This window comes from Nicotiana attenuata, chromosome 2 (genome assembly GCF_001879085.1).
Source record: "Nicotiana attenuata strain UT chromosome 2, NIATTr2, whole genome shotgun sequence".
In the NCBI taxonomy this organism is placed as follows: Eukaryota; Viridiplantae; Streptophyta; class Magnoliopsida; order Solanales; family Solanaceae; genus Nicotiana; species Nicotiana attenuata.
In genome coordinates, this window is record NC_031990.1 from 5,319,478 (window position 1) to 5,391,566 (window position 72,089).

Genomic DNA, 72,089 nt, shown 5'->3' on the forward strand with positions numbered 1-72,089 from the left:
CCTACGGGTTCATCTGAATTTGATTGCATCCGAAGTAGGCGTCGAGAAAAGTTAGGATCTCTTGGCCGGTCGTGGCATCGATCATACGATCGATGTTTGGCAAGGGGAAAGAATATTTTGGACATGCTTTGTTCAAGTCTTTATAATCTACGCACATTCTAAGTTTGTTTCCTTTTTTAGGAACTACAACTACGTTGGCGAACCACTCGGGGTACTTTACCTCCCGAATGGATCCGATTTTAAGAAGTTTGGTTACCTCGTCCTTTATGAAAGCATGCTTTACCTCGGATTGAGGCCTCCTTTTTTGCTTTACCGGCTTGAACCTGGGGCCGGTACATAGCCGATGCATGGTGATTTCTGGTGGAATCCCTGTCATATTTAAATGGGACCAAGCAAAACAATCCATATTATCAATAAGAAATTGAATGAGTTTTTTCCTGAGTTCGGGGGTCAATCCCGTTCCTAGGTATACCTTTCTCTCGGACATGTATTCAATCAAAATGACCTGCTCCAGCTCCTCGATAGTTGATTTGGTTGCATCCGATTCTTCGGGAACGATGAAGGTTCGAGGAGTAAGGAAATCTTCATCTTCATTTTTGATTACCCGTTGCTCCGACTCCATCGAGGATAGAGGCGGTGATTGCTATTTGGAAGCCTCTCACCCTGGTGCTCGATTTCTCCGAGGTCAAAGGCTCTGGTATAGGCACCACTTCCTCAATTGCAAATATCTCTTTTGCAGCATGTTGCTCTCCGTAGATCGTTTTTACTCCTTCCTCTGTTGGGAATTTTATCATCTGGTGAAGAGTTGAAGGCACTACCCTCATGTTGTGTATCCATGGTCTCCCGAGGAGTGCGTTATACCTCATGTCACCTTTGATGACATGGAATCTAGTGTCTTGTATGGTCCCGGCTACGTTCACTGGAAAGATAATCTCTACCTTTGTTGTTTCGCTTTCCATGTTGAAGTCATTTAGGACCCGGGACGCAGGTACAATCTGATCGTGTAGGCCAAGTTGTTCCACGACCCTCGATCTGATTATGTTCACTGAGCTGCCTAAATCCACTAAAACACTTTTAACTTGAATTTTATTTAAAAGGATAGAGATTACCAGGGCGTCGTTATAAGGCTGAGATATGCCTTTTGCTTCCTCATCATAGAATGATAAGACGTCATCGGGCACATAGCTCCAAGTCCGTTTTTCTCTGGTGATCGATACTTTGGTGCGTTTGAATACAGGTCGTTGAGGTACATCGACTCCGTCGATGATCATGTGGATTACATGTTGTGGTTCTTCTTGCTCATTTTCCTTGTATCTCTCTCCCTAAAGTGATTCTTAGCTCGATCACTTAGGAATTCTCGAAGGTGGCCCCCGTTGAACAAACGAGCCACTTCTTCCCTTAGCTGTCTGCAATCTTCTGTTCGATGACCAAGTGTGCCATGATACTTGCACATCAAGTTCGGGTTTCTTTGAGAAGGATCGGCCTGTATAGGTATGGGCCACTTGGTGTCTTTGATTCTCCCAATAGCTGAGACAATCCCCGATACATCTATGCTGAAGTTGTACTCTGATAATCGAGGACCCTCTGCGGGGTCTGTATTTTTATCGAACCCCCTCTTACTCATGAGTCCTCGAGAACCTTGACCTCGATCATTTCTCCGATCGCTCCGAGGAGTGTTACGGATTGGGCCGTTGTTTCTTCGATCAATATATGGCAGATACCATTCTTTGTTTAATCTCGATTCCCGATCCGTGTCCCTCGGGGGCTTGGATGCGAATATGTTAGGATGAACTGAACCCAAGGGGGCTCCCAACTGGTCGTCCTCGACCCTGATTTTTGACTGGTAACAATTGTGCACATCCGACCATGTCACAGCTGGATATTCGATCAAGTTCTGCTTTAATTATCGAGATACAATCGAGCTCCTTTCATTCAAACCGTGCATGAAATATTGCACTGCCCAGTCATCTGAGACCAGTGGTGACTCCATTCTCTCCATCTGGAACCTAGATACGAATTCCCTTAACATCTCGTCGTTCCTATGTTATATCTTGAAGACGTCCGATTTTCTGGCAGCCACCTTTATGGCCCCAGCATGTACTTTCACGAAGGCGTCTCCTATCAAAGGAAATGAATCAATAGAGTTAGGAGCTAAGTTGTGATACCAAATTATGGCTCCTTTTGATAAGAGTTTCCCAAACTTTTTCAACAACACTGACTCGATTTCATCGTCATTCAAGTCATTTCCTTTGATCCCACAAGTGTATGAAGTATTATGTTTTTTAGGGTCGATTGTCCCGTTATATTTGGGTATATCGGGCATGTGAAACTTCTTGGGAATGGGCATCGGAGACGCACTCGGGGGGAATGGTTTTTGTATGAACTTTTTGGCATCTAAACCTTTCAAGACCGGAGGTGCCCCTTGTATTTGATCAACACGGGATTTGTAAGTCTCCACCTTTTTGTCATTTTCTTCAATCTTCTTTTCTCCGGACTTGATCCTCTTGGCGAGCTCTTCGAGCATCCTCATAATGGTGGGGTCAGTCCCCGAGTTATTTTCGTTCGACCTCTCCGATTCTGGTTTAGCATGCCGAATATTTTCATGTTCAGCTACGCTCGAGTCTTATTCTTACTTTGAAGTTGAGCGATGGCGATTTGCTGAGCTTGCAGCATCTCGAATATCACTTAGAGGCTGATTCCCCCATCTCCCATTCCTCGTGTTCCTTGGCCACCAGATCGGGCTTCCCTGCGTTCATTCCCTATGGGTCTGTGCCTAAATCCGTGTTTAGAGCATTATGTGAACTGATATCAACCGGCTCCATATTTGGCACTTCCTCAGGGTTTATTGGTGGTACACCGACCCCTATACTGTTGTTTTCTCCAAGACCTTCGTTGTCATGAACAAGTGTGTTTTGTTGCTAGACATGTTTGCCTGAGAATAAAAAAATCTTGACAAAAATAAGTGTAAAAACATGTGTAATGAGAATTAGTAAAAAAATAATCACTATTATCATTAGCCCACGGTAGGCGCCAAACTATTTACCTCAAAAATACGAGTAACAATTAAATTTGATTTGTGGTTTTAAAGATATGTAATTTAGTTCAATACCAATTAATAATCAAGAAGTATGAAGTAGAAATGAAAGAGAGGAGTGAATCAAACTAATATAACTCAGCAGCAGTGACCTCGAGGCAGGCTTAGAACAATAAGAAAAATTAAGTAATAAAGTAAAGTAAGAACAGTAGATCTAAAGGACAATGCTGATGAACATTAGGCGAAAAAGGTAGAGAGTATATTCTTTTCTCAATGATAAGATAGTCCCTACAAATGATTGGGGTCCCCTTTATATAGTAGGGGAACCCTAAATAAGGTATATTTCTATTTACAGTAAGAAATATTCTTGGTACAGCTGTCTAACCACCTAGTACGGAATTGTATGATCCTATTCCAGGATTTGCGCCATGATTTTGGGGATATGGCAGGAATCTAGCTCATTCGGTTATAAATTCATAACGGTACTATTTCGGGATCGAGCATACTCAGCCCTGGCACTCCTCGTACTCCCATCTCTCGAGCATTGCACTCTGTCTTCGAGCTTGAATCTGGTTCACCGGGATCGAACTCGACCTTGCCAATATTCTCTGGTAAAAGAAATCTTTATTTATCAACAAGCTTCCCACATAAAAGATCATAGACATTGTTGGATTCAAAAATAACAAATCATGCGAAAGCTAATAAAACAAACCTTGAAGGCGATCAATCAGACGGCATAGAGAAGTATATTAAAAAAGACATAATACTTTAATATGATTTGGTCAATTGATCAACATATGAAAAATTAACATAAAGAAAAAAGACACCACTTGTTGAGTTTGAAAATAACAAGGCGTCACGTGAAAGTAAATAAAGCAAACCTTGAAGACAATAAACATGCAGCATATAGAAGTATATTAAAACAGACATAATACTTTAATATAATTTTGGTCAATTAACCAACATATAATAAAACTAATATTAAAGAAAAATGTCACGGAGAGAAAAATCTCTCTAGACAAATATATTATGGATGTTATTATGTTGTTGTGTGAAAAAGGATTCTCAATTTATAAAGGCCACAACATTTTCTTCCAAGAAAGGAATTTATTAAATATGAAAGAGATCTATATTTTTTTATACTCTTCCTTTAAGTAAAAGAATAAATCTAAATAAGTTAAGAAAATCAGAACAAATTTCTAACAGAACTATTAGCCATCAACCACGACTTATGAAATCAAATCACCACTGTCATGCACAAACTTCATGATTCCAGCACACCTTAATTTATCACTAACGTAGCTAAACACGCAATATTTTTTATAAAAGAATAAATCCTATTGACAAACAAATATTATTAACTGTATAGTCTTGTCTAATGGCAGATCGTGGTATTCCCCAGCTGCAATTTCACTTTTAGGAATGGCGGGCAGCACGGGGCGACTTCTGTTTTTACCCACCCAGCCCCGGCCCACATAGCATTTAAACCCGCACTCCACCCACCCCACACCACAGCTTTTTTTAAAAACAATTTGTCTTTTTTTTTTTTTGTTGCCAGTAGTTGCATAATATAAACATGCCACAAACATTTGCACGACATCTTAAATTTTCACTTAAATTCACATATAGAACCTTGAACCAGTAGGAGTTCTTCGTGACTCTTTTGCTTATTCGACATTGAATGACTACTACTAAGATCGCCATTTTTACTATTGAGCGAAGCCATGATTTTTCAAGAGCCTTTTGGCGAATGTCTTAAAAAGCAGCCCAAAATTGCCTTATGTTTGGTCTGCTCCTGGCCGACTGGTAGCAGCTCTGGAGCATGCGTCCCCTCCCCCCCCCCCAAGTTAAAATTTGAACTTTTTCTTTTCTTAATAAAAAAAACTAGTACCACCTCTTGTATACCTTTTTTTTTCTTTTTTATTTAATTATTTTCCCCGTCTCTCTCTGTCTTTTATTGAAATCCTAAATTTTTTCTGAACATTATAAAGAAAAATAAGACCAAACGAGATTTAATTGCTTTAACCTAGATCTGTAAATGAAATCAGATGAATCACTTCCTTTTCAGGATATTAGCTATGGACACCATCTCCATGATCATGACAGAATGACAAAAGAACAACACTTGTTGCCAACAACTCATCCCATATAAAACAGAGCCAACCTTGCATCCATTATTTTTGAGCAGAACAAGATGGAACCTAGTCTAGTGTTCTCAAACAACACGCAGGGGCGGATTGCAAAGGCTTCGGGAAGGACCTATTCAGCACAAAAGTTGGATTTTAGACTTTATGAAGTTAACAAATTCACCCATTCATGGGCATTTAAAAGAAATCTGCAGTTACCGGCGCTAAGCCACCCACAGTAAAATGTGGTTGCAATTTCCATAAAGAGATCAAGTTAAGAACATCTAGCCATGAAGAGTAAGATTGGAGCGATACAGGGGAGTTCAAAGAAAACCGGAAAAACCACACCAAACAAGTTAGGCAGATGGGAAGAAATTACCTAGCGTTTTTTGTCTTTGACGGGATTTAAACCCTGGTCTCGGAGGTTTTCACCCACCCACCTCATTGACTGCTAGGCTACTCTTGGGTGCAAAAATAAGTATGGTTGGCATGGATTAGACTTATTTGGCTTAAGCCTTCTAGGTATTTGCGATAGGAAGAGAAAACTCATTTACGGGTTACACTTATACTTGGAGAGAAATGAAGTGCACAAAGGAGCATACTCCATTTCTCAAGTCTCTTACTGTTACCTGAAGTTTGCTCTGTCCTAGAAAGTGGAGAATCAGTACACAAAAGTTTGTTGAGGACACTTTGACTAACATGATGGGAAAAGAATAGCCGTGTGAAAGAAATCATAACGTACGGAGGGAACATTGACTCATTAAATGAAAAATAAATAAAAAAGATCTATATACAACAATTGCCTCCAAAAGAAAAAACCATACTTCAACCTTTAGATCGATGAATTGTCAAAAAGGCAACAGGATACTGGCAAAGATTAAATACCTGCCAAACCCAGTGCTGGAGAATAATCGGCACCATTGTACTTGCCTTTCGCCAGGGCAAACAAACCTACCACAGAAATAAAATATAGTCAGCTGATAGTTTACAAAAAGGTAAAGGATGGTGGAGCAGATAAACCTAGAATCAGGACTCCCCATTAAACTGTTACAAAGTGTTAATAAGCAAATGATAGGCTTTTGTTCTACAATCATGAAACTACTATAAACAAAGCTTTTTCCGAAAAATAAACGAACATAACAGTACTAAAAGGAAGGATAAAAATAAGTTTAAATTGCATCTCAATTAGTGAGCATGAATTTGTGGATGGATTTTAAATGAATGAATTTCCAATACACAAGTTTAAACACTTCAAAAAATGTGCATCAAAGTGGCAGAGTATCGTGCACTGGATTGTTTAGAAGCAACTATAGCCAGCAATACTTCATAAGCAGTTGGGACTTGGGCATAGTATCCTTTTTTCTCTTTCAAATAAATAGGACTTGGGAATAGAGTATATATCTGAATCTACTCTGCACAGTATCAACTGCAGCGATGGTGATGTTTGTGCCGAATTCTTATACTTGAAATATGTTCACTGACCTGCTGCAGTTTGTGTTGGTTAATTGGGACAGTTCGCACCAATTAGAAAATAAGTAAAAATTCAACAAAGTTGTCTTTTTTTCTCTATCCACAATAATGAGAGTGTCGCTTTTGACATGAATGCAGCTTGGTTACTATTGAAAATTGAATTAACCAGGTAAAGAAACCAACAAAAAAAGTGGTAGGGGCTCAGTGGCAGCCCAACTATAAAAATCCATTTACCCCCGTCACCAAGTTGTCCTAATAGGAATTGGGTGGAGAGATTTTCGGTTAGAGGCATAATAAAAGGCCTTTAACTCAGGATAATTGCAATGCTACTCCATAGACCAAAGATTGATAGTTATACTTGGATAATAGATACCTCAAGCATGGATCTTGGACTTCTCAACTCGTGTTCGAGGAATTGCCAGGATTGCTATAAGTCCACCGGCAAATGCTGAAACTGCTGCCACAACCAAGGCTGGTGAGTTGCCTCCACCAAAGAGCTCATCCCATGGCCCGCTTCCAAGTGAAACCAACATCTATGAACAATAACAAAATGAATCTCATTTACTGGCTTAGACGTCTTCTGGAAAGTGACAAGATGCGTGCTAATTAAAGTGCAGAAAAATTTTCCTCCTGGAAACACTCCGATAATAACAATATTATTGCAAGTCTTTGCTAAGCCTAGTAAGTTTTTCACTGAAAAGAAGGGCAGGGGAAAACACAGCTAAATAGATCAAAATGGCGAGTTACATCGTGGAAATGCCTCCATATTATAAAAATATTTATTTGCCAGCGATTGACAGCACTAACTTGTCATCATAACTGATGCTTTTTCCCCCTCTCAATTGTAGCAGAGAACATACCAGGATTATATATAATGCAAAGAGCAAAATTTGAGTTAGTGGGATAAAAGAGGTGAAACATTAGAAGACTCATAATTTCATTTCCTCTGCCACCTTCTAACTTTTATAGTACAATAAACACATCCATGAAAAGCCTAAAGTACTTCATAATTTTCCAGACCTTACTATTTAACCCACAAAGTATATACACTAACCTCCTACTTTGGGAAACCTGCAAATCACTGCCCCCTTAGAATGAGGCGAACAGTGTTAGGTTCCATGTTTAAATGTCAAGAAAGGTTCATTTACCGGTGTAGCTTTATAACAGGGAAGTTTATAATGCTGCTGAACAAATATACACAAACTATGCATTTTGTTCATTTAAGAAATATAATGTTTTCCAATAACCAGGAAATTTCTTCCCCCCACTAGCTTGGGACGGAAGGATAGTTATTATTGTTGCAATAGTAACTGAGAAATCCCCTATGGGGTAGTGATATTAGGCTGTATAGACGATATTTACACCTTAATTATACTATACTTTATTGTTGTTTTATAGGCGAAATGATAACAAAATGCTCTAATTGGTGTTCTTTTGCTTCGTAGGGACTAATCCAAGTTAGGAAGAACTATGGAGTGTTTTGGAGTCAATAATGTGAAGAAAACGTCCAATCAAGAAGCACCCGAGCGTAAAGAAGCAAAAAGTGGACTGGGGTGGAATCCACCGCGACCACGGTGCACCGCGGTTGGACCGCGGCAGGAAACTAATGCGAGGCAGAATGTTTGGCCTTCACCGCGGTCGAGTCGCGGCCGCGGTGAACTGTGCAATTGCCCAGACTTTTGGGACCAAAGTGTAACTCGAAGAAAACTTGTTCCAAACCCTTATAAACTCAAGAAGCTCGCCGAAGAAAAGATTAAGCTTGTTCTTTTTTTACTACTTTGGAAGCAAGAACAAGTGTGAGAAAATCAACCAAACATTAGAGTTTTTCTATCTCCTTTTAATTCTTACAATTACACATTATGAACAACTTTGTAGTTTTATCTTGTTTTGTTATGAGTAGCTAAACAATTGATCTAGGGTTGATGGAACCAATTGTTGGTTGAAGTTTTGACTCAACTTGTTTTTTTTTTTTTTTTGATTTGCACCGGGTGTCTGATAATAGGTGAATTGAACTATGATTAAGCCCTAAAAGGACCACTTTCTTGTAGAGTTTTTATGGTAAAAGTGATAACAAAATGCTCTTAAAAGTGTTTTTCATGTTTTGCAGGTTACATACAATAAAAGAAGGCTATGGAGTACTTTTGGGATCAATTATGGAGGAAAAAGAGGCCAATCGCATAATAACAACCGAATGCACCATGTGAAATGCACAAACCAGAACTGGAGATGAACTGCCGCGGTCTCGGCGTAACCGCGGTCGGACCGCGGCGAGAAGCTATTGCAGATTCAGAGAGGTCATTTGGCCGCGATCCTAGTGTAACCGCGGTAGGACCGCGGCAGGAGGCGTAAAATTGAGGGACTGAAGTGCAAAACACGGAATTCTTAGCCCAAAAACCCTATTTAAACAATAGAACTCGCCCAAGGGAGGCATGTAATATTTTTAGAGAGTACTTTGGCAAGGAAAACAAGTGTGAGAGATCACCCAAAACATCATTACTCTTATTCTTCTTATTTTTCTTGCAATTTATGGTTATGAATCTTTTAGTAGTTTATTTCCCCATTGTCATGAGTAGCTAAAAACCTTAATCTAAGGTTTTGGTGGAACCCGTTGGGGATGACTTGGTTGTTTTATTAATATAATTGAATTTGGTTGTTAATCTCTAATTGTTCAATCTATGTTTTGATTGTGGATTAGTTGAAAGGGCCCTCAATTATCCGTTCCTAGTTATTATGTATCTACTTGAGAGAGAGTGCATATTTAGGTGATTGTATGAACAACATCACTCCCGGAGTATAGACAAGAGTCATAACCGAGGGTTTAGGGGTTGGATTAGACATAACGAAACCCCGGGTGCAATCTAAGTGAATTGTATTGTGAAATTAGCTAGCGTAGCTTGAGAGAGTGCGTCTAGTAGATTATCATAATTACTTGAGAAAGAATTATGATAGCTTGAGCGTTCATGATTGTTAGAGACAACTAAATCGTAGTTATAAGACATATACAACCAAGGAAATTACCAACGGGGGAAACCATTGCCTTAGACTTTATTCCTACTGTTTACACCTCAAGTTTAGTTAATTTTCAACTGTTAATTACTTTCAGTCTTTAGTTGTTAGAAAATAAACCATTGTGAATCAAAAAGTTTGGGAAAACAGATTGTGTGAATTTAGTAAATCTGACAGTAGTGATTGATAGGTTAGTTCCCTGTGGTTCGACTCTGGGCAATAATACTCAGATTATGTTTGCAACGCCCGCATAGTCTTTTGTGAGACTCAGTTGAGCGCGATCAGTGTCCGAGTCTCTAAGAGCCCCGACTAATCCCGGGGGTGCACAGGCCCTCGGCAAGGAGTTTCCCGCAAGTGCACCACGGTTAATTCAGGTTTTACCCAGTCCGATGGCCCTCAGAAATTGTTTGCACCAAGTGGGTTTCGAACTTGAGACCTTGAAAGGGAGCAAACTCCAAGACTCAAGTCAATTGCCACCAAGCCAACCCCTGAGGGTTTTGACTCAACTTGTTATAATCGAGTCGGATTTATTATATGATTGTTCAACTACGTTTTGTATGGTGATTAATTGAATGGTCCCTTGATTAATCGTGTCTAATTGCCTTATATTGCTTGAGAAAGAATATTAGGTTAGACTGCTGTTGAACAACACCACTTTTGGGTAATTGAAGAGATTCATTACTTGAACTGAAAAGTGGGGTTAGAGATAACGAAACTTTGGTGGGATAATTCAGAGCTGCACATATTGTCAGCTAGAGTAGTTCGAGAGAATGGTCTAGTAAATTATCGTAGTTGATCGAGAGATAATTACGATAACCCATAGCTCATAATCCTCATAGAGTATTATGGCGAGATTATAGCAAAAGAGTTAAGACCTAAAGTAGCAATTAGGGAAGTCAATGCCCTAGACCTTTTTACCATTGAATTATCTTTGACTTAGCATATTGTTATTTTTAATATCATTTGAAGTAGTTAAACAAAAACCAAAGATTTATTGATAAAAATTTTGCATCAGGAAATTGGTTGAGTTGATAATAGCATTGCCAAGAGTTGTAATAGATAGGTTAGTTCCCTGAGGATTCGACTCCGGACTTAAAACCGGATTATATTTGCAACAACCGCTTTGTCTTTTAGAAGGCATAGTTGGGCATGATCAAATTTTGACACCGTTGCCGAGAATTAACGGTGTTATTTATTACAACTTAGAAGTAGTGTTAAAATTATTAGTTTAGATCAATTTTCGAAGGTTGACAAGAGGGGTTGCTCTGATGGTAAGCAACCTCCACTTCCAACCAAGAGGTTGTGAGTTCGAGTCTCCCCAAGAGCAAGGTGGGAAGTTCTTGGAGGGAAGGATGCTGAGGGTCTATTTGGAAACAGCCTCTCTACCCCAGGGTAGGGGTAAGGTCTGCGTACACACTACCCTCCCCAGACCCCGCTAAGTGGGATTATACTAGGTTGTTGTTGTTGTTGTTGTTGTTGTATCAATTTTCGAAGGTGTTAAACAATTTTTGTTTTCATTGAAATTCTCACGTTTGAACTCTTATGGGATTCAGGTGTATGCCTAGAAATTCTTCGAGGACTGGAGAACTGCTTGAAGGACTCTCAGACCCCGAGAAAACATTCAGGGCATTGAACCGTGCTAACAAGAGGATCCAACAATCACAACAATCACACCAGCTTGAAATTCACATGGGTGACGTAGAGAACGTCAACAGAAAAATAAGGGATGAGCCAGCTGACCCAAACGTCAGAGTGATGGCACCTCATGTGCCAGAAGCTGCACTTTATGATTGGGCACAGCCGACAGCCGACAACCTGGCTACTGCCATAGCTGTGCCCCCAATTCAAGCGGAGACATTCCAGATCACCAACAACATGCTGCATCTTCTGCAGAATAAGGGATTGTTCTCCGGGTCACACATTGAAGACCCTCAGCAACACTTGAAAAATTTTCTGTCGATTTGTGTGACCCAAAGGCAGCCAAATGTGACCCCATCAGCTATCAAGCTGTTACTGTTCCCGTTTTCTGTGACTGGGGAAGCTCAGACTTGGTTGAATTCGCTCCCTATAAATTCCATGGTCACCTGGGAGGAATTAGTCAAGCAGTTCCTGAATAAGTTCTACCCGCCCAATAAGACTGCAAGGCAGATTGATGAAATATTGCAGTACAAGCAGCAGCCGACTGTGAGCTTGCAGGAAACTTGGGAAAGATTCAAAGGGATGCTAGTGAAGTGTCCTCACCATGGTATTCCAGACCAGATGCTCGGCCAGAGGTTCTACATGGGGTTAGCTGACAATCTAAAGGCGAATGTGGATGCTTCAGCTGGAGGTGCATTTTTTAGTAAGACATTCACCGAGTGCAAAGTCCTTCTTAACAAGATGTCCCAGAGTTCGGGGTGGATGACGAGAGGTACAACACTGGCACCCATAGTGCATTCAGTTCCTCTTGACCCAAATAATTCGCATGCAGAGAACATAGCCACACTGACTCAGATGAGTATATTGACAAAGAAGATTGATGAGATGGGTACAAAGCAAGTGCATACTGTTGACACAACAAATGGAGGACTGTGTACACCCTGCGTTAATCAGTCTTATGTGTGGTCATGGAGTAGAGAAGGTGACAACCAAGGGTTAAGAGAAGATATGAATTATGTCAACAACTTTGGGGGTCAGAGACAAGGAGGACAACAGTGGAGAACGGCACCAAATCAGCAATACAGACCAAACATGTCACAGCCTGGAGGTATGCAACCCCAAGGCCAAATGGTGCCATACAAGAGACAACAGGGCTATCAACAGCAGAACCAGCAACAATTGACATATCAGCCACCTCCTCAGCAACAAGATAACAACATGGTAGAGATCAGGGGTATGCTTCACCAACTCATTGGAACAAATAGTAAGATGCAGGAAAAGTTGGCAGTACATGATTCAGCAATAAAGAACATTGATACTCAGTTGGGGCAGTTGTCTATGGCTTTAAACAACCGCCCCCAGGGAACATTGCCAGCAGACACAAACATTAACCCCAAGGAGCAAAACCCGAATCAACTGATGGCAGTACGTCTCCGGAATGGGAGAGATTTAGACAAAGAGCAGGAAGTTGCACAAGCCAGCAAAGAGACTACGCCAGCCACTCCAGTTCCATTAGAGGTAGATGAACCAGCAGAACTTACTGAAGTGGTGGTTGAACAAGTTCAAGAGGATAAGGGTAAAGCTAAAGAGAGTGAACAACTTGCAGAACAGGTGGTACCTCTTGTGCGACAGAACCCCAACGGACAGAAGCCAGCAAACAGTGCTCAAAGGGTGATACCTGCACCATTCCCTCAGAGACTGGTAAAACAAAAGAAGGAAGATCAATACAGGAAATTCATGGAGATGCTGCGTCAAATTCAGTTGAATATTCCTCTGATGGATGCCTTAAGGGAGATGTCGGGCTATGCAAAGATGATGAAGGACCTAATGTCACGAAAGTTTGATTTTCAGGACCTATCCACAGTAACTCTGACTCAGACATGCAGTGCAGTGGTGACAAGACCCATGGCTCAAAAGATGTCTGACCGAGGTAGCTTTACTATTCCATGCACTATTGGGAGTTCTGCCTTTGCAAAGGCATTATGTGACTTAGGAGCCAGCATAAACTTGATGATGTTGGCCATATATACCAAACTGGGCATTGGCAGAGCTAGACCGACTTCGATGCTTTTGCAACTGGCCGACCGCACGGTAAAAAGGCCGACCAAAATTCTTGATGATGTGTTGGTACAAGTGGGGAAGTTTGTGTTCCCTGCAGACTATGTTATTCTGGATTGCCAGGTAGATGAGGAGATACCTATCATTTTAGGGAGGCCATTCTTAGCCATTGGGAGAGCACTGATCGATTGTGAAACTGGGAAATTAAAAATGAGATTGAACGATGAAGAAGTCATATTCAACGTTCAGCAATCCATGAGGAGACCCGGTGAATATGCTAATTGATCCCTAGTGGAGGCAGTGGATGTGATCCTGCACGAAGATGATGTGACCCTGACTGCTAAAGATCCATTGGAGGCTTGCCTTACAAATTTAGAGGAGTTGGATGGTGAAGGGTTGGCTGAGTGGGTCATGGCACTCGAAGGCCAAGGATTCTGAAAAAGGGAACCTCACTTCGAGTCCCTTGAGTTAGAAAAAAGGGCTACACCTCCGGCAAAACCATCAGTAGAGGAACCACCCAAACTGGAGCTGAAACCACTCCCAGCTCACGTCAGGTACGTTTTCTTAGGGCCTGATTCTACTTTGCCTATTATTATATTATCCGGTTTGCTAGATGTACAGGTAGAGCAGCTCCTACAGGTATTACAGGAATGTAAGACTGCCGTTGGTTGGACCATGGCAGACAGAAAGGGTATCAGCCCAGCCTTGTGTATGCACAAGATTCTCTTGGAAGAAGGGCACAAACCTTCCAGAGAACATCAACGAAGGTTGAACCCGAATATGAAAGAGGTGGTGAAGAAGGAAGTGATCAAATGGTTAGATGCGACTATCATCTTCCCCATCTCTGACAGCAATTGGGTCAGCCCTTTTCAATGTGCCGAAAAAGGGGGAATGACGATCATACAAATGAGAATAACGAGTTGATCTCGACTCGTACAGTCACAGGATGGCGGATTTGCATGGATTACCGGAAATTGAACACAGCCACCCGGAAGGACTACTTCCACTTGCTATTCATTGACCAAATGTTGGACAGGCTGGCCGGGCGATCTCACTTTTGTTTCTTGGATGGATATTCAGGGTACAATCAGATCTCAATCGCCCCCGAAGACAGAGAGAAAACATCATTCACTTGTTCGTATGGCATCTTTGCCTTTCGGAGAATGCCTTTTAGGCTTTGCAATGCACCGGCGACATTTCAACGGTGCATGTTAGCCATTTTCACAGGCATGGTGGAGGACATTATGGAGGTTTTTATGGATGATTTCTCCGTGGTGGGGGATTCATTCGAGGACTGTCTTCACAACTTAAGAGGAGTGCTCAGAAGATGTGTGGAGACAAATTTAGTGCTGAACTGAGAAAAGTGCCATTTTATGGTACAAGAAGGGATAGTCCTGGGGCATCGAGTGTCTAGTAAGGGAATCGGGGTTGACCATGCTAAGGTTGACGTGATTCAGAAGTTGCCACGCCTACTTCAGTCAAGGCGGTGAGAAGTTTCCTTGGGCACGCCGGGTTCTACAGGCGATTCATAAAAGATTTCTCTAAGATTGCTAACCCTTTATGCAAACTCCTTGAAAAGGATCAACCATTTGTGTTTTCTAATGATTGCAGTTTGGCATTTGAGGAGTTGAAGAAGAGATTGGTGACTGCACCCATCATTGTTGCACCCAACTGGGAGCAACTGTTTGAGCTCATGTGCGATGCAAATGATTATGCTATAGGAGCAGTCTTGGGGCAGCGAAAAGATAAACTGATGCACCCGATTTACTATGCAAGCAGAACGCTAAGCGGTGCACAACTCAATTACACCGTGACGGAAAAGGAGATGTTGGCTGTCGTTTTTGCATTTGACAAATTCGGGTCATACTTGGTTGGCTCAAAATTTATTGTTTACACTGACCATGCAGCAATTAGGTACCTAATAGAAAAAAAGGAGTCAAAGCCACGCTTGATTCGCTGGATTCTTCTGTTACAAGAATTCGATCTGGAGATACGTGACAGAAAAGGGACAGAGAACCAAGTAGCTGACCACCTCTCAAGGTTGGAAGGAGCTGAAAAGAAGGTAGAGGTTGAGAATATAGCAGAGACATTCCCGGATGAACAGCTATTTGCGATGACAATGGAGGAGGCACCGTGGTATGCTGATATTGCTAATTATTTAGCAAGTGGTATTGTACCTTATGAACTATCCTCAATTCAAAAGAAAAAGTTCTTTCGTGATTGTCGGTCTTATTATTGGGATGAACCTCTATTGTTTAAAATATGTGTAGATAACATGATCCGGCGGTGTATCCCCGAGAAAGATCAACATTCTGTTTTGCTGGCTTGCCATGCTTCACTATATGGTGGACACTTTGGAGGAATTCGGACAGCAGCTAAGGTGTTGGAGTCGGGCTTGTATTGGCCAACTCTGTTCAAGGATGCCCATGCTTGGGTGCCAAAGGACAGGCAACATATCTCGCAGACACGAGATGCCAATGACCACAATTCAAGAGGTGGAGGTTTTTGACATGTGGGGGATCGACTTCATGGGGCCATTTGTCAGCTCGTATGGTAACAAATACATAATGGTAGCAGTTGACTACGTCTCCAAGTGGGTCGAATTAGTGGCTCTCCGACCAATGATGCTAAAGTGGTAACAGGCTTTCTAAAGAAGAACATTTTCACACGTTTTGGCACCCCAAGAGCTATACTCAGTGATGGCGGAACCCATTTCTGCAATAGAGCGTTCGCACGGCTTTTGGAAAAGTATGGAGTTCGTCATAAAGTGACCACCCCGTACCACCCACAGTCGAGCGGGCAAGTTGAAGTGTCCAACAGGGAGATTAAAAGTGTCCTTACAAAAACAATGAATGCAACAAGGACTGATTGGGCAAAGAAGCTAGATGATGCATTGTGGGCGTACCGCACAACCTTCAAAACCCCAATTGGTATGTCACCGTACAAGTTGGTGTTTGAAAAGGCATGCCACCTTCCGGTTGAGCTCGAGCATAAAGCACTTTGGGCATTGCGGCAGTTGAACTTGGACATGGAGACAGCGGGCACTAACAGAGTCATCGAGTTACACGAGCTAGAGGAATTCAGGTTCCAGGCATTCGACAGTATTGTTACATGAGGTGCATATTGACCGGGCAGCTAAGGTGTTGGACTCGGGCTTGTATTGGCCAACTCTGTTCAAGGATGCCCATGCTTGGGTGCCAAAGGACAGGCAACATATCTCGCAGACACGAGATGCCAATGACCACAATTCAAGAGGTGGAGGTTTTTGACATGTGGGGGATCGACTTCCCGGTCAATATGCACCTCATGTAACAATTTCTTAGACGCCTTTGCATTGTACCTGTCCTCCGCCGATTTGGAGACAAACCTAGTGCTGTCAAACTGTGGCGCACTAGCTTGACCCCTAGCTCTCGAGGAACTCCCCAGTCCACTAGCGGAGGACCCTGTGTTGCGTCTCTTCCTAGATGGATGCATTTTACCTGTCAAACAGAGAAGCGCCTATCAGTGAGGGTGTGAGATGTGTGAACTATGGGTGGTTACTCAGACTTCACCACAACCATGGTCACATTAGCCCTTGTGAACTATGGGTGGTTACTCAGACTTCACCACAACCATGGTCACATTAGCCCTTATAACTCCATTGGGGCAATTCCCCGAACACCTTGTGAGCAAGACACTTCCTAAATCATATAGCCCATATGGATACATTAATGCTTCCCCCAAATCACAAGTTGTACTACACCATTACACCCCACAACAATTAGTTCAACACCCACATACATACACCTCTCCACCACATTATACACATAACCCCTTAACAAGCAACCACACAAACGAAATTCAAAAGAAAAAAAAAGAACAAAAATCTACTAAAAATACTACACTATTAAAAACATGAAACTAACATAAAAACTAAAATAAAAAGGTAGGGGGTAGTGACATACCTTGATGGAAGAGAGAGTGAGAGGAATGGAGATGGGGAAGTACGAGAAGTGAAGAAGAAGAAGAGATGAGGGAGATGAGATAATAGAGTTTTAGAGAGAGAGAGGAGATGGGGAAGTGAGAGGGGGCGAGTGTTTGAATGCAATTAAAAGGGGTTTTTTTTTGGAAAAGAAAATAAAAATTTAAATGAACTTACCTGGGCGACGGAAATTACCGAATCACCGCGGTGGAGCCACGGTGGGTTAAGAAAATCGAGGTAGAATACTTGGCTTCTACCGTGGTCGAGCCACGGTCCCACCGCGGTCGTGGTGGGTCTGACAATTGTGAGGCAGAATACTTGGCCTCTACCGTGGTCGAGTCGCGGTCGCGGTGCGATGCCCCTTTTTTTTTTATAGGAAGTTTTATAAGAAACAAAAACAACATTCGTGGGTTGCCTCCCACGCAGCGCCTGATTTAACGTCGCGGCACGACGCAAGCTCGGATCATAACTCCTCATTCGCGTACTGGGCACTTCCAACTTTATTATCTCTCTATCCCCTTTCTCATCTGCCATTCCAAGGTAATGTTTCAACCTTTGCCCATTCACTGTGAACTTATTCGTCCCATCTTCTGATTCAATCTCAACAGCTCCACTTGGGAACATTTGCACCACTCTGAAGGGTCCTGACCATCGGGACTTCAACTTACCCGGAAACAATCTCAATCTGGAGTTGTATAACACTAGCACTCCGGATTTGAAGTTTCGGTCCACGATGTGCTTGTCATGCATTAGTTTCATCCGTTCTTTGTATAATCTAGCACTGTCGAATGCCTGGAACCTGAATTCCTCTAGCTCGTGTAACTCGATGACTCTGTTAGTGCCCGCTGTCTCCATGTCCAAGTTCAACTGCCGCAATGCCCAAAGTGCTTTATGCTCGAGCTCAACCGGAAGGTGGCATGCCTTTTCAAAAAACACCAACTTGTACGGTGACATACCAATTGGGGTTTTGAAGGTTGTGCGGTACGCCCACAATGCATCATCTAGCTTCTTTGCCCAACAGTCCTTGTTGCATTCATTGTTTTTGTAAGGACACTTTTAATCTCCCTGTTGGACACTTCAACTTGCCCGCTCGACTGTGGGTGGTACGGGGTGGTCACTTTATGACGAACTCCATACTTTTCCAAAAGTCGTGCGAACGCTCTATTGCAGAAATGGGTTCCGCCATCACTGAGTATAGCTCTTGGGGTGCCAAAACGTGTGAAAATGTTCTTCTTTAGAAAGCCTGTTACCACTTTAGCATCATTGGTCAGGAGAGCCACTGCTTCGACCCACTTGGAGACGTAGTCAACTGCTACCAATATGTATTTGTTACCATACGAGCTGACAAATGGCCCCATGAAGTCGATCCCCCACATGTCAAAAACCTCCACCTCTTGAATTGTGGTCATTGGCATCTCGTGTCTGCGAGATATGTTGCCTGTCCTTTGGCACCCAAGCATGGGCATCCTTGAACAGAGTTGGGCAATACAAGCCCGAGTCCAACACCTTAGCTGCTGTCCGAATTCCTCCAAAGTGTCCATCATATGGTGAAGCATGGCAAGCCAGCAAAACAGAATGTTGATCTTTCTCGGGGATACACCGCCGGATCATGTTATCTACACATATTTTAAACAATAGAGGTTCATCCCAATAATAAGACCGACAATCACGAAAGAACTTTTTCTTTTGAATTGTGGAGAGTTCATAAGGTACAATACCACTTGCTAAATAATTAGCAATATCAGCATACCACGGTGCCTCCTCCATTGTCATCGCAAATAGCTGTTCATCCGGGAATGTCTCTGCTATATTCTCAACCTCTACCTTCTTTTCAGCTCCTTCCAACCTTGAGAGGTGGTCAGCTACTTGGTTCTCTGTCCCTTTTCTGTCACGTATCTCCAGATCGAATTCTTGTAACAGAAGAATCCAGCGAATCAAGCGTGGCTTTGACTCCTTTTTTTCTATTAGGTACCTAATTGCTGCATGGTCAGTGTAAACAATAAATTTTGAGCCAACCAAGTATGACCTGAATTTGTCAAATGCAAAAACGACAGCCAACATCTCCTTTTCCGTCACGGTGTAATTGAGTTGTGCACCGCTTAGCGTTCTGCTTGCATAGTAAATCGGGTGCATCAGTTTATCTTTTCGCTGCCCCAAGACTGCTCCTATAGCATAATCATTTGCATCGCACATGAGCTCAAACAGTTGCTCCCAGTTGGGTGCAACAATGATGGGTGCAGTCACCAATCTCTTCTTCAACTCCTCAAATGCCAAACTGCAATCATTAGAAAACACAAATGGTTGATCCTTTTCAAGGAGTTTGCATAAAGGGTTAGCAATCTTAGAGAAATCTTTTATGAATCGCCTGTAGAACCCGGCGTGCCCAAGGAAACTTCTCACCGCCTTGACTGAAGTAGGCGGTGGCAACTTCTGAATCACGTCAACCTTAGCATGGTCAACCTCGATTCCCTTACTGGACACTCGATGCCCCAGGACTATCCCTTCTTGTACCATAAAATGGCACTTTTCCCAGTTCAGCACTAAATTTGTCTCCACACATCTTCTGAGCACTCTTCTTAAGTTGTGAAGACAGTCCTCGAATGAATCCCCCACCACGGAGAAATCATCCATAAAAACCTCCATAATGTCCTCCACCATGTCTGTGAAAATGGCTAACATGCACCTTTGAAATGTCGTCGGTGCATTGCGAAGCCTAAAAGGCATTCTCCGGAAGGCAAAGATGCCATACGAACAAGTGAATGATGTTTTCTCTCTGTCTTCAGGGGCGATTGAGATCTGATTGTACCCCGAATATCCATCCAAGAAACAAAAGTGAGATTGCCCGGCCAGCCTGTCCAACATTTGGTCAATGAATCGCTGGGGGAAGTGGTCCGTCCGGGTGGCTGTGTTCAATTTCCGGTAATCTATGCAAATCCGCCATCCCGTGACTGTACGAGTTGAGATCAACTCGTTATTCTCATTTTGTACGATCGTCATTCCCCCTTTTTCGGCATATTGAAAAGGGCTGACCCAATTGCTGTCAGAGATGGGGAAGATGATAGTCGCATCTAACCATTTGATCACTTCCTTCTTCACCACCTCTTTCATATTCGGGTTCAACCTTCGTTGATGTTCTCTGGAAGGTTTGTGCCCTTCTTCCAAGAGAATCTTGTGCATACACAAGGCTGGGCTGATACCCTTTATGTCTGCCATGGTCCAACCAACGGCAGTCTTATATTCCTGTAGTACCTGTAGGAGCTGCTCTACCTGTACATCTAGCAAACCGGATAATATAATAATAGGCAAAGTAGAATCAGGCCCTAAGAACACGTACCTGAGGTGAGATGGGAGCGGTTTCAGCTCCAGTTTGGGTGGTTCCTCTACTGATGGTTTTGCCGGAGGTGTAGCCCTTTTTTCTAACTCAAGGGACTCGAAGTGAGGTTCCCTTTTTCAGAATCCTTGGCCTTCGAGTGCCATGACCCACTCAGCCAACCCTTCACCATCCATCTCCTCTAAATTTGTAAGGCAAGCCTCCAATGGATCTTTAGCAGTCAGGGTCACATCATCTTCGTGCAGGATCACATCCACTGCCTCCACTAGGGAGCAATTAGCATATTCACTGGGTCTCCTCATGGATTGCTGAACGTTGAATATGACTTCTTCATCGTTCAATCTCATTTTTAATTTCCCAGTTTCACAATCGATCAGTGCTCTCCCAGTGGCTAAGAATGGCCTCCCTAAAATGATAGGTATCTCCTCATCTACCTGGCAATCCAGAATAACATAGTCTGCAGGGAACACAAACTTCCCCACTTGTACCAACACATCATCAAGAATTTCGGTCGGCCTTTTTACCGTGCGGTCAGCCAGTTGCAAAAGCATCGAAGTCGGTCTAGCTCTGCCAATGCCCAGTTTGGTATATATGGCTAGCGGCATCAAGTTTATGCTGGCTCCTAAGTCACATAATGCCTTTGCAAAGGCATAACTCCCAATAGTGCATGGAATAGTAAAGCTACCTGGGTCAGACATCTTTTGAGCCATAGGTCTTGTCACTACTGCACTGCATGCCTGAGTCAGAGTTACTATGGATAGGTCCTGAAAATCAAACTTTCGTGACATTAGGTCCTTCATCATCTTTGCATAGCCCGGCATCTCCCTCAAGGCATCCATCAGAGGAATATTCAACTGAATTTGACGCAGCATCTCCATGAATTTCCTGTATTGATCTTCCTTCTTTTGTTTTACCAGTCTCTAAGGGAATGGTGCAGGTATCACCCTTTGAGCACTGTTTGCTGGCTTCTGTCCGTTGGGGTTCTGTCGCACAAGAGGTACCACCTGTTCTGCAGCTTGTTCACTCTCTTTAGCTTTACCCTTATCATCTTGAACCTGTTCAACCACCACTTCACTAAGTTCTGCTGGTTCATCTACCTCTAATGGAACTGGAGTGGCTGGCGTAGTCTCTTTGCGGGCTTGTGCAACTTCCTGCTCTTTGTCTAAATCCGGAGACTTACTGCCATCAGCTGATTCGGGTTTTGCTCCTTGGGGTTAATGTTTGTGTCTGCTGGCAATGTTCCCTGGGGGCGGTTGTTTAAAGCCATAGACAGATGCCCCAACTGAGTTTCAATGTTTTTTATTGCTGAATCATGCACTGCCAACTTTTCCTGCATCTTACCATTTGTTCCAATGAGTTGTTGAAGCATACCCCCGATCTCTACCATGTTGTTATCTTGTTGCTGAGGAGGTGGTTGATATGTCAATTGTTGTTGGTTCTGCTCTTGATAGCCCTGTTGTCTCTGGTACGGCACCATTTGGCCTTGGGGTTGCATACCTCCAGGCTGTGGCATGTTTGGTCTGTATTGCTGATTTGGTGCCGGTCTCCACTGCTGTCCTCCTTGTCTCTGACCCCCAAAGTTGTTGACATAATTCATATCTTCTCTTAACCCTTGGTTGTCACCTTCTCTACTCCATGAACACACATAAGACTGATTAACGCAGGGTGTACACGGTCCTTCATTTGTTGTGTCAACAATATGCACTTGCTTTGTACCTATCTCATCAATCTTCTTTGTCAATGTACTCATCTGAGTCATGAGTGTGGCTATGTTCTCTGCATGCGAATTATTTGGGTCAAGAGGAACTGAATGCACTATGGGTGCCAGTGTTGTACCTCTCGTCATCCACCCCGAATTCTGGGACATCTTGTTAAGAAGGACTTTGCACTCGGTGAATGTCTTACTCAAAAATGCACCTCCAGCTGAAGCATCCACATTCGCCTTTAGATTGTCAGCTAACCCCATGCAGAACCTCTGGCCGAGCATCTGGTCTGGAATACCATGGTGAGGACACTTCACTAGCATCCCTTTGAATCTTTCCCAAGTTTCCTGCAAGGTCTCAGTCGGCTGCTGCTTGTACTACAATATTTCATCAATCTGCCTTGCAGTCTTATTGGGCGGGTAGAACTTATTCAGGAACTGCTTGACTAATTCCTCCCAGATGACAATGGAATTTATAGGGAGCGAATTCAACCAAGTCTGAGCTTCCCCAGTCACAGAGAATGGGAACAATAACAGCTTGATAGCTTCTGGGGTCACATTTAGCTGCCTTTGGGTCACACAAATCGACAAAAAAATTTTCAAGTGTTGCTGAGGGTCTTCAATGTGTGACCCGGAGAACAATCCCTTATTCTGCAGAAGATGCAGCATGTTGTTGGTGATCTGGAATGTCTCCGCTTGAATTGGGGGCACAGCTATGGCAGTAGCCAGGTTGTCGGTTGTCGGTTGTGCCCAATCATAAAGTGTAGCTTCTGGCAGGTAGGCTGGCCAATCCCAAGTTGGAGCATAAAGTCGACACTCAAGGGAGTATGGACCCACCCCAAAACCCTCCTACCACTTAAATACCAAACTCGTGATGTGTGTCTACCACACAATCTTTAAACCAAAGTCCTAGGGCCATCTAACAAATTTAATCTTAAATTGCTAAATCAAAGAATCAAAAGCAAAAGAAAGAAATGCTGATTTTAGCAAAAAGCAAGACACTAAGAAGTTTGCTCTGTAGAAAAAATCCAGCTGATTTCTGTTGACTTTCAGCAGACCAAGTGACTTCTTTTGAATCTAAATAGAGACTCTCTTATTCTGACAAATCCCCTCAAACTCAAAGTGGGAAAACAAACCTGAGTTTGCTTATTTTGAAAACATAGAAAGTCAATGCTGAAACTTCGCTAGAATAGTACGCAATCACCAAAAAGAAAAACGGTGTTGGAATTCTTTGCTCCAGAAAGTTGTTGGTAACTGTACAGCGAAAAAAAAGTGCTACTTGCACTACTCATTGAGAGAGATCTGTTCTGACAGAACATAGCATAATTCGAACTGGCAAAATAGCAACAAGAAATTCAAGGTTTAGAGGAAGCCGATCGTCATGTAGAAAGTCGTAATGGCTATCTCGATAGAGATGAACAGTGCTTGAACGATCTTAGAGAGCAAAGCGGTGTCTGCACAATTGCCAGAGAGGAGCGGTGCATAAATGGTTGCCGGAGAGATGAGTAGTGGCACCCGTTGCTGGAGAGAGGAGAAGTGCCAGAAACCAAAAGGAAGAAATGAAAAGAAAAAAAAATTGGCTAGACGAGCAACACATATTGTACCCGCAGGTAGTGGAAGTTGTTTGAGTCTTTACCAAGAACAGTAGAAGCTGTGACACCATGTGATTTTAGAAGAAACTTTTCATTGACTTGATTAAGTAACAATGTCCAAGAGATGCTCTTACATAGGAGCATAAGCTATGAACAATATGGTAGGTATTCCTTTTCAATTTTGGTAAGGTTAAAGTAAATGTTCTATCGAGTACTAAATACAGAGTACTTTAAGGTGTCTTATAGAGTATTTCATAAGATATTTTTAATTCAAATATAAAGATTCTAGACACATGTTGGCCTGGTGGCAATTGACTTGAGTCTTGGGATATGCTCCCTTTCAAGGTCTTAAGTTCGAAACCCACTGGGTGCAAACAATTTCTGAGGGCCATCGGACTGGGTAAAACTTGAATTAACCGTGGTGCACTTGCGGAAAACTCCTTGCCGAGGGCCTGTGCACCCCTGGGATTAGTCGGGTCTCATAGAGACTCGGACACCCGGTGCAAATCAAAAAAAAAAAAAGATTCTAGACACATTTTCTCTATATTCTAACACTAAGTACATTACAAAAAAATTCACAAAAGAGATACCCCTTTCCACCATTTCCACCTACTTTTGGCTAGAAACATCATTAACTTTATTCCCCTCCCCTTCTCTCCTTCTCCTTTCTTTTCTTCCTCTAAGATACTTAAAAAAAAAAATCATTTCTCCTATGCCTCTGTTTCTCTCCAGTGCTTTCACTCAAAACATCTGGAAGGGCTGAAATTTTGTGACAAGCCCTTTTTGGATCCATAGAATTAGTGGCTTGGAAGCAACATGAAATAAAAAGAAACCAAAGAATAGATGAGCAAAACGATACCTGTGGAATCACAATTGCTAGATTCAGAACACCCATTGACAGTCCTGCAAGGTTGAAAGCAGTAATTGAACCATTACTTTCTATTTGATACATGGATAAGCTAAAGAGACATAATTCGACCTACCTTGTCCTAGCCCTAGAGCTTCAATCCTAGAGGATACCAACGCATATGGAACACTGTATGTTATCTGCAAAGAATTAGTTTGGAGAAAAAAACAATCAGAGCCTGAACGAAGTTCTCTCCAAGCCAACATAAATATAGTGCTTATGCTAAAGCCTTCTGTAATAGTTACCTCCCTCTAATACCCTTCCATATCATGTCACAGTTGATAGGCTTCAAGATTCAGTCAGTTACACAATAATATCATATCAGCTTATAGAAGTTTGAAAAGCAACAGATTTCAACTGTCATCAGCTTGCAGTATTGTCTACTCGAAAGAAAAGAAAGAGCGAAAGCGAGCAAGCTGTCAACTGACTGACAAAATCTGACGTTGTTTCAGAAGACAAAAGGGAAGAAGAGATAGTTTCCAAATTTTCAGAAGAAATAAAATATCTTCTCTTGAGCCCTAAGACAAGAGGGGTTGCTCTGATGGTAAGCAACCTCCACTTCCAACCAAGAGGTTGTGAGTTCGAGTCTCCCCAAGAGCAAGGTGGAAAGTTCTTGGAGGGGAAGGATGCCGAGGGTCTATTTGGAAACAACTTCTCTACCAGGGTAGGGGTAAGGTCGGCGTACACACTACCCTCCCCAGACCCCCCTAAGTGGAATTATACTGGGTTGTTGTTGTTGTTTGTTGTTGTTCTCTTGAGCCCATAAACTGCTTATTAAACGACCTACTTATTTCCCTGGCCCTTAACTCTTTATAATAAAACAATGTAAAAGTTCTAAATTTCCTTTCAGTTCTCCATCATTTTCCATCTTATTTTCTTTCTTCCCCTAGTTTCAAACAAAGGCATAGAGTAGAAAAGAAAAGACAGATAGCAATTGGTTGTCCATAAATAATCAGGAGAAAGGAGATAACTTGCAGTTTAGAGGTGTTTAATCTTTCCATTCTCCAACATATACATGTGTTAGTGCATAAGAATTTAAGGATACAACTTGAAGTAACTTACTGCCAGTGGGATCCCAAGAATAGCAAATACTACTAGTGCAGCGATAACAATGCCATCTGGGGGAAGATCCAGACCAATGTCCATGTTATTCCGAACAACACTAATTATAAGCATTGCTATAAAGCAGAGACACATGACTATGTTTGAAACTCCCCATGTGAAACCAGCCCCCCATTTCCGACAGAGCTTCTCCATGAAAACTGATGTTATTCCAAGGAGCACTGAGTTCAACATTAGACCCAATGCACCCATTCTAACTCCAGTACTATAGTTCTTTCCATCATTTGGCTCACCACCATAAATCTCTCTTCCAAACCAATCAGTATCGAACAACAAAAATGGAAACCATCCTATCCAAGTCAGAGCAGTGACAAGCAGGATCGCCCAAACTGAAACTGGGAAGAACTTGAAAGTTCCAAATAATTCCCAGAGAAAAGCTTCTTCTTGACTATGGCTTGATTCTCCAATCTCTTCGGTAGTATGAGGGGCAACCTGACTGGGACTTAGAGGCTGCTCATTGGCTGCAGATATGCTGATATATGTAGTGCTTGCAATAAAAATAATGTCAATAACAAAAGCAGCCTTGAGATTGGCACAGTTGACAGTGCATGCAGAACTGAGGGTAAAAGGAAAGATCTTGAACCAGCCACTGTAAGATCCAGTGGCATAGCCAAGGATGTTACCAATAGCCATAAACAAGGAGAAGTATGCATTTGCTACTCGAGTTCTTCTGTGATCCTTTCCTACCATGCATAGAGATCATAAGAAAGATGTCACAACTTTTAAGACAACTTCCCGAAGTAATAAATAGTTACAGATTGAGAATACCCTGTCGTTAATGTAAGTTGGTGTCTTTTTTTATAAGAGACAATACATGTTGGTTTCTTATCAAAAAATTAAGTTGGTGTCTCACAAAAGATTCTACCAAGCGTTTCATATTCTTTGCCGTATTAATGATGCTCTAACTTCATATATTTCTACTTTAATCCAAGAAGCCCTCTGCCTCAAATCTGATAACTATAACTGAACAATGCCACCATTTTCATCGATTTCTCTATTCTTTATGCATATAATGCTCTCCCCCAAATGGGAAGTGCGGCCGAAAAATGAAATGACCATATAGAAAGGACATATTACTAGCTCCTTAGTAACAAAGTACGCCGCAAGCCCAAACAAGTTGGGGTAGGCAATATGAATCTGAAGTCTGAACATGTCGTACCACTTAAGCTCATCTACCATGAAAACATAATTAATGAACTAAATAAGCAAATGTTTATTCTTAAAGAAATTAGAAAACTGAAGTAGGATTCTGAAAAGCCAAAGCTTGTAGACTATGATATATATTTCCTACATAAGAGATTTAATTTGGATTTTTGCTTTTTATTATAAGGTAGATAACAGATTAAATATGGATCTTATAATAGTCGTCTCATTTTTAATTAAAAGAGAGAAACATAAGTATAATGTCTACTACAAAAGAAAATTTACTAAAAAGTAAAGGGAACAAATTGCAAGACAGTTGTGACAACATTAATACTCTCTCCGATCTAGTTTGTATGAACCTTTTCGCTTTCTGAGAGTCAATTTAACTAATATTTGAAGCTAAATTATACTCCCTCTGTTTCAATTTAGATTAGGTTGTTTGACTCAGTACGGAGTTTAAGAAAAAGAATAAATTTTTTAAAACTTGTGGTATTAAAAGCTTAAGGGGTAAAAGTTTTGTGGGACTATGACATTTATGTGGTTATAAAAACTTCTCATTAAGGGTAAAATAGGTAAAAAATGAAGAGTTTAAAGTTGAATTATTTCTAAATTTAGAAATGTGTCATTTATTTTGGAATAAACTAAAAAGGAAAGTACCTCATCTAATTTGAAACGGAGGGAGTATTATATTAACTCAATATTTAAATATTAAACTTTAGATATTCAAAAACTATCCGAAAAATAGTACTAAGCTACCGTTCTTCTCATGTCAATATGACGAAAAAAAAAAATTTCAAAATGTTGGTCAAAGTTTACATAGTTGAATCTCGAAAAGTGAAAAGGTTCACATAAACTGAAACGGATGGAATATTATTAAATAAAAACAATGCAAACTATACTCCCAAGGAGATAAAATTACCAAGTGATTTTTCCTATCTGCCTAAGCTTTAGAGGACCGAGTTACCCGGTACTTGTGTTGGCGGACCGTGGGAAGTAGCAGGTACCCGGAATAGTAGAGGTGCGCTCAATGGACACCACTGTCATTAAAAAAAAAAATATACATCTTATCGATGAATAATTTGCTCATCAGCCCATTGATCAGCCAATCGTATAGGTAGTATATTGTGGGTCTGCCCCGCTACATAGGGGAAGGAGCAGCATTGTCCACTGCACTAAATACGAGTTCTAGCACTATAACTTTACACGCACAAGTCGGAAAAAGTATCCATCGCGTTGCCACGAATGATTGTCGATTTCTCCCAGAAGAAAAGATTATTCCATTGAAAGAAACAGAGAATTTACCCACAAAAATGGAAAAATAAAAATAAGGAAGACTACCAAATATATGAATCAAAATGACAAAGTTATAAATTCAAAGATCAAATGCAGATAAAGAAGCATAGTAGAAAATGCAATAGCAGAAAAATCCACAAGCACGTGCTTAAAAAAATACTAGTAATAGTTAAAATTGAAAGGAGAGCTTACTAGTAAGATCAGCAAGAAGAGCACGGCAAGGTCCTTGAGTCAAATTATTAGCAACATCAAGCAGCCAAAACCCTACTATAAAAGCTGCGATAGCCCGCACTTTTGTCTCACCCCTATCGCCAAACAACCAACCAATATCAGCTGAGAAACCGATGATCAACACAGCAATCATGATCGACACAGCTCCGGCAACAATAAACGGCCGCCGGCGACCGAACCGACTGGTACACCGATCACTCATGTGTCCAACCAAAGGCTGAACCAGCAAGCCCGAAAGCGGCCCGCACAGCCATATTATGCTAGCCCACGCGTGAGGAATTCCGAGCTCTTGCACGTATGGTGTGAGTAGTGACAGCTGTAAAGCCCACCCGAATTGTATCCCGCCGGCTACTGATGCCACTCGGAGGAGTAGCCTCAACGGCACTCTGGCCCGGCCCGGTTCTCGGCTCGGCCCGCGGTTATGTCGCGTTCTGTGTCCTCTATGACCTTCCGGCATCGTGGAAGTATCTGTATTTCCACGTATACATGTACGTTATATATACGTGTCTAGTGTGTGCGTGTGTGTGAGAGACAGAGATAAATGGTGGAAAGAAAGGTGGTGGAATTGGTGTTGGAAATGGAGTTGGAGGATCATAAGAAAATGCCCTTGTATTACACATGATATGTTGGGAAGGGGTTGAGATAAATATGGACAAGGAGCGAGGAAAATATGGGAGAGCTATTTTTAGTGTTTGATTCCCAGCTTGCCGAAAAGCTGGTGATTGGACTTGTTATTGTGAAATGTGGACTTTTGTTACATCTATGAACTGCTATCATTTGTTACTTTGCTTAGTAAAATCAAAGAATTATCTTCATGAAGTTATCCAGATAAGCGACAAGCGAACAAGATTTAACATATTGGGTCGGAGAAATATATTGTTTTTTCCATTTAATTTACTTACCAAAATTTTTGTATTTTGTTTTACACTGTTTTCAATCAAACATGAGCCTTTAAAATCACGACGTAAATACTATTTTCACCGCATGAGAAGTAAGAGTCCGTTTGGATGGGCTCATTTTAAGTAACTTTTAAGTCAAAAGTCATAAGTTAGGAATTTTAATTTTTGGCTTTTGGCTTATTTTTGTCATTTTAACTTAAAAATAAGTGTTTTATCCAAATACTACAAAATCGATTAAAAGCTATTTTGGCTTAAAAGCACTTCAAATAAGCCAATCCAAACGGGCTCTAAATCTAACTCGTTAGCTGTTTAAATTTCACGTTATAGCCAGTTTTCGGACTGGTCAATCAAAAATAGCCAGCGTTTACCAGGTCAATGAAAAATAGCCACTATTTTGCTGCAATAGAGACCGGTCCAGCATAATATACTGGAGTTCGGTGCACTTGTGTAGGAACCCCAGCATATTATGTTGGACCGATATACTTTGTTGGCTCTAATATAATATACTGGAGACTGGAGCACCGGTGCTCCAAACTCCAGTATATTATACTGGACCAATATACTTGCTGGAACTCCAGTATATTATGCTGGAGTTCTAGTGTACTTATGCTGGAACTCCATCATATTATGCTGGAGTTCCAGCATACTTATTCTGGAACTCCAGTATAATATGTTGGAGTTCAAGTATACTTATGCTGGAACTCCAGCATAATATACTGGAGTATTTTCCGGGTTTTGAACAGTATTTTCGCTCAGATTTATCTTTATATAAAAAGTGGCTAAATTTCGATTACTTTTGAAATTGGGCTATTGTTGAACGACCAGTTGTAAATCTGTATTTTTAAAATTTACCCTCGTTAGCTCTATGATTTTGTCTCCATGCAACGGGGTCAAAGTGAGTCTATGAAATTATGCCATAAAGAGTGATCATATATAACACCAAAAAGGAATATATATATATATATATATATATATATATATATAAGCGACTAAGGAGAGGAGCTCAGGGTCGTTCATTGATATTTTGGTAAATTTGATGGTAATTTGTTGTGGCACGTGCTACTTCTTTTGACACGCTAAAACTACGTACGCCTTCATCTTAAGTGTTCTTTCTTTGATACTTTAGCCTGTTTTACGTGCGATGGCTCTACAATTATTAGGTGAGGTTTTTCTTCTTTTTTCCCTCTGTTTATTTTCCAATATTTTCTGATTATCAGTGTTATTTATATTTAAGGTGGTCTTCTTATTATGTTTTGAATCTTCCATGGAAGATTTAGCTTGTTTTCGCGTAAGTCCCCTCAAGATTTCCTATAAGTGTGAGGCCTTAAAGCACTCTCATGAGTCGCTTAAGTGATGCCTTACCTTCCACAAGAGATTATGGACTAGAACCAACTTAGATGATCATAATATTAAATGTAGGACGTGTATTGGAAGTGTTTTAGGGTCTAAAGAGAGCCCTAGAACTAAGCCTAGTTGGGAACTATGCAATGGGCTAATTTTTGAATGAATTCCCGCAAGACCCGGCTTCGAACGAGTTCAACTCCAAACTATAAGGATTTACATGGTGATATACCTATCAATTAAAATCTCATTGAGTCTGGTTCCAATGCATCAAACTGTTTGTCATTTGAATATTTCTACAAAAAGTTATGGCTATTTTACCAGATAGTGTCCCAACTGCGCGTTGAGATTGTCAGGTGCACGCCATCGCACAAAATAAGGTTTTTCTGCCTTGTATGCGTGCCCAGCTGCGCGTTCACTTGCCCAGGTGCGTGGAAGAGCACATGGGGAACCCTATAAATACCACCAAGGTCAGGGAGAGAGAGTGGCTAACTCATTTCTTTGAGCTAGGGCTTGCTCTAACAAAGGGAATCCATCATATACATCCCTCCCATGAACCAAGAAAATATTTTTGGAGTATTTTGAGTCAATTACTACTCCTAAATACTTGTATTAACAAGGATTAATCTTGAAAATCCAAAATTTCCATTCAAATTCTCAAATTGGTCAAGAACACCACAAGTTGGGATTTTCAAGAGTTTTACTACAAGAGGTATGTCTACAATCTCTAACTTATTTATGTATGAAATATGTGTTAGGACTTATGGGATGGTGATTGTAAGCCATGAGTGCCTAACCTAGGTTGTTGTAGAGATTTTTAAAATGGTTTAATTGATGACATTGATTGGTTGGGAGTGAATTGTTGGGCATGCATGTGCTAATGGAAGTTGTGGATGGCCTAAGAATGATTGTAAGGTGGGTCATTGGTGTGGAAGGTGGTTGTAAACGATCCAACCGATAGTTTTGATTATTTGCATTCCGTTCAACTATTTGAAGTCTTGAGTAGCTTTGTATAATGTGTAATGACTTTTGTGAATTGTCGATTTGGTTTTTAGGTAATTTAAAAGAATGATTCTCAACTAGGAAGCTTTAAGTTGGGAGAGTTGACCAAGTTTGACTTTTGTGTATTTGACCCCGGATTAGAGTTTTTTTAGGTCAGGATGGTGATTTTGGACTTGGGCGTATGTCAGAAATTGTATTTTGATATTTCAAGAAGGTTTCGGCACTAATTGGCAAAAATTGGCAATTTGAAGGTTTAGAATGTTTATAAATTTGACCGAAAGTTGACTTTGATGATATCGGGTTTGGATTATGATTACGGGAATTGGAATAGCTTTATTATTTCATTTGGGACTTGTGTGCAAAATTTGGAGTCATTCCGAGTTGGTTTGATACGGTTCGGCACGAGTTTTGGAAGTTAAAAGTTCAAAGTTCATTAAGTTCGATTTGAGGTGTGATTCGTGATTTTGATGTTGTTATGTATTATTTGAGGTCTCGAGTAGGTCCTTGTTATGTTATGGGACTTGTAGGTATGTTCGGACGGAGTCCCGAGGGGCTCGGGCATATTTCAGACTGATTTCAGACCATTGTTCTTCATATTTTCATTGCTGGTATTGATGGTGTCTGAAGCCTCAATTGTTCTCCGCGACCGCGAAGATGAAGACGCGATCGCGTAAGGTAAAGTTTGGAGCTGGGATTTTCTGCTTCGCGTCCGCGAGGTATAGACCGCGTTCGCCTAGTTAAGGGAACTGGAGCACCGCGTTCGCGAAAAAAGAATCGCGATCACGTAGTGTTGAGACGGGGAGCAGAGCTGGTGATTTCTCTTTCGCGTTATGTGGGTCAATCCATATACGGAATAAATTTGATCATTAGAAATGTCTTGTTACTTGTTTAGAGTTAATTGATGAACTTAGAGAATAAAGGAAAGTAAAATTTGAGATTTTTTATATTTATGTTATAATTGATAATATGTGTTTTGTGTAATATAATATATATTTTGGTACGATATCGGTATTTCGATATTTCATTTTAAAATACCAAAATACCATACCTAATGCCATTTTTTTTAAACTTAAACTAAATATTATACCGAATACCAAAATACCGAATACCAAATACAAAAAATTTCGATTTCGACCGGTAATTCTGTACTTACCAAATTATGCACAGTCCTACTTTACACTGATTGTTCTATTTCAAAATTGATAAAGTTTTTTCTAATGCTAGATTTTATTTTAGTTTGGTGAACAGCAATACTCCTATTTTATTTACATTGAAGAAATAGAATAAAAGTATTTTCTTAATTTTCGAATATATCAAGTTAAATTCGTCAAAGGTCTAGCTTAGTTTCTTTCCAGCAATTCACCCACTATCAGAAGTTAATACTGTTTATCCCAAAAATGAGTAACAATTAAATTTGTACGTAATTTAAAGAATATATGATTTAATTCAATACGAATAATTAAGAACAACAAGTAAATGAGTTAAAGACAAAATAAATGACCAAACCAATCGCAACGTAATGACCGAGCCTGGTCATGGATTGAACAGTAGAATTCATTCTCGATTGGACCCTCGATTTAAGCTTGGTCGCGGTGAAGAAAAGAACAAATGAATAATGCCTTGAACAATAGCTAGAAGACAAAAATAAACTTTTACTGCTTTGAGTTGCCTGTTACAATGTTCCAGAATAAAGAAAACCTTCCCCTTCGTATAGTAGGGGAATTTCAGTCTTAGTACAAGTCTAAAAAAGATAAAAATCTTCTTTTTCTGGTAATTGTTGATCGGCAGTTGATATTGAATGGGATTCGTGCCGTAATATCCGGTTGAGGGCGAATATTACGGCTTCCTGCTCGTCATGCATAAACGTTCACCACGTCCCCTGAGGTCCAGAAGCTATACTTGGCCCGAGCCCGTAATTTCACGGTGTCCGATTTTAGTTTTATCATTCATTCCTCCGAGGTTTCGATAAGAGGAGCTCCTGGCTTCTATTATAATCACTTCGAGCCGTGTGACGAGTGTCTGGTGTGTATATAAATTAAACTCGTACTCTGTCAAATTATAGTATAGAAAGATGTCGAACCCACAGAGATTGGTTTATCTATTCTACAGACGTTTCTTGTTTTAATTACTATTTGAAAAAATCAGAAAGAGTTGAGTTGTAAATTAACTAACTAAAAATGCATATATAGAGCAGTAGAAAATATTATGTTTTTCACAAATATAATAAAAGGTGTTGGGATCCTGACTTCACTTAATATTTCTATTATATAGTAGAATTATTATTCTTCAATTTCTATTTCTCAAAAAGGTATAAATGCCACGATTACAAATATATATTATTACTCAAGTTGAATAATTAATTGCACTCCTCTCGGTTATACAAATTAATCTTCAAAATAGTAACACTAAAGAACCAGAAATATATGATTGAGCTAAAATATGCTCTTGATAGTAAGTCCCTTTCGGTTTCCCTACTTGTTATAACTTATTATTACACCATTCGCCTCTCTCGATTACAAATAAGTGTAAAATTAATTATAACGTAAAAGAGATAGATGTTACTAAATAAATATTAACATTTACTAATACTACATTTAACTATATTATTTCTTCCGCCTCTCTCGATTACAGAATTAATAAACAATTAATATGTAGTATAAGATAGATAGATGTTAATAAATTAAATAACGTCTAACTGTAAAAGCAGATAAAAATTAAATAAATTCTAGCTCAAGCATGTGAATTTGAGGAATAATATCTACTATAATATAGAAATATTAAGATCCGTCTTTCTCCCAACACAAGAAAAGTTACTCCATACTGGAACTAGTATTAACAATGGAAATATTCTTGTCCATTAAATAAGAAAATAGAAAGAAATATTCAAGAAGAATAATTCCCCCTATTTAATCAAAAGCAGAAACTAGAGTAATTTTTTACACTGGAATTTATTTAGAAACAACAACTAAACCACTATTGTGATTTAAAAAAAAAGATAACTCGATACTAGTAAAAGAAATAAAATAGAGAAACTTATTAAGAATTTGGATTCAGACTTCTAGCTCTAAGCTTTCTCTCTACTGTGTTGCCTTTCTCTGATCGAGCAACATCTTCTTATATAAGAAAGTTTCATGATGACGTCTGGATTTGGTACTAGATTTCCATGGCAAATCTAGATTTTGCATTTGCAGATATGAGAATTCATCATTCTAAGTTTAGATTTCGTCGATTTCATCATGACAAATCTAGATTTTGCATTTGCAGAATTTGAATTCTCGATTTGGTGCTAGATTTCAATGGCAAATCAAGATTTTAATTCATTGCAGAGATGAGAATTCTGCAATTCTAAGTTTAGATTTCATCATGGCAAATCGAGACTTGGTGCATTGTCACGGCAGTAATGACTCGTAGCTCGATTTCACACTTCTCGGTTGTATTTTTCTTCATGCCGCGCACATAATTCTTCTATAATTATTCCTGCAAAATAAAGTTAAGAATATGGAGGAAACATGATAATTTATATATTTTTATGAGAGAAATTATGTGGTTAAGATCAGGTAAAATACACTTATCAAATTCTCCCATACTTAAACTTTTGCTCGTCCTTGAGCAAAGAAAAAAAATGAACATAGTAACTAAATACTTTAAGTGAAATCATGAGAGGTTTTGACAGAGAAGAATTGACCAAGACCAATCCACGAGTTCAAACAACTTTCAGCTGTACTCATGTTCACCAATTGAGAACTGAAATCATAATATTTTCTAATCCCAAGTGTGTCTCACTGAATGAAGAGAGATGCCCATATATCACATAATATATAGATATAGGATCAAAGAAGGGCATAGATAAAAATATATACTCACTCTCAACAAAGAAGTACCTCAAGCTACTGGAAATAACCATAAGCTTGACTATCATGTGGTTCTCCACTAATATAGGAGTCTCTGAGTTAAGATCATGTAGGACTTTTGCAAGGTTGTAAAGTAGGCTTTAGGGATGGGTAGGATACATATAGATAATAGTGACTCAAATTCCCTATGGGCATTACACATTTATTTTATCTCTTAACTACAATTGCCTTTCATCTCATTTAAACAATAAACTTCTGTTTTGTTTCATCCCTTTCAATTTTTTTTTATGGAGTTGCCAACTTTTCTTTGTTGCTTTTTTTTTTTGTGAAATTCTGAAGCAACTATTTTTTTTAGTTCTTACGACAACATCTCAAAATATCGACAACTTCAAACAATTATTCTTTCACCAGTTATTTACAATTACACCTCACGCCAAGATTTTTATATTCAGATCAACTCTTAAGGTTCCCGAAAGGGAATTGGGTGAACAAAGAACAAGTCATAACAACAAACAGGCTAAGGGTTAAAGCATGGCGACCAACAAAATAATAGATAATTTATTTAGGCACGACTGGGCTAACTAGGGATAAAAATTATTAAGGTAGGTCAATTTAGGCTATGGCTCAACAAAGAAGGCCTACGTTCATTTCTTAACTCAAAGATCTACCTAGAATTTCGCCTCAATCCACATTCAAGGCAAGTTCTAGATTTCCAGATAAGCAGGAGAACTAGACAATATAAGCTAACCGCACAATACACTTGGGCTAACGAAAACCATGATTTCAATCACCAATAAGTAAGTATGAGTTTAGAAAAGTGATCATAAAACTCGTGAATGGTACTTAATCGAATTCGTCTTTTCTAAATGTCATGCTTTTCAAGTCAAATCAAGTTTAGCCAACTTATTTACCAAAACAAGTTAAAACAGCTAAAAGTCCTAAAAAATGTTCAGTTCAAAATATTACGACCATGGCAAAGAACTGAACAAGAAATCCATGGAAGTATATGTTATAAGTTGCCTTAAGAATAAGGCAACCAAAATTTTTTCATTTTTTTTATTTTTATAATTTTACTAAAAACATTTATTTTAGTTGTAAAATATACTCTCTTTTTTTTATTTAACCGAAAAAAAACTTGAAAGAAACACATATATAACAAACATATTCCTCTACCCCCAAGCTTAAATAATGTCATGTCCTCATGACAAATAAATTAAAAGTAAAAGGAGATAAAGGAGCTTCCCTGATGTTTTTCGATTCTAGCCTCATTTCCTTTTTCTTGGCTTCTCAAGGTTTTTCTCATATAATAAAGACAAGATTATGGCAAAGAAATGTTCTCTTTCGTGATAGGAGAAAACTTTCATTGTCTCAATCATGAGAGTGCTTCTTTATTATGGAAAAATATATTAATACATACTACATACACACATATATATAATATAATACAAACATGCAATTATTTATTATTTTTTTTTTACCTTTTGTTATATAAGAAAAAAACTAATTTTATTATATATATTTACTAAAAGGAAATATTATATGTTACTACTAATAATTTAAAGATTAAAGAGAGGGAAAGAAAATAGCTCTGAGTTTAACGTTGCCAGCTCGACTTATTTTAAAAATTAGGCAAAAAGAATTGTTGAAGCCTGTTTGTCGAAGAATCTGCTGATATAACGCTTCAAACGACGACCGTTTACTTTGAATTTGTCTCCCCCATCTGTATGTTGTACTTCAATGGCACCATAGGGGGTCACTTCTGTTACTGTATATGGTCCTGTCCAGCGTGACTTAAACTTTCCTGGGAATAATCTCAATCCTATTGTACAACAGAACATGATCTCCAACTTTAAAATCTTTATGGCGGATGAGCTTGTCATGCCACCTTTTTGTCTTTTCCTTGTACAATTTAGCATTTTCATATTCTATAAGTCTTAACTCTTCCAACTCATCAAGCTGCAATAAACGATTTTTATTTGCATCTGGTAAGTTTAGATTCAACAATTTTATAGCCCAATATGCTTTATGTTCTAATTCCACGGGTAAATGACAAGTTTTCCCAAAAACTAGTCTATAAGGAGATGTGCCTATGGGAGTTTTATAAGCAATTCTGTATGCCCATAAAGCATCATCCAATTTTAAAGACCAATCTTTTCGAGAAGAACCAACAGCTTTTTCTAAAATTCTTTTTAATTCTCTGTTGGAAACTTCTACTTGCCCGCTTGTTTGAGCATGATATGGAGTTCCTGTTTTATGAGTTACTCCATATTTTAACAACAAACTAGCAAATTGTCTATTTATAAAATGAGTTCCTTGATCACTTAGTATAACTCGTGGAGTTCCAAATCTAGAAAAAATATTTTTCTTGAGAAAAGCACAAACAATATGAGCATCATTTTTTCTAGTAGCAATTGCTTCTACCCATTTTGAAACATAGTCAACGGCTACCAAAATATATTCATATCCGTTTGAAGGAGGAAAAGGACCCATAAAATCAATGCCCCAGACATCAAAGATTTCGCACACAAAAATAGAGTTAAGAGGCATTTCGTCCCTTTTTGAAATGTTACCGATTCTCTGGCATTTATCGCAAGTGGCGACATAATTCCTTGCATCTTTGAATAGAGTAGGCCAGAAAAATCCAACTTCAAGTACTTTAGCTGCTGTCCTTCTTCCGCCATAGTGTCCTCCTGTAGCCCCATCATGGCAGTGACTTAAGATGTTGTTCATTTCTGTCTCCGGTACACATCTCCTGATTATGTCATCTGCACAAAATTTAAACAAGTAAGGATCTTCCCAGTAATAATGTCTTGCTTCTTTTTTAAGTTTTTTCTTTTGTTCATAAGAAAAATCTTTTGGAATCCATCCTCCAGCCAAGTAGTCGGCAATATAAGCAAACCACGGTGGTCGATTTATAACGGTTGTGACTGAAAATATATGTTCATCAGGAAATTCCTCTTTGATATCTTTTATCTTGGTAGGAGGATTTTCCAAACGAGACAAATGATCAGCTACCTGATTCTCAGAACCTTTTCGGTCTTTTATTTTAAGATTGAATTCTTGCAAAAGGAGTATCCATCTTAGCAATCTGGGTCTAGCATCTTTCTTTGCTAAAAGGTATTTTAAAGCTGCATGATCAGTATAAATTGTAACCTTTGTTCCTATCAAATAGGAACAAATTTGTCAAATGCAAATACTACTGCAAGTAGTTCCTTCTCAGTTGTAGCATAATTCTTTTGAGCTTCATTGAGGGTTCTACTTGCGTAGTGAATAAGCCTGAAAATCTTGTCTCTTTTTTGTCCCATTATCGCTCCTACTGCTGTATCACTTGCATCACACATTATTTCAAAGGGTTGGCTCCAGTCAGGAGAAACAACAATTGGAGCATTAGTCAATTGTTTCTTGAGAATTTCAAATGCATTCCTGCAATTATCTGAAAATTCAAACTTCACATCTTTCATCAGTAGGTTAGTCAGAGGTTTTGAGATTTTTGAAAAATCTTTTATAAACCTTCTAAAAATACGTGCATGCCCTAAGAAACTTCTAATACCTTTAACAGTGGTAGGAGGGGGAAATCCTTCTATAAGATCAATTTTAGCTGTTGGCCCAAGATCAGTTGAAGTTTTGAAGAATGACAAACGAACTCAGTGAAGGACCAGGTTCATCTAAGGAGACACAGTTGTTATGGCCCATACACATGAGATGCACGTGAAGAAGATAAGTCCTTGAGATCAAGAAGCAATATCTTGATGAATATCTTCTGAACTGATCGAAAAGATTGCATATAGGATAAGGAGTTGAAGTCTCCTTATGAAAAGAGAATTACATCCGGATCAAGAATATGGATTAGGAGTTAGAGTTGTTCTTGGACTCGAATTGTCAAAGGATCCACAATTCGAGTTCTTATCAAACTCTGATTACTAACTCTATAAATATAACGACTGTTCTCTTTTACAGGTGTATGCACATAAGCAGAAGTTAAGCATATTTGAGAGCAAAAAGATCAAGTCTGATTTGCAAGCAACATATGCGAGATACAAGTGTGCACGTCTGAAGCTACATGAACTAAGATAGAAGAACCAGTTTCATCATTGTGTTTATTCTAAGTCTAGTTCAATTGTAGTAGGTTTTCATATTGTACCTTTCAGCTTTCCTAGAAGCAATTGTATTAGGTACTCTGAGTATTCAAGTTAGAGTTAACTTGAAAGTGTCGCAACAGTTGAGGCTGTGTGCTACACTGGGATTAGAGTTAATCCTTAGGTTTACAAAGAGTTTTGTAAATGCAGTTTTTGGCTCAGTGATTTTAGTGGAGTTGGGAAAATCCTACTGAGTAGTAGGTCGTGATTTTTTCACCTTTTGAGCCAGGTGTTTTCCACGTAAAAATCTCTGTGCACTTTACTTTCAGTATTTATTATTCTGCAAACTGCTGTAGTTAGAACACTTAAAAGAACCAGGTTCTTCTAACGCGAAAATTAGGTACCACACAAATCACCCCCCCCCCCTCTTGTGTGGTATTGACGTTTATAACATCACCTTTGTGCTACCCAATTTTTTAATCATAAATGGATGTACTAATATTAAAACATGTTAAGCGGTATAAACTATTAAATCACTAGTTTAGTATATATTTTTGTTGTCAAAAACTTAGCCATTGAAGGGAGCTTCAGCGTGAAGAAGAAGAAGACTGTTTTGGGAATTTTTTCCAACTAATATTTCACTGTAGTAACTAACTATTATATACATCCATACAAAATAATAACTATGACCACTCTATGTTCTAACATGTACACTTTGGTCCTAACTAATTGGATAAACAAACTAACTAGTCCAAGTCTAATTACAAGTAACTTCCAATACTCCCCCTCAAGCGGGTGGATGAAGAATGTTCAAGACACCCAGCTTGCCTAGTAAAAAATGATGTTGCCCTGAAGGTAATCCTTTTGTGAGAAGATCAGCTTGCTGATCCTTAGATGACACATATTGAGTAGTGACCAGTCCTCTTTTGATGTGTTCTCGAATGAAATGGCAATCGATCTCAATGTGTTTAGTCCGTTCGTGGAAGATAGGATTAGCAGCTATTTGCATTGCTGCTTTGCTGTCACAAAACAGTGAGATTGATTGCACAATGGATACTCCTAATTCTGAAAACAAACCAAGCAGCCATACAACTTCAGAAACTGCTGATGCCATGCTGCGATACTCTGCCTCTGCACTGCTCCTTGACACACTNCCTACTGAGTAGTAGGTCGTGGTTTTTTCACCTTTTGAGCCAGGTGTTTTCCACGTAAAAATCTCTGTGCACTTTACTTTCAGTATTTATTATTCCGCAAACTGCTGTAGTTAGAACACTTAGAAGAACCAGGTTCTTCTAACGCGAAAATTAGGTACCACACAAATCNACCCCCCCCCCCCCCCGTCTTGTGTGGTATTGACGTTTATAACATCATAAATCATACTTTTTCCGTTAGTAAATTAAGTTAATTTGATTATTTCCATTTACTTATTTTCTGATCTTTTACTTTTTTTCTTTTCATCTTAAACTTCACGGGTGGATGTACTATATATGATGAGGTCGCATTCACTGTTTTCACTTTGAACTATATATACTAAGCTAGCTGCCAATGTCACAAAATATATATATATATATATATATATATATATATATATCCGTCTCTGTGTTTGCTCTTTGTTGCGATGGATTTAGCTCTAATTAATCTGTAACGATCAACCAGAAAAGGGGAAGAAGTAAAGTTTACGTACAAATATTTGAAAGTGGAGAATAATTGCGTGTGTGCATATTATGCTTAGTTAGTACTAGTTTAACTTCTATATACCGGCAGTATAAAAGAATTTTTATATACATCATCTAAAAGATAAGTAACTATAATTAACTGTGCATAATAAATTGAATTAGTTACTTGAAAAATAAGGCTGCGTACAATAGACCCTTGTGGTTCGGCCCTTCTCCGGATCCCGCGCATAGCAGGGGCTTAGTGCACCGGGCTGCCCTTTTTATTAAAAATATTTTACTTGAAAAATAAGACACGCAACCTGCTACAACATGTTAAATTACAGTAATATAAAATTTTTACACTATCAATAAATATAAGTTAAATCATTGTATATATTGTCACAATAGAGTTGTGGTTGCATGATTCTATGCATCCACTTTCTTAAATCATGGATCTTGGCTCTTTCTTGCAATCAGTTAACTTTTGGCAATTTTAACTAACAAAAGCAAAATATTTATTTTAGATGGAGTAGTTGGAATCATTTTGGCTGCAATATTGATGAGAAAGTCATAAGAGAAACTGGTAAGTGTTAACTACTGATACTATAAGTGATTTATATACTACTATTTGTTATTTGCCTGCATTGCTTAATTTAACCCCTGATGTTGAACTTTCTTTTGTTTGACAGCTGATGCCTTGGTTTCAACTGGTCTTGATAAACTTGGATATAATTATGTTAATATAGGTATGTCCTCAACTAAAGATGGATCCAGGATTTACATTTACATTCCGAGTCCAAAATAGTTGCGTTAAGGGTGGCGGATCCACCCTGCAACCTATGGGTTCACGTGAATCCAGTAGTTTTTGTTCAAACAGTGTAAATTTGTTCGAAAAATTCACTAAATATCTACAAATATGTGAATGTGAACCTAGTTACTATTGAAAATTTACTCGAGATTGTTGCAGGAACCCATAAACATTAAATTCTGGATCCGCTCAGGTTACACCATAACAGAAACTGATAAATACTTAAACCATGTCCATGTGTAACATTTTTCTTTTTTAGATGATTGTTGGGCCGAACCTCAACGCGACGATAAGGTACCCTTGTCTCAACTGGAAACTGTGTTTGGTACTGCAATTCAGATTATTTTATGTACTATCTTCCTTATTAGTTTTCTTTACTTATAAAATCTAAAATTCCAGGGAAATTTTGCACCTAAAAAGTCCACATTTCCTTCTGGAATGAAAGCTCTAGCTGACTATGTTCACAGTAAAGGTCTTAAGCTAGGAATCTACTCAGATGCAGGGTAAACTTGCACATAACATTCATTTTAAAAAGATATCGTATTTGATCACGAAAGACATCATTTTAAGAGATTTTATTTTGTTCTACAGGTATTATACTTGCAGCAGAAAAATGCCTGGTTCACTTGGTCATGAGGAACAAGATGCAAAAACTTTTGCAGCATGGGTGAATAATACTTTCCTGATTAATCTTGATATTTTTTAATTGTAAAAAAATTCGAATACATTTGTAAGTAACAGCATTTTCCTTCAGGGTATTGATTATTTGAAGTATGATAACTGCAACCATGATGGAACAAAGCCAACTGCGCGGTAAATATTTGGTGTTTCTGTTCACCTCGTGAAATCATGTGTGACAGATTCCACTAGTCGTCTATCGCGTGTTCTTTTCTTAACCGGGTATCTGTCTTGTGTAGATATCCTGTAATGACAAGAGCTCTAATGAACGCAGGACGGCCAATCTTCTTTAGTCTTTGTGAATGGTGACAACAACTTTTTCCCTATTAAAGATTACACTTATGCTTTCTTCTTCTGTGCTCTCATTTCACACTATTATATTGATGCTATGTATGTACCTATTTAATTTATATAGGGGTGACTTGCATCCGGCGTTGTGGGGTGGCAAAGTAGGTAACAGCTGGAGAAACACGATTGATATTCAGGATACATGGGAAAGGTAATACATTTATAAATTGATAGATTTCATGTATACTTTGATCTTGAATCTGAAAATCTTGTTCATTTATCCTTGTTTGACAGCATGATTTCGCGAGCAGACCAGAATGAAGTTTATGCAGACCTTGCGCGACCTGGTGGTTGGAATGGTTAGTATTAAACATGATGCTTTTTAGTTTTTTGTTAAAATCCCACATTCTTACAATTGTTTGAAAACAGATCCTGATATGCTTGAGGTGGGAAATGGAGGGATGACAAAGGATGAATACATTGTCCACTTTAGTCTCTGGGCGATTTCAAAGGTAAAAAAGACAGGCAAATTTATATTTCACTTCTTTTTAGAACTATTTGTGACAGAATGTATGATCCATTTTGAGCTTTGTTGCTAACTCCAGGCTCCCCTTATCATCGGTTGTGATGTGAGAAACTTATCAAATGATACCAAAGAAATACTTGCCAACAAAGAGGTCATTGCTGTGAACCAAGGTACTAAACCACATATTATGTTAACAACAACTAGTCATTAGTTATGATTTATACGCGAAACCAGGTCCTTTTGAGTAGTTTTCAAGGTATTAATAGTCATTTCATTGCTTTAAACAGATGAATTAGGTATCCAGGGCAAAAAGGTTAGAATGCAAGGCGATCTCGAGGTGTGGGCAGGGCCTCTATCAGGCTATAGAGTAGCTCTATTGCTTCTCAACCGCGGCTCTACTAAACTAGAAATAACAGCTCTCTGGGAAGACATTGGGATCCCTCCTAACAGTGTTGTAGAAGCAAGAGATCTTTGGGAGGTATGTGTTTATGTTACAAACTTAAAAATTCCTAACTCTGTCATATGGAAGATTCCTGGATAAAAGATTTCAAAGTTAATCACAAAGGCAGAACTTTAATTTATAACCATTATTCACTCACTGATTGCTACTCCCTCTATTTCAAAAAGATTGGTACTATTTCCTTATTAGTCCGTTTCAACAAGATTGACACCTTTCAATATTTCTTGAATAAGAAGCATTTATAGCCACACGAATTCTATATGACAGGTTTAAGGCCACAAGTTTCAAAGGTTTTACAGCCACACAAATATTGTGGCTTATTTAAGACCAGATATCTCAAAAGTCTTCTCTTCTTTATTAAAGTTCATGTCTAGTCAAACTACGACAATCTTTTTAAAACGGAGGGAGTAGCTCTTTACATATTGTGGGATTATTTTTGCATTTTGGTACAAAATAACATGGTTGTGATTTTGAGATGCAGCACAAGACATTGAAGACAAGATTTGAAGGGAATTTGACAGCAACAGTGAACTCTCATGCATGCAAGATGTATGTATTGAAGCCTATTGCTTGAGGATTCAAAGGATGCTTTGCACCACACTACTCATTTCTCTTCCTCTCAAATTTGTTATGCTTTAATACAAAGATAGACTAGTCATTTGTAGAATTAAATATCATTAATTAGATGGAATGCAAAGTTCCTTCCATTATATACTAGTAGTTGTGTTTTCTCTATATATAGCTTTATGATTTTGATTTTCAACTTCAGTTCCACATATTATAATAGATCAATTTGGTATTTTCTTCCAAATTTGATCTGTATATCAGTACATGATCCTGCAATGTATCTTGCGTAAAGTAATACGGTTTTTAAAAGGGGAGCTACGCCTATTGCCTATCTCAACGTATCTCGCATAAAGTATTACGATTTATAGAAGGGGAATTATGCCTATCTCAATAAAAGTCTACGATTAGTTTGAAGAATTTCTCGAGATTCGAGCAACTGTGGATGATAATAAGTACTCAGTAAATACGGTTCCCATGTATATAGTTTACTATTATTTGATTCCTTTCAAAAAGGTGACTATGGATTGCTTACTAGAATATTTTAGTTGCCTACTTGTATTACAAATATTATCGATCAGGTTCATATTCATTTATCACATGCATCTTACGAAAATAATGTATCCAAGATCAGGTCATCAATTTATAGGGGACAACTTAAGAAGCACAATTCACGGTATGTTATTTTTTGGAGATGTTCCATGCAAGAGATTTTAAAATATAGACTGATTATTTAAGGGGATGTCAACAGAAGCACGTCTTGAGCATAAAACTAAATTAAAGAATTTATTAAAAAACAAAAAGAAACAACTATAGCACGTGCTTGACAGCTAGTTCATAATTAAAGTGGAGGTCTATAAATTATGACCACTGGAAAGCAAAGAGAAGTATAATTTCTATCATGGCATTGATTAAGCTTTGTTCTATTTTCGTTGTTCTTCTTGCAGCAGTCACTGGTTAGTATCTATTTTTACTATCTTTAAAATTTTGATTCTGCTTGCTTTCCATTATGTATTTAGGTACATATGTGAGACTATATACATATTTTGTACGTATGCAAGAATATGCATGCATCTTTATCCATGACATTTAGATTTTAGACATGTATGTTTTATAATGATGTACTGGTTATAATTTGATTTTATAATTATGATGATAAAATATTTCAGTCAACATGCCGTGGATTTCAAAGACACAATTCATGGCTACACTCGATGTTAAGCATGATCTCTCAAGAATTACGAGGAGGTTATTCCCGCAACTTAACACTTGTTGGAATTCTTGCACTTCTGACAGTGATTGTAGTGACTGCTGGATATGTTGTACTTGTTGGTACAACGCTACTCTATTAGAAGATAAACCTTCCTGTAGGTTTTGAGATTTCAATCTAATTTCAGTGTTTTCGTCAGTCTTTTCTTAGTTATATATTTGTGAGTTAAGCTTTGTATTAATAATGAAACAAAATGCAAAGAGCTGATGTTGGCAAGCAGCGACTATATGTTTCTCGTAAAGAGGTACTCAATGCTTATTCAACTGTGCCAAAATCAATTTGGAGTATGGACATATTCTGGTAAGCTCAAAAATGAAAAAATAATTTTAGCAAAACCAGATTTGGAATAGGCATCACGTATATCTCGCGCGCAGGGGGCATATAGACCCGTTTTGCCTTCAGGACCAATTTCTCATGTGCACGAGACCACTCCCTTTTACCATCCCAACAAAGAGCAATTCAATATAAAGAGAAGGAAAAGACTTTCCACCAGCAATGAGGGACACTTTGTCTTTCACAAAAGACAAAGAAGTAAAGAAAGAAAGGGACCACAAAGAAGTCTTTGGCTTTGCATTAACAAGATTAATAATACCAACAAATTGCACTTCAGATGCACTTAAGGCCAATAAGTCTGAAGTTAAAAATTGCACTTCAGATGCACTTAAGGACAAAAAGTCTGAAGTGCAACAAACGTTTTCATTCACTTAAGATCAATAAGCCTTAAGTGAAAATTTACATTTCAGATGCACTTAAGGCCAAATAGGTCTGAAGTGAATGGTTTCATGCGCTTACGGCCAATAAGTCTGAAGTGAAAAATTACACTTCAGATGCACTTAAGGCCAAAAGGTCTAAAGTGCAACAAACGTTTTGCTGCACTTAAGGCCAATAAGTCTAAAGTGAAAAATTGCACTTCAGATGCACTTAAGGCCAAAATATCTGAAGTGCAACAAATGTTTTGCTACACTTAAGGCCAATAAGTCTGAAGTGAAATGTCACGACCTAAAAATCTAACTAGTCGTGATAGCACCTAACTCAGCCCGCTAGGTAAACCAATTAACCTCTATCCAGTTCCAATGACATTTAATACGACAAATAAGTAAAAGAAAATATCTGAATCTTATATATTTTCCAAGGAGTGGTAGGACAAATCATTAGCTTCTAAAATTAGAATTTACAATGCTGGTGTAAAATAAAAATACATCATCTGTCTGGATAATACATAAACAGATTTTTCAAAAGTCTAGAGCTGCCATGAACAAGAGGCAGCTATAACCAGAACGCATGTACATCTTCAAATCCAGCTCCCGTCGATCACAACAACGTCAGCAACCAATATCTGCACGCAAGGTGCACAAGTGTAGTATGAGTACAACCGACCCCATGCACTCAATAAGTAACAAACCTAACCTTAGGTTGAAAGTAGTGACGAGCTGGAACAAAGGTCGGGTCCAACACCAATAGCCAACAACAATTCATAACAACTTAAAGCAAGTAATAAAAGAAGTAACACATAGATAAAAAGCTCAATTTATTCATAGTTCCCGAAAATAGTTTCGCTTTTCAAGTACATCAGTGAAAACCCAAGTCTTTTACCGAAATTGCCAAAATAAGAGTAAGTTTAAAAACTGTAATTTTTCCCAAAAGCTTTCCACGGTAAGTGCTTTATTTTTCAAATGGCATGAGGAAAATACATCTCTATGCTTATATGTCAATATGTGTGAGAAGTCATGAATGACGTGATACCGTATACCATGAGGAAAATGCATCTTTATGCATGTATGTCAAGTGTGCATGTCAAATGTGATGCAATTCAGTGATAAAATCATATGCATACTCCCAGAGTATCAATTCACTCAGTCTTCCAAGTCCCTCGGTCCTCCCAATCACTCGGCACTCGCACTCTGTAAGTACCTGCACTTACTGGGATTGTATACAGACTCCGGAGGCGCTCCTTCAGCCAAAGCGCTATAACAGGCCAATCATGGCATAAATCAATAAAACATGCTGCGGCGTGTAGCCCGCTCCCATCATGAATCACATGTTGCGACGTGCAGCCCGATCCCATAAACATCCTCACCATCAGGACCTCGGCCTCACTCCGCCATCAATCTCTCCAGTCTCTCAGGCTCTCAATATCATGAAAAATCTACCCAGAAATAATGATGTGATGTATTAATAAATGGCAACAGAGACTGCGATATGATATGAATATGAATGCGTATGACTAAGTATGTAAATGCAATGTAAGCAGATAAATCAATAGGATAAGTGACCTCAGTAGGACCCGACAGGAGAAGCATGTATCCTAGACATGGTTTCTAATATGGGTCACAGATCAATAGCTCTAATATGTAGAGATTCATGGTTACAGATAAGATTAGGTAACTACACAGTTCCACAGGGATAACGGAGTCACAATTCACACGATGCACGCCCACACACCGGTCACCTAGCATGCGCATCACCTCCACACCAAACACATAACACGTAATTCGGGGTTTCATACCCTCATCATCAAGTTTAGAAGTGTTACCTTCCTCGAACAAGTCAAATCCAATATTGAGCAAGCCAAACGATGCTCCAAAAATATCATCCTGCACGTACCGACCTCCGAACGGCTCGAAACTAGCCAAAAGCAACTCAAATACATCAACTAAGGCCAAAGGAAGCAAACACAATCGATAATGGTCGAATCTTTAATCAAAAGCCCAAAATCGGCTAAAAAGTCCAATTCGGGCCCGCGCCTCGGAACCTGACAAAACGTCACAAAATCCGACAACCCTTTCAATTACGAGTCCAACTATACTAGTTTCATCCAAATACGACTCCGAATCGATTCTCAAAACTCAAAAACTCGGTCTATGAAACTTTAGGCTAAAACCCCCAATTTCTCTTTTGAAATCAATCAAATGCCAAAAAAGAAGATATATTCATGAAATATAATCAAAAATTGGTGGAGAACACTTACCTCAATCCATATGCTGAAAATCGCTTCAAAAATCGTCTCAATCCGAGCTTCATAGCTCCAAATATGCAAAAATGTCTGAAACCTTCGAAATAGAGTACCTTATACAGTGTTCCAGGGGTACCCTTCACGATCACAGTCACAAATCTTGCGATCGCGATTACAAAATTTTGTAGGACAATTTTTTCCCTATGTGATTGCGCCCATTTCCCTGCGATCGCGATGAACAAACTTCCATTTAACTCTTTCCAACTTTTCTCAGACACCTTGTAGTATATTAGTCATAACATTTTGTACAAAACCCAAAATGACAAATGGTTTGATTTATGAAAATTAGACATAAAGAGCTACAACTTTCATTTTTTAATCAGCTCCAAATTCCTTATAGATTGCAAGTTATAAGCTTCCAAAGTCAGGTCAGTGCAACAGGGATTTTCTTCTATGCGATCGCAGGATATCTTCCGCGATCGCGAAACACTGCACCATTTTTCCTATTTTACTCTTCGCTATCACGACCAAATCCATGTTATCGCAATATACACCTATGTAGCCAAAATCAACAGCTAAAAATGGCTTAGAAATGGTCCAAAACCACCCCGAAACTCACCCGAGCCCCTCGGAACTCCGTCCGAACATAGCAACAAGTCTCATAACATACACGAAGTCATTCGATGCCTCAAATCACAAGTAACAACATCGAAACGATGAATCGCACCTCAATTCGAACTTGAATGAACTTTGAACTTTCAACTTCCAAAGGATGAATACATTGTCCACTTTAGTCTCTGGGCGATTTCAAAGGTAAAAAAAGGGCAAATTTATATTTCACTTTTTATTGGAACTATTTGTGCTTCTCAAGACAGAATGTATGATCCATTTTGAGCTTTGTTGTTAATTCCAGGCTCCCCTTATCATCGGTTGTGATGTGAGAAACTTATCAAATGATACCAAAGAAATACTTGCCAACAAAGAGGTCATTGCTGTGAACCAAGGTACTAAACCACATATCGCTTAACTATGTCTTCAACACGCCCCCTCACGTACTTGCTTGATTCTTTTTGATGAGCCAAGCACGTGGAAATTCATTTTGATATTGGGTGGCGGTGAGACTTGAACTCAGGACCTCTGCCTGTTCTGATACCATGTTAAAGAGTTTGACCATCTCATCTAAAAGATTAAGTTGTTAGAGATAACACACTTTTATTTACTTAATTACGTCTTCAACATATACGTGAAACTAGATCCTTTGAGTAGTTTTCAAGGGTATTAACACACTCGTTTTAATTAATTTAAACAGATGGATTAGGTATCTAGGGCAAAAAGGTTAGAATGTAAGGCGAACTCGAGGTGTGGGCAGGGCCTCTATCAGGCTATAAAGTAAGTCTAGTGCTTCTCAACCGCGGCTCTACTAATATAGAAATAATAGCTCTGTGGGAAGACATTGGCTTCCCTCCTAACAGTGTTGTAGAGGCAAGAGATTTTTGGGAGCTAAGTCACACCTCTCTACATCCCTATATAACAGTCATTCACTATAACACATTTTTCTTGGAACCGGTTTGTATATTAAGTTATAATATATATTTTCTATAATAGTACTTTATTATATCAGCCAAAAAATATCTGAACAAATGAGGCTGTTAGAGAAAGGTTTGACTGTATGTATTTAATTTATGTACAAACTTACAAATTCCTAACTCTCTCCTATATATGGAAGATTCCAGGATAAAAGATTTCAAAGTTAATCACAAAGGCAGAACTTTTAATTTATAACCATTATTCACTCATTGATTGCTAGCTCTTTACATATTGTAGGAATATTTTTGCATATTTTTTGTTAGAAAATAACATGGTTGTGATTTTGAGATGTGTCAAAATAATGAAGAAGATGGAGAAGAACAGCTCACCTTGGATGAGCTCTAATGGCGGTTGAGAGGAGCCATAAGAAATGAAGCTTCTGGAAGATTTCTACTCAGTTTCATCAGAAAAGGAATTGAAGTATTTTTGTACTATTATGAAACAAAATACAGAAGAAAATGAATTAGCTAGTTACTACAATGTATCTACCCCTATTTATACTATGTATCATCTACACATCTACAATACAACAATACATAAATATATACACGTGCGTTAATACCCCCCCCCCCCTCCCTCAAGTTGGAAGGGAGGGACTCACAGCCAACTTGCTAAGTAAATTGCAATGTTTTACTCCTGTGAGGGGCTTTGTGAAGATGTCTGCCAGTTGATCATTTGTGGAAATGTGATGCAGTGTAATGGTCCTTTCGTGCATTTGATCACGCACAAAGTGACAGTCCACCTCTATGTGTTTGGTGCGTTCGTTGAATACAGGATTCTTGGCTATGTGAATTGCTGCTTGACTATCACAAAAGACTTGAACAGGTAGTGTCAAGGGAGCTGCCAACTCTGCAAGCAATCTAAGTAGCCAAACTAACTCTCCAACAGCTTGTCTAGCAGCTCTATATTCTGCTTCTACTGAGGATAGTGATATGGTCTGTTGTTTCTTTGATTTCCAGCTGATTGGACCATCCCTTAGTAGCACAACATAGCCACTGACTGACTTTCTTGAATCAGGGCAGGCTGCCCAGTCTGAGTCACAAAATGCTTGAATTATGTAATCATTGCTATTATACAGGAAGATTCCTAAATTTGGATCACCTTTGAGGTATCTCAGTACATGATAAGCAGCTCTCAAGTGTGGCTCCCTAGGACTTTGCATAAACTGACTCAAACATTGCACACTATATGATATGTCAAGTCTGGTATTGGTTAGGTAGTTCAACTTGCCCACTAGTTTCCTGAAATGTGAGGGATCAGGAAGCAGGGGCCCTTCATTTGCACTCAGCTTAGTTGAGGGATCCAATGGAGAGGTTAATGCAGAATACTTCATACAATCAAATTCTGACAGTAGATCCATTGTGAACTTTCTTTGTGATATTAATACCCCATTATCTTTGTATAGAATTTCTAAACCCAGAAAATAGTGTAGTCTGCCTAGGTCTTTTATTCTGAAGGTCTCATGTAGATACCTCTTTAGAGCACCTATTTCTTTCAAATCAGTCCCTGTCACTAGAACATCATCTACATAGACAGCTACAAACACCATTGAACTTCCATTCTTTTTGTAGAACAGAGAATAATCTAGCAGAGAATGTGTGTATCCTTTGGAACAGAGAGCTTCAGTTAACTTCTCATACCATTGCCTACTTGCTTGTTTCAAGCCATACAAGGACTTGTTCAATTTGCACACTAAATTTGACCTATCAACAGCTAGACCTTGAGGTACTTCCATGTAAACCTCCTCATGGAGGTCTCCATGAAGGAAAGCATTATTCACATCTAGTTGAAAAATATTCCAGGCCTTCTTTACTGCTATTCCAATTAAAGTCCTAACAGTTGTCATTTTAACTACTGGTGAGAAAGTTTCTGTATAATCTACCCCAGCTTCTTGAGTATAGCCCTTCACCACTAATCTTGCTTTTAGTCTCTATATACTCCCATCTGCCTTGTGTTTCTCCTTATAAACCCATTTACATCCTATTGCTCTCTTACCTGGTGGAAGAGGAACAAGACTCCAAGTATGATTGGCATAGAGAGCTTCAAATTCCTGATTCATGGCTGCTTGCCAGGCAGGATCAGCAGTTGCATCCTCATATGACCTGGGTTCAGTCTCATGAGAAATGAGTCTGATCAATTGCTGACTTTCAGAACTTAATGCATTGAGAGAGATACATTGGGCATTGGGTATAGATGCATTGAAAGAAAGTGAGGTTGTGCTTTGGTTTCTACAAGAAGGAGAGTTAGGATCACTTGTTTTCAACTTGGGTAGAGAATAGTTGTAGTCTTTTAAGTAGGTAGGGGTTTTGATGGTTCTGGATGGTCTTCCTGGATTTTCATCAGGTTCTTGTGTTGATGAGTTAGGGATATCATTGGGTAGGTTGTCATAGTTATCAGGAAAAGTGAAACTTTCCTCTGAACTTGAGGTTGCTTGAGGACTAGTCTGACTTACCCCCGGTAGTGAAGGATCAGGTGACACTGTTGGGAGACATACACTAGGAGAAGAAGGGACAAAAGATGACTCATGTGGAGGAAATAACTCATGTGCTAAATCTGCATCTACTTGGGGGAATGAAGGAAAAACTCTATTAGAACTAGAATGCAAAGCAAAAGGAAATACATTTTCATGAAATACAACATCTCTAGTAACATGAATTCTCTTTGTGACTAGATTGAGCACTTTGTAACCTTTTGTCCCAAAGGCCCCACAAAGACATGGGGTGAGGATCTGGATTCAAATTTGTCTTTGTGAGTCTTTAAGGTTGTGGGAAAGCAAAGGCATCCAAAACTTCTAAGATGTGAATATTTAGGTTTTGTTTTGTACATCAGTTCCAGTGGACATTTGTTTTTGAGAGTTGTAGAGGGAAGTCTGTTAATCAAATAGGTCGAGGTGAGTATACATTCTCCCCAGTACTGCATCGGAAGTTTGGACTGATATAACAAGGCTCTGGCTGTTTCCAAGAGGTATTTGTGTTTTCTCTCCACTATGCCATTTTATTGAAGAGTGTAGGGGCATGTTTTCTGGTGTATGATCCCCTCAAACTGTAAGAATGAAGTGGTTTCAGTGTTTATAAATTCAAGACCATTGTCTGTTCTGATGGTCTTAATGGAGCAATTAAATTGATTTTTCACCATGGCAGAGAAGGCCTTAATTATTTGTAAGGCATTGCTCTTACAACTAAGCAGATGAGTCCAAGTACATCTACTGTAGTCATCCACCAAGGTGATGAAATATTTATTCTTGTCATGTGTTGGCACATGATAAGGCCCCCATAGGTCAATGTGCAAGATTTCAAATGTTTTGGTTGTTGTTGTGGTTCTTTCTAAGAAAGGTAACCTACTCTGTCTAGCCATTGGACATATTGGACAGATAAAGGGTTGTTTGGATGAGAAATGGAAAGGTATAGATTCAATCCCTCTCATTTTGACAAAGGGTACATGTCCCAATCTAATCTATTGTGCCACAAAAGATAAATCATGTGTTTATCATTCATGGATGTATTACATGTAGAATTAGCATTTCCCTTAGATTGCACATAAGAACTGGTGGCAACTTTATTACATTCATGTGAACAAGTGTGTGAATTGATCAAAGAAGGTGAAACAGAGTTGTGTAAGCTAGATATAGTATGTGAGATAGGATGAGAACTAGTGCTATCAACACTGGTTACACTAGATGAAGAAGACTGAGTGACTACATCACCTTTATTTGATACACTATGTGAATTATCAGACACTAAAGAATTAAGCTTGCAGGAGTCTGGATTGTTGTGTTTGCAGGAGTCTGTTTTGTAAAGGTATAGACCATCCTTACTTTCACCAATTGCCAGAGGCCTCTTCAGTGAAGGGGCCTACAGAAGGATGCAAACAAATCTGGTGAATATGACAAAGCAATCGAATTGGACTGTTAGACAATGAATTGAGATTAGGTTGAACTCGAAACTAGGGACAAAGAGGACTCTCTTCAGAGTGAACTTAGGACTCATTACTACATCTCCCATTAGTGTAACCTTCACCTTATAACCATTAGGTAAAGTGACTAGAAAAGGATAGACTAAGGTCTTTATGTTAGTTAACATGGATTTATTATAGGTCATATGGTTTGATGCCCCAGAATCAAGTATCCAAGAGTCAGCAATAGATCTAGAACATTCATATGAATCAGAACATTCATATGAGCAAGATGAAATACCTGCAAAGTTCACAGCTCCTCCTTTTAGCTCATTTCCTCCACTTCCAGTATGAAAATTCTCCAGGATGCTCACTAGTTGATTGTACTGTTCCTTAGTGAGAGCTTGCATAGTCCTGTCTTGTTCATGTGCTACACCATTGCTTCCATCTGCACCTTCTACAACACTGTCTCCCTGTTCTCCATGTACATTAGCAGCAATTCTCTTCCCCTTATTGAGCCTTGGATCCTATGGATAGCCATGTAGCTTGTAGCACCTTTCCTTAGTGTGGCCTTGTCTCTTACAGTAATCACAAAAGGGTCGTGGCCTATTCCCAAGGTGTCCTCCTCTGTAGTTGCTGCTTCCAACTCTATTACCTTGCTGATTAAAGTTCACATATCCAGGATTGTCTCCAAAATTTGTATGCTGACCAAAATTTGTCCTGAACTGATTTCCTCCTGATCTGTTAGCACTCAAGGCAGTGGATTCCATCACCAGTTGATTGTTTGGTTTAAAAACTCTCTTTGTTTTTCCTCTTGAATGAGGATTGAAAAGGCTTGTGCAAGTGAGGGCAGCGGATTCATCATCAAAATGCTGCCCCTAACCACAGTATAGACTTCGTACAGCCCCATTAGGAATTGGATTAGCCTTCTATCCTGTTCTGCTTTCTGCATGTTGGCTTTAGCACCACATGTGCAATTGTATTTGCACTGGGCATGTGCATTTAGTGTGTTCAATTCTTCCCAAAGTTTCTTCATCTTAGTATAGTACCCAGTGATATCTAGGGTTCCTTGACTCAGCTCATTTATCTCCCTCTGTAATTGGTACAATTTTGCCCCATTCGTCTGGTCGTACCTGTCTTCAAGTTCCTTCCAAAGTTCCTGAGCATCATTGATGTACTGTAAACTATCTGCCAGATCCTTCGAAATTGAATTTAGGATCCACGATGTGACCATATCGTCACAGCGTTCCCATTGATCATACTTAGGATCCTGAGGTTGTGGCTTTTTGCATTTTCCGTTTATGAAACCTACTTTATTCTTCACTGAGAGACCTCTTAGAACTCCTCTCCTCCACGATCTATATCCTGATCCGTCAAAAATCGTCAGTACTAGTACAGATCCAGCACTCTCAGAGGGATGCATGTACAGCGGACTAGTCGAATCTAGAGCTACATTCGTGGAATCCGTCGTGTTCTCAGTTTCAACCATGATTATCGAGGATCGAATTGAAGAATCGAAGTGAAAATCGATGTTCGCACAGAAAGAGAGAAAATCGAGAGACTATGCTCGAATAGGGGAAAGAAATGACTGATTGAATATGAAATCAAGAGCCAAGCTCTGATACCATGTCAAAATAATGAAGAAGATGGAGAAGAACAGCTCACCTTGGATGAGCTCTAATGGAGGTTGAGAGGAGCCATAAGAAATGAAGCTTCTGGAAGATTTCTACTCAGTTTTATTAGAAAAGGAATTAAAGTATTTTTGTACAATTATGAAATAAAATACAGAAGAAAATGAATTAGCTACTTACTACAATGTATCTACCCCTATTTATACTATGCATCATCTACACATCTACAATACAACAATACATAAATATATACACGTGCGTTAATGATGCAGCATAAGACATTGGAGACAAGATTTGTAGGGAATTTGACAACAGTGATGACCCATGCATGCAAGATGTATGTATTGAAGCCTATTGCTTCATGAGGATTCACAGAATGCTTGGAACTAGAATTCTAAAATTTCTTCCTCCCATTTTGTTATATGCTTACATGACAAAACTAAACTAGCTAGTCATTTGTCTCTGTTTTGTTTCTATATGCAGTTCAAGATTTCTTTTACGTTCTTGTTGGTGATTTTTGGTGTGAATTCGGCTAAACCATACAGTGAATTAACTAAACATCACTAATAAGATGGGAATGCAAAGTCCTGTAGGCTGTAAATATATTTACTCCCTGCGTCCATTTTATATGGATGTGAAAATAGCACAGTCAATTTTCGGACTGGTAATTAAAAAATATATAGTCAGTGTTTGTAATATCATTGAAAAATAGCCATTGTTCTGCTGTAACACAAAAAATTCCAGCATAATATGCGGGATTATGGAGCTCCTGCGTATAAACTTCCAGCATATTATGTTGGAACTCTAACACACGGAAAGTTCCAGCATAATATATGGGATTATGGAGCTCATGCATATAAACTTCCCGCATATTATGTTGGAACTCCAGCACAATATGAAACTCCAGCACATTATTCTGGAAGCTCATATGTAAAATATTCGAACTCGAGCATATTATGCTGGAACAATTCCGGATTTTTAAGGGTGTTTTTGTTAGATTTTATCTCTACATAAAAAAGTGGCTAAATTTCGACTAATTTTAAAATTATGGCTATTTTTCAATTACAAGTTGTAAATCTGGCTATTTTTATTTTTTTCTATTATATGGAAATGTTTGACAATGATCAAAATTTAAGAAGGAAAGAAAGACTTTTAAAATTTATGGTCTAAAATAAGCCATAAATATTATAGTATAAATCATCTCATTAAAATAAAATGAGAAATTAAAAATTAAATTTTTTTTCCAAATATATAAAAGGTGTCTTTTTTTAGGACAAACTAAGTATGCTACATACAATGGGACGGAAGGAGGGAGTAGTTGTGTTTTCTCTACATGTAGCTTTCTGAATTTGATTCTCAACTTCAGTTCCACACCTTACAATAGATCAATTTGACCCGTAACCTTTTCCATATATATGATCCGTATAATCAGTTGATAATTATGCGCTATGCATCTTGTGTCAAGTATTGTCTTATGTGGGAAATTTATGCCATTGTCTATGCATATTAAATTACTAGTATCTATAAATGTACACATGATGATTTAAATATTTATTTATATGAAGGAATAATAAATTTAATTAATGAGAGAAATTTTATATATAATACTACAACAATCATCTAAATGCCGAAAAATATTATTACATTAGTGTCACGACCCAAAATCCATTAAGGGTCGTGATGGCGCCGGACACCACTGTCAGGCAAGCCAACCAATATACTTAATTAAGTTCTCGTTTTAATACTCTTGAAAACTAAGATTTTTCTTCAAATTTACCAACAAAAGATTATCGTTTCAGATCAAATTGAATGATAAGCAGTTAATACAAAATACTACATAACCCTACCAGAACACGATGTCACATGTGCATGAGCAATTTCTAAGAACTCGAATAAAGTACAACAACTGTCCGGAACACAAATTGGACAGAAAGTAATACAATGCTGAGAGAGACTATACTAGCTGCGGGTCGCCTCGAGAAAATACAGCTCACCTAGTCTCCGTGTCATCCATGCTGCTATGCCCAGTAGGCCACTAGGAATACCTGTACCTGTGCAACAAAATGCACAGCAAGTGTAGCATGAGTACAAAAACAACGTGTACTCAGTAAGTACCCCGCCTAATCTCGAAGAAGTAGAGACGAGATGGCAACTTCGACACTTACTAATGGTCCCATAATAATATTGTTAATGCGATGAATCACAGATTTATTAAGAACGACAGTAAATTCAAATGAGTCACGAAACAGGTAACAGTTCCTTTTTATTAAAAGTCTCCGGATTCATAATCCATTAATTAACGATTATCTCAAGTCGGGGAGAGCAGATATCAATATCAATAAACTTCAAGGCAGTAAATACAAGCATGCGCAACTCATGCCGAGGTCGTACGGCCCGATCCAACATAAATGTAAAACGTGCACTGCCGAGGGTCGAACGGCGCGAACCATAGATGCATCTATTACCCCGCTCACGAATCATACATGCGACGCGGTCAAATTTAGGTTAGCAGTCACCCTGCTCGCGAATCATACGTGCGACGCAAGTACACATAGAAATACATGCTCAAACAGCAAATTAAGAATTAATCGAGGAACATTTATCCAAATAAAAGCCAGTTCTCTTTTAACGATTTAAGAAAATGAAATTTAATTCTCTTAGAAAGTCATTTACCAATGCAATAGGATTTAAGAAATACAACTGTCAATAAGATTACAGATATCCCAAGTATAGCATGCTTTTGGGTCCTAGACTACCCGGACTTACACATATGAGTAGCTACGCACGGACTCTCGTCACCTCGTGCGTACGTAGCCCCCACAAATAGGAGCACATAACCAATTATTTCACCTATGGGGACAATTCCCTCTTACAAGGTTAGAAAGGAGACTCACCTCGCTCAGGAGATCCATAACCGGCATTCCACGCCCTTCCGAAGACTCGAATCGATGCACAATGCTCCAAAACTAGCCAATAAACATGCAAATCCATTAATATAAGTTCAATTACCCATAACGATCCAATTTATAACAAATTCCTAACCCCGATCGACAAGTTGACAAAATTGCCCTAGGGCCCACGTGCCCAGATTCCGAAATTTTTTGAAGATAAAGTTTACCCATAACCTCACGAACTCAAATATACAATTTACTCTCAATTTCATATCCAAAATCGTGGTCAAAATCCAAGAATATCAATTTTCTAGGTTTTCCCTCAAACCCCAAGTTTCTACCAATTTTCATGCTCAAATCCGTAACAAAACCGTGTATTTAACTCACAAGGGGTGGAATTAACTTACCTCATGTTTGAATGATGAAATTCCCTCTTGGAGCTCTCCAAAAATCGCCCGACTAGAGTAAAATTGCCAAGACCCACGATTTAAAAGAACCTTACTGCATCCAGCGATACCGCACCTGCGGTCACACGACCGCTTCTGCTGTTCCGCAGGTGCGGCCCCTCTACCGCTCCTGCAGTTTCACTCCGGGCTCCCCTTTCCGCTTCTACGCCTCAACACCTGCAGGTGCGGTCCCGCTTCTGCGGCGAGATGATCGCATCTGCGGTCTTTCATCTCCACCCCAAAACCGCATCTGCGGCTCCGCACCTGCGGCCCAAGTCTCGCAGGTGCGGTTACACCAGCAACCAGCAACTTCAGCCCTTCCTCCAAGTTCCAATTCGATCCGTTAACCACCTGGAATCCATCCGAGGCCCCCGGGACCCCGTCCAATCACACCAACCAGTCCCAAAATACATTACGGACTAGCTCGAGGCCTCAAATCATATCGAACAACGCTAAAACCGTGAATCACACTCCAATTCAAGCTTAATGAACTCTAAAATTTCAAACTTCTACTTTCGGTGTTTAAACCTATCAAATCACGTCCGATTGACCTCAAATTTTGCACCCAAGTCATATTCGACATTACGGACCTACTCCAACTTCCGGAATTGGAATCCGACCCCGATATCAAAAAGTCAAACTCTCGGTCAAACTTCTCAAAAACCTTCAAATTTCTATCTTTAGCCAAATGACTTCAAAATGACCTACGGACCTCCGAATTCACTTCCGATCACGCTCCCAATACCAAAATTACCATACGGAGCTATTCCCAGACTTGAATTCCCAAACGGACATTGATAACACTTAAATACACTTCAACCCAAACTTATGAGATTCTTCCTAAATGCTAACTTCCACAATAGGCGCCGAAACGTTTCCGGGTCTTCCAAAGTCCGGACATACTCCCAAGTCCGAAATAATCATACGAACCAGTTGTAACCTTCAAATCCCGATTTCGAGGTCGTTTACTCAAAAATCCAACCTTAGTCCATTCTTTCAACTTACAGCTTCCGAAATGAGAATTCTCTCTCCAAATCAACTCTGAACTTCCTGGAATTCAATTCCGACCGTGCGCACAAGTCATAATACCTGAAATGAAGCTGCTCATGGCCTCAAACTGCTGAACGATGCGCTAGAGATCAAAACGATCGGTCGGGTCGTTACATCCTCTCCCACTTAAACATACGTTCGTCCTCGAACGTGCTAAGAACTGCGCTGCAGTTGTCCGAAATCACCGTTTAATATCTCGAGCACCTACCCGTGCCACCACAACTCAACTGGGCACCCTATCCCGATCCATCTGAAAGATATCCTTTTTCACTTAAGCGAATAAGCCTTAGAGCCCAATTCCAACATCCGAAATTCTCTGCCAGGCCTGTTTTCCATCATAAGAACACCGTATCAATAACTGTACGCAGCACCAAAACATGACTGCATACCTTAGCTGTATTCACACCCTGCACCACTTTACTCACAGGACCAGAAAACATTCTCTGATCAAATCAGTCGAAATTCCACGAATCTGATGCTCCCACTGCACCCCATGACATACATAGGTCTTGCTCTAACTCTTACAACACCACCACGACGGAAGAGATGTGTAGGAATTCATAACCAACTACCGCATCAACAATTCATTGGGTCTATACTCCTGTAATGAACCATCACCTCTTTCTGAACCAAATAATGGTCTTTGCTCCTTAATATTTTTCATATATTGAGATTGCACTGATCCTAAGTCCAATGATCTCGTCTCACCCAATACGAACTGCTCAGGCAATAAGCCACCCCGGGCATGATCAAAAGTCTCATATGATGCCACAATGTGCCAATAGGCTATTAATTCGAACATGATACAAAAGGAAAACGAACTCTGAAAAGGAAATCCAATAACCCCGCTCGCGAATCATACATGCGACGCGGTCAACATAATTAAACAGACACCCCGCTCGCGAATCATACATGCGACGCGGGCACACAGCTAACATAAGTTCTTCTCAGGAAAAGAGGAAACAAAACACATAAAAACAGATACGGGGAACTGTACTCAACATCACACTGTTGCGGTGTGCAACCCGATCCAAATAACATACCCATGGTGGCGTGCCACCCGATCCACACATAGATTTTACATAAGGAGATATATATCGAGCTAAATTGCTCATTACAAGAAAATATCGAATATCGGTCACAAGCACGCTAAGTACATAATACCATCCCTGGGGAGACATATAGTGCCATAGGCTACAAAACTCAAGCACAACTGAGGTGCGATATACGATCTGAATCTCGAGGGCCATCCTGCTCATATAACATCATCTCTACGCGGAACCTCAACACATAAGAAATTCCCCAAGCCGTCTCACAACTCATACGTCACAATATATCATTACATGAAATAGCTGACGACGAAATAGCACCCTGACTACTCTTCCACAAGGAGCGCATTACTGAAATGAACACATCTGGCCTGATATAGAGCCCATATTCACATTTAAATCCATCCATAGACCTCAAGCTGATTTTGATCGCACTGAACTAGGCTAATAACCTTTCAAAGGTCCGTAATAACTCCCCTTTTTCTCATAACACACAAGAACAACCATCATAACCGGAGTAATCCTCCACAGTCCACAACCTAATAAATCGAGTGCCCTCCAGGCATCAATTCTCAAATTAATGATATCACCACAATCTTCATACTTGGTTTAATTCTTCGGTCAATCAAGTGGCTACATGCCACACCAATACAACCTTCCCGTGGGCACGCTCCCACAACCTTCAGTAACAGATAACAAATCGGTACATCCAAACCAGCGGCCGCACTAACACCGAAAAGCAGTCAAGAATCCTTAACCAGGATGCAAAGCCTTTTTCACAAAACGCCGATCTCAGGTGACGCTGAAGACAATACCAGCTTACCTTAAACATCGAAGTTCCATAATTGCAACCCTGATCCTCACTTCCAATTCCATACCACTCACTGCACCCAACATGCCAATATACGATAGAACACAATTTTCATCATAACTCCGTAACCACTAATAGATTAACACTTCATCATATAAAACTTTTCACTTAACTCACTTCAGGAGAACCATAGCAACACACAGGTGAATTCTCATAACCGTAGAATATGCAAATCTCTAAGTAGTGGTCTAAGCCACCATAGCCCTTTCGGGATCCGCCTACACATGACAGGCCATAGCAGTGGAATACTTCTGAATAACATCAATTACAGCGGCCGACAAGCCTCACACGCACCGTCACAAATCACTTGCATAACTTGATCACGCTGAAAGAACTGATCACTGCCACCAATGTGCCAATTCAACTATGGCTAATCAATCTATCTTCTTCCAATTTATCCTTGATTGCCTTAGAAATAATAATAACTCCATTCAACACATGACATACTCCATCCGCACTCATCCCGAGTGACCTTGAATCACGAGACCATGATGCCTCAAATCCCACGAACCATTTCATACCTCCCAATTGCTACACTGCAAGTCAAAACATCATAGAACATTCTGTGCCTCTTCTCATAAGCTTCTACAAGGCTTGATTCTTAACTGTACCTATAGGCTCGAAATCATTTGGCACCACACCTTACCCCTTTGAATTCACTAGGACAGTTGTTGAGAGTCACACGCTCTAGCTTGGTCCCAAATATAATCAACTCCCAGGCTCCGCTGGCATAGGAACGTCCATCTCAAAGAAGCACCCAGCTAAATCACCTTCCTTGCAACTCACTTCCACGCGAAGCATAACCCCTGAGTCTTCCCAAAGCTCAAACATGAATCGATGATGCCAATTATAGAACACATTCTTCAATTCCTTTGCTCAAATCACTACTGAGGTTCCCTTTCCTTAGCCGAAACAACTTACCAATACGCCGACAACCCGAACTTCACAAAAAGATAATCATACATCCCAATCGCAGGCGGTGGGACTCTCCCGCTTAGCTTGAAGCCACTACTACACAACTTTGGAACTCACCAAGATTCTTTCTCTCTTATTGACATGACTTTGCGCAATCAAACCGCCAGATTCCTTGAAATCTTTCCGTTAATATTTCATGAACACTCTGAATCTCTAGCAATATTTACATAGTTGACTTCTTACCGGATAGACAGCAAAATCCTTCGCAGACGCTTCGCCAACCACGCGACCGTTGACCTGCTCACAGGATATGACCCACCTGAGCCCGTGCTCATTCACCAGCTGCACAAGTCCATTCACTCCTTGTGGACATCAATCGAATGTGTGGCAATACCTTTCGATTCAAGTTATGTTGTATCCTTCTCCATATCAAACAACTCCTTCCCGTCATATCCAATCTCCCGCCGCATAATAGCCAATGTTTCAAATTAATTCCGTAAACCCAATCATCGACTGCCAAACATCCCCAAATCATTCAAAACTTTCCTTAAGGGATATTGTCATCATATCGCTAACCCATATGCAACTCCATCACTCTCCCACTTTAGCGGAACTCACTCCTTTAATCAAATACTCGACCCTCGCTTCTTATACTTGGCCTTCTAGAAATGTTAACCACTGCCTGACACTCCCCATATGTCCCTCCTCATCCTTTGCTGCTCAGTTGTTGCCTTAAATAAATTCTATCTTCGTGGCACTTGAACCCACAATTGCTGCTAACTTTAAACCTTTCCGAAGATCATCTTTATCGAACCGTCAACACTAGAAACACTGGTTCAATCCTGATCTACCGCACCCCACGATATCTGACAGCCGCTTCTTCAATACAATTTCACAATATCTTACCCCAAAGGCGAATTGTAGAAGACCATAATGCCGGCGAACTTAGTGCATTTAACAAGGACAATGACACCTCATCACAGATGAGAATTCAACCACGCTCGCAAATACCAAGTCTCGTTACCCCCTCACCCCAAATCTGGACATTCATAGGCCAATTGTTTTACCTCCGCCGGAAATGAAATATCAGATTTCTGAACCGTGCACCGAGTAGACTTCCTTTTGAATCATTCACCGCCCCAACACATAGGTAAGTATCGTACCATCAAGTCAGTACTGTGCGACAATCGTTCATAAGCATCATGGCAACTTGTGCCTAGCCTCAGAGCTCTCAGTAGTACAGCTGCTGAGTTGAAATGATAGAAAAATCCTCCCGCAAGGCGACGATAATAGCCCAACCAACTATACCGGGAGAAACATCCCGCACCACATATGTAGTACCATTACAATTCTTCAATTCTCGATTTATAACAAGCGGTTCGCGGCGCGTAAGATTGAGTAGCAAGGGAAGTGCTCCTAACTGCCCTGTAGCCTCCCGAAGATAAGTATAGACGTCACTGTACAGATCCGCAAGACTCTACTAGACTTGCTCATGACTCGTGAGACCTAAGGGAACATGGTGCTCTCATACCATGTTGTCACTACCCAAAATCCACTAAGGGTCGTGATGGTGTCGGACATCACTGTTAGGCAAGCCAACCAATATACTTAATTAAGTTCTCGTTTTAATACTCTTGAACTAAGATTTTCCTTCAAATTTACCAACAAAAGATAATCATTTCAGATCAAATTGAATGATAGGCAGTTAATACAAAATACTACATAACCTTACAAGAATCCGGTGTCACAAGTGCATGAGCAATTTCTAAGAACTCAAATAAAGTACAACAACTGTCCGGAACACAAATTGTACAGAAAGTAAATACAATGCTGAGAGAGACTATACTAGCTGCGGGCCGCCTCGAGAAAATACAGCTCACCTAGTCTCCGTATCATCCATGCTGCTACGCCCAGTAGGCCACTAGGAATACCTGTACCTGTGCAACAAAATGCACATCAAGTGTAGCATGAGTACGAAAACAACGTGTACTCAGTAAGTATCCCGCCTAATCTCGAAGAAGTAGGACAAGATGGCAACTTCGACACTTACTAATGGTCCCATAATAATATTATTAATGCGATGAATCACGGATTTATTAAGAACGAGTGTAAATTCAAATGAGTCACGAAACAGGTAAAAGTTCCTTTTTATTAAAAGTCTCTGGATTCATAATCCATTAATTAACGATTATCTCAAGTCGGGGAGAGCAGATATAAATATCAATAAACTTCAAGGCAGGCAATACAAGCATGCGCAACTCATGCCGAGGTCGTAAGGCCCGATCCAACATAAATGTAAAATGTGCACTGCCGAGGGTCGAACGGCGCGAACCATAGATGCATCTATTACCCCGCTCGCGAATCATACATGTGACGCGGTCAAATTTAGGTAAACAGTCACCATGTTCGCGAATCATACGTGCGACGCAAGTACACATAGAAATACATGCTCAAATAGCAAATTAAGAATTTATCGGGGAACATTTATCCAAATAAAAGCCAATTCTCTTTTAACGATTTAAGAAAATGTTAAATTCTCTTAGAAATTCATTTACCAATGCGATAGGATTTAAGAAATACAACTTTCAATAAGATTACAGATATCCCAAGTATAGCATGCTTTTGGGTCCTAGACTACCCGGACTTACACATATTAGTAGCTCCGCACGGACTCTCGTCACCTCGTGCGTACGTAGCCCCCACAAATAGGAGCACATAACCAATTATTTTACCTATGGGGACAATTCCCTCTTACAAGGTTAGAAAGGAGACTCACCTCGCTCAGGAGATCCATAACCGGCATTCCACGCCCTTCCGAAGACTCGAATCGATGCACAATGCTCCAAAACTAGCCAATAAACATGCAAATCCATTAATATAAGTTCAATTACCCATTACAATCCAATTTATAACAAATTCCTAACCCCAATCGACAAGTTGACAAAATTGCCCTCGGGCCCACGTGCCCGGATTCCAAATTTTTTGAAAATAAAGTTTACCCATAACCTCACGAACTCAAATATATAATTTACTCTCAATTTCATATCCAAAATCGTGGTCAAAATCCAAGAATATCAATTTTCTAGGTTTTCCCTCAAACCCCAAGTTTCTACCAATTTTCATGCTCAAATCCGTAACAAAACCGTGTATTTAACTCACAAGGGGTGGAATTAACTTACCTCATGTTTGAATGATGAAATCCCCTCTTGGAGCTCTCCAAAAATCGCCCAACTAGAGTAATAATGGAGGAAAATGGCCAAGACCCCCAATTTAAAAAGAACCTTACTGCCTCCAGCGATACCGTACATGCGGTCACACGACCGCTTCTGCGGTTCTGCAGGTGCGGCCCCTCTACCGCTCCTGCGGTTTCACTCCTGGCTCCCCTTTCTGCTTCTGCGCCTCAACACCCGCAGGTGCGGTCCCGCTTCTGCGGCGAGATGACCGCATCTGGGGTCCTTCATCTCCAGCCCAAAACCGCATCTGCAGCTCTTCTGGACGCTTCTGCGGCTCCGCACCTGCGGCCCAAGTCTCGCAGGTGTGGTTACACCAGCAACCAGCAACTTCAGCCCTTCCTCCAAGTTTGATTTCGATTCGTTAACCGCCCAGAATCCACCCGAGGCCCCCGGGACCCTGTCTAATCACACCAACCGGTCCCAAAACACATTACGAACTTGCTCGAGGCCTCAAATCATATCAAACAACGCTAAAACCGTGAATCACACTCCAATTCAAGCTTAATGAACTCTAAAATTTCAAACTTCTACTTTCGGTGTTTAAACCTATCAAATCACGTCCGATTGACCTCAAATTTTGCACCCAAGTCAAATTCGACATTACGGACCTACTCCAACTTCCGGAATTGGAATCCGACCCCGATATCAAAAAGTCAAACTCTCGGTCAAACTTCTCAAAAACCTTCAAATTTCTATCTTTAGCCAAATGACTTCAAAATGACCTACGGACCTCCGAATTCACTTCCGATCATGCTCCCAATACAAGAATTACCATACGGAGCTATTCCCAGACTCGAATTCCCAAACGGACATTGATAACACTGAAATGCACTTCAACCCAAACTTATGAGATTCTTCCTAAATGCTAACTTCCACAATAGGCGTCGAAACATTCCCGGGTCTTCCAAAACCCAGTCCGGACATACGCCAAAGCCCGAAATCATCATACGAACCTGTTGGAACCTTCAAATCCCGATTCCGAGGTCGTTTACTCAAAGATCCAACCTTAGTCCATTCTTTCAACTCAAAGCTTCTGAAATGAGAATTCTCTCTCCAAATCAACTCTGAACTTCCTGGAATTCAATTCTGACCGTGCGCACAAGTCATAATACTTGAAATGAAGATGCTCATGGCCTCAAACTGCTGAACGACGTGCTAGAGCTCAAAACGACCGGTCAGGTCGTTACAATTAGCATAATACGTGAATTCAAAATTAAATGATATCATAACAACTTACATAAATGATCAATTTTAGTCATATTACGTAGATAATTATGTATTATAGTTTAAAGGTATCTAATGTGATGGTATCTTATCGAATACTTCTATATAGACAGTGTTTTTTTGTATATGTTTCCTTCTAATGCTTTGGTTACTCTGTTATAACCAGAACTCTTGTTGTCGATATTGATATCTCTCTTGAAAGTGCAACATATAGTTATTCGTAAGATAATATATTGTGGTAAATATAGTTCAATATTTAGGATGTTTGTCCTTGTGCTTTATTTATTATAAGTACAAAATATAAACATACTGAAAATTATTTTCACACAAACTTAAGAGGATATTCTTTAGTTTCGGGAGACAAAAGTTAAATTCGGGGATAAACACATACTTAGAAGCATATTGACCAGTATCATAAGTTCTGCATGTATGACGTTATTGTCAAAACTTCTATATACCATATGTGTACTATTACATAAGCTATTCAGCGGATCTAAGTTTTCAGTAGCATGACATACATATTTTTCTTCAAAATTTCTACCATGTATATATATATATATATATATATATATATATATATATATATATATATGTGTGTGTGTGTGTGTGTGTGTGTGTGTGTGTGTGTGTGTGTGTGTGTCTGTGTGTGTGTGGGGTGACACTAACATAGGTAAAAAATAACGAACTTGACAACAAACATGTACGGTGGAAGGCCATTTGGTATGAAAGTATTTAAGTATGATTCTTAGTAGTTATTGTTGGTATAATCTTCAGTTGAGCCAAAACTAGAAAATATTTTGTTTTTACCATAAAATGTAGCAATCAACATTTTATATAGTAGATCAATATATTCATTTTTGCTAGCTAAGATAGCTCTTTAATTTCTACCATGTAACTTGTACAAATTGGATTTTAATCTAATGATGAAAATATATATTTTCCTTATTAAATGCACTATTACTACCATTGGGGTTGATAACCAAGTGTTCTAGAAGAACCAAATCATCTTTTACTGGATGCTCTTATTCGCTTCCGACACGAAGCAAGAAGTCATTGAATGTTGGATCTGTTCTTACTTTTATATTTCTTGTCATTTGAATACTTTTCATTTGAGGTCATAAGTATAATTTTGGCAAGCTAGCTTTTACAGTTTCTACTTTGGTCAATTTTGGAACTACTAATCGTAATTGACAGAAATCACCTCCCAAACTATTACTTTTCCAGCAAACGGTTCATCGATATCCAACATATCTCTAAAACTCTAGGTGATTGTTTCGATCGTTTGACGCTTAGCCAAAAGCAATTCATCCCTTATTGTCACTTTTGCTTTCCTTATAAATTTAGCATTATTTCTTTGGTTTGATATATTTATTATGTTTATTTCAGTTATTTGAAGAAATAAATCAAATCTAAAGTGGGTTGTACGACCTCATAATAAAATCGTTGTTGGTACACCACTTGTTCTTATTGCTAACAATATCATGCCCCTTGATCGGATATTTGCAAGTACTGCATGACATAGAAATATTTTTTCGGTTCCGCCGGAGGCATATACAAAGGATAATCCCACTATACCAAAGTCGATTTTTTATAATATAGTTTTGAAAGCTTATTCTTGTTCAGGATTTAGCTTTGATTGTGCTTTCTCAAACACTTGTATGGCCTTCTTAATATTACTAATCTTTTTTACTTTGTGATCTATTTTTTTTAAATCTGTAACACTCTTTTATGGAATAAATTATGTATCTTAAGATTATTTTTTAATTGAAAAATAATTTTACTCATATGATGAATTTAAAAAATAATTTAATTGGATTCTCTTGCTGAATAATTAATGGAAAGATTTGATTACTTGGTTTTAACATAGAATATAATTTATTTTTGATTGATTTAGATTCTTAATACTAGTTCATCTCATTTTTTAAATATTTAACCGTGATTATAATTTTATCCACCATAAAGTTTATTTTTAAAGAGTAAAAAGATCGATAACACTCTACTTTTAGATATTTATGTTTGCAAAATTATTAATGGTATTGTCTCTTACCAACTTTTTTCTTTCTTTTCTCACACATTTATATTCTTAAAAATTTCTTAGTTGTTCTATAATAATTGGGTATATTTTTCTATATTACACGAAAAATTAATAATAAAAAAATTATTATTTGAGTAGGAAAGGAGTTCAAATATAATATAATAATATATCATTCTAGGAATGTTTTCTCAATTTCAACACTTTATGCAGTCCGTTTAGCATTAATTTTTTTTGGTATTGAATGTTATAGAGTGGTAATGTATTACCAATATGGAGGATTCTTATGAAATTGATTTTATTAAACCTTCCTACATATTTTTAATAAGAGTTCAATAGACAAGATTGTATTAATTTTAAAATCTTATATATTAAAAAAAATTACAGGGGAGTTATGTAGTCCAAAAATAAGTTATTACAGCTATGTCATTTCCTTATGAGTTCTTCTATTTAACATTTTAGAGCTATTTTGATTTATCAATATTATATTTGTGCTTTGATAATCATATATGGGCTCTCCTATTTTTAAATAGATTTGGATAATATAATATATTTTTTTATAAATTAAATAGTAATAGGAATTTTTTAAGAAGTATATCCTAAAAGTAATAGGATTACAAGGCTAATATCTATAATTCCGATTAGGTCCTTTTATTATGAGTTATTATAATTAATATTAAAAGGTTATTTTTGTAATCCAACATTTTTTCATGCTTTTATAATAATATAGATAGATATAGATGATCAGAAGAGACAATTCAAAAGAAGACTATTTCCAAATTAAAGAGCAACCAACGACCACAAAAAAAAAAGGAACCACAAAGCAAAAAACACACCACATTATAGATGGAAAAAAATAAAGCATTTTAGATGGTCCAAAAGAATATGCTTTGAACCTTGGTAAGAAAGATTTAAAAAACTACATAGTACTAATAGGTTGTTTCGACAAGGTTCTCCAAAATTAAAAGTTCATTTAAAAAAAATTGTTATTTTTTAAAGTTGAGGTGTTTGGTCAAGCTTTTATAATTAGTAGGAAAAAATTACTTTTTAATAGAAGCATTGTCACGACCCAAAATCCACTAAGGGTCGTGATGGCGCCGGACACTGCTGTCAGGCAAGCCAACCAAAATTACTTAACTAAATTCTCATTTAAATAATTGTGAAAACTCTGATTTTTTTTCCCCTTCAATTTTATTAGTAGAAGATACTCATTTGAAATTAAATATGAAATTCAAGAAATCAATCAAAATACCTCATAATCATCCCAGAAACCCAGTGTCACAACTGCATGAGCATCTACTAGGAATGAATTAAAATATAGAAACTGTCCAGGATACAACGTGGACAGAAATTAAATAAAGTAATCTGAAAGAGTCTCTGCTGGCTGCGGGTCACCTCGGGAAGTGCTGCTCACCTAAATCTCCGTATCAACCATGCTGCTACGCCCACTAGGCCACTGGAGATGCATGTGCCTGCGCAACAAAAATGCACAACAAGTGTAGTATGAGTACGAAAATAACGTGTACTCAATAAGTATCCCGCCTAATCTCGATGAAGTAGAGACGAGATGGCGACTTTGACTCTTACTAATGGTCCAATAATAATATAAGAGACGAGATAGCGACTTCGACACTTACTAATGGTCCAATAATAATATACCAATAATATAGTGAATCGGGAATATTCATAAAATGACTTTAACCCTATAGCATGAGGCAAATAAACAGTTCATTTATTAATAGAAAATTTCTAGATTCAATTCCATCATTTAAGTATTTATCTCAGAACAGGGAGAACAACTATCAACACCTATAAATTCACGGCAAGCAATACAAGCATGCGCAAATCATGCCGAGGTCGTACGGCCCGATTCAACAATATTTAAATTGTGCACTGCTAGAAGGTCGAATGGCGCGAACCACATATTCATCTATTTAATCTACCGAGGCGTTCGGCCCGTTCCACAATAGAATAACACATTCAAACAGTCAAGCAATAATTCATCAAGGAGCAAATATTCAGGAAAGGCAAGTTTCTCTTTCAAAAATCAAGAAATGATATTTAGCCTTTTAGAAATTTATTTACACGGACGATATGTTTTAAGCATTTTTTTGAATTTGTCAACAAGGTTGCAAGTATTACAAGTAAGCATGCTTTTGGTCCCTAAACTACCCGGACTTAAGCATAATAGTAGCTACCCACGGACTCTCATCACCTCGTGCGTACGTAGCCCCCACAAATAGGAGCACATAACCAATTAACTCACCTATGGGGACAATTCCCT

At 39.0% G+C, this 72,089-nt stretch overlaps 4 protein-coding genes and 1 long non-coding RNA gene across 6 annotated transcripts; 2 read left to right on the top strand and 3 right to left on the bottom strand.

The window, feature by feature from the left end:
* On the bottom strand, window positions 3,457-29,339 carry LOC109243474 (sucrose transport protein SUC4-like). Of its 2 annotated transcripts, none has more exons than XM_019410428.1 (7): window positions 28,576-29,339; window positions 25,888-26,630; window positions 24,902-24,965; window positions 24,778-24,821; window positions 7,004-7,163; window positions 6,046-6,111; window positions 3,457-3,642 (listed from the first exon to the last, which is right to left on the bottom strand). In XM_019410428.1, the coding sequence occupies exons 1-5, from the start codon at window positions 29,069-29,071 to the stop codon at window positions 7,005-7,007; spliced, it is 1,506 nt and encodes a 501-aa protein (XP_019265973.1). In that variant the 5' UTR covers window positions 29,072-29,339; the 3' UTR covers window positions 3,457-3,642; window positions 6,046-6,111; window position 7,004. The 2 variants fall into 2 exon arrangements, with proteins under 2 accessions (XP_019265973.1, XP_019265965.1); XM_019410420.1 differs by lacking the exon at window positions 3,457-3,642 and adding an exon at window positions 5,031-5,293.
* Window positions 37,499-40,897, bottom strand: LOC109215997. Its single transcript, XM_019380128.1, has 5 exons — window positions 40,603-40,897; window positions 39,258-39,305; window positions 38,967-39,140; window positions 38,278-38,868; window positions 37,499-37,953 (listed from the first exon to the last, which is right to left on the bottom strand). Exons 1-5 carry the CDS (start codon window positions 40,895-40,897, stop codon window positions 37,499-37,501), a joined length of 1,563 nt encoding a protein of 520 aa, XP_019235673.1.
* On the top strand, window positions 41,402-44,772 carry LOC109216005 (alpha-galactosidase 1-like). The gene is made up of 14 exons (XM_019380137.1): window positions 41,402-41,424; window positions 41,963-42,021; window positions 42,128-42,184; window positions 42,506-42,540; window positions 42,646-42,749; window positions 42,838-42,913; window positions 43,001-43,059; window positions 43,164-43,229; window positions 43,340-43,423; window positions 43,507-43,571; window positions 43,642-43,724; window positions 43,818-43,908; window positions 44,026-44,216; window positions 44,680-44,772. Exons 1-14 carry the CDS (start codon window positions 41,402-41,404, stop codon window positions 44,770-44,772), a joined length of 1,086 nt encoding a protein of 361 aa, XP_019235682.1.
* LOC109222609 lies at window positions 45,645-46,258 on the top strand. The gene is made up of 2 exons (XR_002067431.1): window positions 45,645-45,718; window positions 45,932-46,258. It is a non-coding gene; the product is annotated as an uncharacterized LOC109222609 (long non-coding RNA).
* LOC109216014 (uncharacterized mitochondrial protein AtMg00810-like) lies at window positions 51,150-52,418 on the bottom strand. Its single transcript, XM_019380146.1, has one exon. It carries the CDS (start codon window positions 52,416-52,418, stop codon window positions 51,150-51,152), a length of 1,269 nt encoding a protein of 422 aa, XP_019235691.1.

Excerpts from the sequence above, each read along its gene's own strand:
- LOC109216014 (XM_019380146.1), bottom strand. The coding sequence starts at position 52,418 with ATGACAACTGTTAGGACTTTAATTGGAATAGCAGTAAAGAAGGCCTGG.
- LOC109215997 (XM_019380128.1), bottom strand. The coding sequence starts at position 40,897 with ATGGCATCAGCAGTTTCTGAAGTTGTATGGCTGCTTGGTTTGTTTTCA. Across the intron at positions 39,306-40,602 it reads TTTTTTACTAGGCAAGCTGG|CTAAAATTGATCTTATAGAA; the intron begins GTGTCTTGAACA and ends TTGGGCCAACAG. Across the intron at positions 38,869-38,966 it reads CAGGCTTATTCACTACGCAA|GAACAAAGGTTACAATTTAT; the intron begins GTAGAACCCTCA and ends CCTATTTGATAG.
- LOC109243474 (XM_019410428.1), bottom strand. The coding sequence starts at position 29,071 with ATGCCGGAAGGTCATAGAGGACACAGAACGCGACATAACCGCGGGCCG. Across the intron at positions 26,631-28,575 it reads TCTTCTTGCTGATCTTACTA|GAAAGGATCACAGAAGAACT; the intron begins GTAAGCTCTCCT and ends TATGCATGGTAG. Across the intron at positions 24,966-25,887 it reads TTCTTGGGATCCCACTGGCA|ATAACATACAGTGTTCCATA; the intron begins GTAAGTTACTTC and ends AATTCTTTGCAG.
- LOC109216005 (XM_019380137.1), top strand. The coding sequence starts at position 41,402 with ATGGATTTAGCTCTAATTAATCT. Across the intron at positions 42,750-42,837 it reads GGAATCTACTCAGATGCAGG|GTATTATACTTGCAGCAGAA; the intron begins GTAAACTTGCAC and ends TTTGTTCTACAG. Across the intron at positions 43,424-43,506 it reads ATTCAGGATACATGGGAAAG|CATGATTTCGCGAGCAGACC; the intron begins GTAATACATTTA and ends CTTGTTTGACAG.